Consider the following 70,185-nt stretch of genomic DNA (forward strand, 5'->3'; position numbering starts at 1 on the left):
CAGCACCCAGAAATGGAACATTCATCACCAGTACCCAGAAGCCTATTTTTGTTCCCTTTTGGTCGCTAGTTACTCTCTCCCCCAGCTCCATGGTAATTATTTCTGACTTGTAAAACTAATAGGCCTACTTCTGTAATTTATATAAATGAAATTTTGTATGGCTTTTTAAATTTCAGAATTAATTTAGGAATAAATATAATAGCGGTATCTTTCTCTAAAGGATGCTTGTAGCTTAGGAGACTTGCTTAACATTTTATTACCTAAATAAAAATGAGATGTAACAGTGAAGTAGGGTAAAGGAATGCTTAAGAGGAAAGGGGAAGAGAGAAACCAGAAGACAGCTGAAGTTTCAAACTCTTACTAGTCTTAAGCCATTATTTGAAATAGCAGCATTAAGTAGAGTTGGTGCCTTGTATTGGTTTAAGTGGACCATTAGTAATTTTTTTGAGTTTTGTTTTTTCCCCCAAAACATGTCAACATTAAGGGCACAGAAGTGAAATATGTAAGGTAATATCTATTGTTGTATAATCTTAAATATCATAAAAGGAGTTGCTGAGTAAAAAAGCATGTTTAATGGCAGTTAATTTGGTAAGGTAGTTAGGATTTTTCCAAAGTAAAGGGAGCTCATCTCTGTCACGTCTTTCTCTACCAAGAGTTAGAAAACAGATAAGGATTAGGCGTTCTAGAAAGGAATCAGTTATTAGCGTTCATTTTCTGAGCTCTATCAGAGGAAGAAAATATGAAGCTTTCTTAGCTGGTAAGGTGTGCCAAAGTCAACATATGGTAGCAGCATTGTTGTATCTCAGGCAATGTCGAGTCCATTAAAATGGATGGTGAAAATGGATGATTCTAAAGGACTAAGCAGATATCCTGTTTCTGATTTGTTTAACAAATCAGGAGGGGAGTGGAAGGATGTTGGGAGTTGGCAATAATATGCACACTGAATCGAGTATAGGCTTTAAAATATATATATATATATACGTATATAAGTATTTATTTTTTTCATGTGTGTGGAAACATTTGAGATTATATTGAAAATAGATAATGTTAAAGTATTACTGAATATTATCTAAGTTCTTGAGTAAGAGTAATGCTACTTTATATTTACTGCTTCAAAAGACTTTTCATGGATAGCATTGACATTGATTCTTATCTCTTCTGCTCTATACTTTGTTAGTATTTTCTCACTAAGATCTTACTTTACTTTTCCAAAACAAAAAATGAAAGCCATTGTGAGAGTTGACTAATAAGACTACCAGTAAACCAAAATTCTTATTTGAAAGCTAAAATTCTACTTAACACTTCCCAGTGTATTTTCATAATACAATAAAAAAGTTTATTTAGGATTTGGCTATAGAAATTTGCCTTTTGCTACCAAGTAAAAGGTATTTAGACATCTCTGAAGAAATTTGATTTTGTATAACAATATTTTTTTGGTCAATTTTGCAGTTCATTCTGAATCTAGACTTGCTCAACCTAATCAAGTTCCCGTACAACCAGAAGCTACACAGGTAAGAATGATATAAGTATTTTTGCAGGTTTGTTTTTAGTCAGTTCTTGGGTCATTTTCTCAGCTTATGAAAGTCAGGTATGTATTTGATCACTGCCCAAATCTGGCATGGGTAGCTTTATTTCCATATTTACATTTATTTATCTTGTGATGACTTAAATTTTTTTGTGTTAATTCTTGTGTTTTATAATGGTTTATTATAATGATAAAAGCTTTTTTATTTTGAATTGAGTAGAATTTGAGAAGAGATATTTTAGACATAATTCAAAAATTTAGTGTAGGTATTGCCATCTTAGAAGCATTTGTAGAACACGTCAAATAAACCCTGGACTAGGCTTTATTTAACTTTGAGCTTTAATAATGTATTTCTTGCAGTTAGGTTTTATAGTCTTTAACAGGTATATCTTAGCCCTTTATGTATTAGAGTTGCTTTATAACAGAAAGAAGCTTTCATTTCTTTACTTCTGTGTAGGTTCCTTTGGTTTCGTCCACAAGTGAGGGGTATACAGCATCTCAACCCTTGTACCAGCCTTCTCATGCCACGGAGCAACGACCACAAAAGGAACCAATTGACCAGATTCAGGCAAGTTCTGTTACCAGCTCATATAAACTTGATGAGGTACTTATTCATGAATTGGGCTGAGGTAAATTACTGTTGATAATAGTGACTCTTTTTGGACCTAATGCATACGCTACAGTATTTTTATGTCATGAAATAGTCGAGTTTGTTAATATACACACAGTAGCCTTGACTCAGTTTAGTTTATCACTAAAGCGCATCTACTCACTTTGTGTTTAGGCAACAATCTCTTTAAATACAGACCAGACTACAGCATCATCATCCCTTCCTGCTGCTTCTCAGCCCCAGGTGTTCCAGGCTGGGACAAGCAAACCTTTACATAGCAGTGGAATCAATGTAAATGCAGCTCCATTCCAATCCATGCAAACGGTAAGCAAATTAATTTAGCTAACGTTAAGTGCCTAGTGTGTACTATCATCATGCTAGAGTTTCAACAAAAAGCCTTCATTTAACTTTGTGCTTGAGTCTGCATCTACCCTAACTATAGGGTATATTTAATTGAATATAAACTCTGATTTTCCTGCTTCCAGAGGTAGTAGATTTGATTCTTAGGAGATGTGTATGTACTCACATCTTCTTGTTTTGTAGTTTCACCCTTTTGATTTGATTAACAAAATTTTAAACATGCAGAAAAATAGACTAATAACCACATATAAAAATCATCACTTAGGGGCCAGCCAAGTGGCTCAGTTGGTTAAGAGCTCGCTCAAGAGTTTGAGCTCTGAGCAACAGCGGTTTGATTCCCAGCCCGAGCTGAGCAGCCGCTGAGCTGCCAACAGGTGGCAGGATGGCTCAGCTTAAAAAAAAAAAAAATGATTACTTAGATTTAACAATTGTTTACATTTTGCTATATTTGCTTCATCTTTTATTTTACTGAAGTGTATCTCAAAGTAAATTTCAGACATGATATTTCACCCTGGTTCTTGAGTAAGCATCTCTAAATTGCAGAATTTCTAGAAAATAATGATTATGAAAATATTGTAATCAGTGGGATACAGCTAAATCAGTGCTCACAGGAAAATTCAGAATTAAATAATTAAAATACTAACTTTTGATTAAAATATCAAAAATGAAATAGTGAATTAAATATTCAACTCAAAGTTCACGTTCATAGAATTAATTTCTGTAAGTGATAGTGTATCAGAGATTTGCATCTTCTGTAAAGGTTTCTCATTTATAATAGCAATTCCAAGGCTGCTGACACGTCTTTTTTAAAGACTTTTAATACCCACTTATACTCTGCTTTAAGTGCTGTATGGTGTATGTGTGTTTTCCCACATTGAAATGCATTAATTGAGGGTGTGTGTGTGTGATGTTTGAGACTTCTGTAATGCTCTTTTTTACATTTGAGGCAAAACCAGCATTGAGATCTGCCATGTTAAAAGTAGAGAAATTATTAGCATAACAGGATGAACTAATCATTTATTTACTTACAGGTGTTCAATATGAATGCCCCAGTTCCTCCTGTTAATGAACCAGAAACTTTAAAACAGCAAAATCAGTACCAGGCCAGTTATAACCAGAGCTTTTCCAGTCAGCCTCACCAAGTAGAACAAACAGAGCTTCAGCAAGAACAGCTTCAAACAGGTAGGAAAACAAGTGTCACTTCCTTGGCTAATTGCTTTCCCATGCAGATATTGAAAGTGTTAACACAGTTTAGACTTTAGAATGGCTGTATCCAAGAGTTTTTGTTTCAGTAATAGACCTTACAAATTTTCCATTGCTGATCCTGAGTTAAATCGAGTCTGTATTTGCTTTATGTGAATTACATGCAATTTTTAGAGGCCTTATACCCATTTTCCTTTGATCAGTGTGAGCTTTTTCATTATAGTGGAATTCAACTTATTACTCAAATTACTCAACTTTGCTTTTAATTGCTAATTTATTGAAACATGTTGGCATGATACCTGGCACTCAGTTTTACAGAGTTAAGAAGCAGTAAGGAGTTGGTGTGGCAGCATTTGGTGGACTAGGTTGCAGCAAAGTCCTTGTTGGCAAACAAGATCATAATTTGGCCAGTTATACTTGTCACAATAATAAAGTCGATAGAGGTATTTTAGGTTTTTTAAATTTGTAAGACATAAAATATCTTTTTTAGGTCTTTGGATATTTAATTCCTGGGAATTTAATTGGAATCCCATAACACATTAGCAAACCCTGGTTCATACTTTAATTTTATCAGACTGATTTAAATAACTGACATTTTCTAGTTCTACAGTTTCTTGCTGGACCTAGATCAACATTGTAGGTTTTTAAGTACTAAATTCTTAAATAGCTCTGTATCTTTCAGCATTACTAAGCAGTAGGGAGATTGAATCAGTTATAATCCAATAGAAATTTGTCAGTTATGCTATGTATGCTCAGTTTCTGAATGTAACTGGGCTTCTTTTCTTGTTCTCAGGCTCCTTTAATTATTTCATTGCCATGTACTAATAAGTTGGTTGTGGAGCAGGTATATTTGGGGCCTTTAGACATTGTGCTGACACGCTTGCTATTTTGCGTTTTTTTTTTTTTTTCAGATGCTATGCTGAAATTAAAAGGAATGACTATATCATTTGGCTTGGTTAATTTTGCTCTTTGTGCCAGTTGATTTCAAACTGTCTTCCTCTTATATTCTATTTGACTTTACTAATTGACTATGAAGCACTTGAGCGAGATATAGATAACCTTTGGTAATCATTTCAAAATATACATTAAAGATTAACTTCATAACATTCACAGATATTTTCAATAAAAAAATAAAATCAGTGTCCACACTACCACTCTGATTAGGCAGCCATCATCTCTAGCCTGGACCATTGAAATTATCTTTCTTAACTCTTCTTTTAGCACAGTCTGTTCTCCATACAGTAGCCAGAACGATTATTTTAAAATATAAATCCCATGTCTCGCTCTTGTGCAAAACCTTCCAGTGACTCCATTTTATTTAGAAAAGAAATCCAAAGTTTTTATCTTGGTTACCAAGATCCTTTATGATCTGGCTCCTGCCTTGATCCTGTTGTATATGCTGTTCTCTTCCTTATGTCCCCATGCCAGTCACCAAGCATGTGCTCTCCTCTCAGGGTCTTTACACTTTCTTACCTTTTTGCGTGAAACTTTTCTACTGCTGATGTTTGCATGGCTTTGCTTCTTAACTTATTTTAGGTCTGTGCTCAAAGATCATCTCACAGAGGCCTCCCTTCTTCACCCTGTCTAAATATAGCACATTCACTTTAGTCACTCATTTATCCTACTATGGTTTATTTCTCATCACTAATCACCTTATACAATGTAAATGCTTCCACTCGTATATGTATTTTATTTGTTTTATCTCCCATTATTACAACGTCCATATGGGCAAGGATTATGTGTTGGTAACTGATACATCCTTTGTGTCTAGGATGTGCCTGGCATGTTGAGGGTACTCTGATATTGGTTGAACAAATCATTTCATAAGTTTTAATTTGAATTAAGTATCTAGTCAGGAACAACATGAAAAAAGGATCTGGCAAGGATCTTTGGCTGTTTTTTATGGACTAGAGTTTATGCTTTACAAACACTTAAATAGGAATTCTGGTATTTCTAAATAAAGATCCCACTTTAATTATTTTGCTTTGAGTTTCTTACAGTGAGATTTGACCAAGATTAATAAAATTCTTATGATAAAAAGTGAGTCGAAAATTCAGTTCTTTTGACTATTTTCTACATGCATACAAATGAATCTTTTTAGATAGAAAATGTTACTTGTATTTGTGATATTTGCTTGTAATTTAAAATTTTGGGACTGTAGTAAAAGGTAATCTGTGTAGAAAGATCATTGTGAAAAGTGTATTTGGTCTGTTACATACATGAAAAAGAAGTCATGACCCTGACCCCCTTCTCTTCCTAGGCATTCTGTGGCTTTTTCATTGCAAAACACCATTCTAAGAACTAATGAATGTATTTGGGGTTTCTTGAGGATATAAAATAGGTCAGGTAAAGATGTTCAAGAGTCACGCCACCTTCTCTTCCTGCCCAAGCATGGGAGATTTGGGCTGGCTAGAGGCTGCTATTTTTGTTCCTGGGGTGTGGCCCTTCCTTTGTTCTAGACTTTTCCTCACCTCCCAAAGGTACTGTGAGCACCCCATTTTTATCTCCTATGAATTATGAACGTCGGGGTAATACCAGATATGTACCTCAGTATTTAATTTTTGAAGGTTTTTAGATTCTAGACTTCTCCCCATTGTGGAAGAGAGGGGAAGTAGGGTGCAAGTTAGTGTGGGTCTTCTAGAACCTTCCATTCACTGCAGCAGGTTGCATGCCAGTGTGAGTACCATTTAATTGTTCTAAATTGGCTGTACTTAAAAATTAAAAGTACTTGAAATAGAATCAGGCATTAGGGGGGTATAAATTAAAGGCCTCTGCTGGTCTATCTTTGTAACTGGCCGAATAGTCTGCCATAGCTATTTTAACTATGAGAGAATATGCTTTTGTATGCTTTCACTAAGTATCAAGGGAGATTTAAAAGAATAAGAAAGCTTCAACTACTAAGAAGCTTTATAATGAAAAAAAATGGTACAAAATTACAATTGTACTCTTTCAGTACATAAGATCTTTTGAATTATTTTGGGTCTCGTGCAGATGCCTCTCAGAATATGTTTAATGTGGCCTTTCAAATCATTTGGAAGGATAGAATTGCGAGCTCTCACACAATTGTGTGCTTTGAAAGGTTTTAGAGAATTTTATTCTACTTAGCTTAACATATGGGTAGGAGAAAAGTAGGGACTTCATTAAAGTGTAGTTTTCCCTATTGTTAATATGAAAATTTATTTAAAGACAGAATTAAACTTTGAGGCGACTGTATAAGACACTTCTTAAACCAGAAAGCATGTGGGAGAACAGACAAATTGAAATGAACTGTGTGTATGTGGAACACACACATATATTTTTTTCTTTTTATTATAGTGGTTGGCACTTACCATGGTTCCCAGGACCAGCCCCATCAAGTGACTGGTAACCATCAGCAGCCTCCCCAGCAGAACACTGGATTTCCTCGTAGCAGTCAACCCTATTACAACAGTCGTGGTGTGTCTCGTGGAGGCTCCCGTGGTGCTAGAGGCTTGATGAATGGATATAGGGGCCCTGCCAATGGATTCAGAGGTAAAAACAAGCAAATAAAAATAGAAATTCATGTTCTTTTCTGATTTGTAAAATATATAGAAATATGTCATGGTTTTTGGAAAAGATGTGTACCTCTGCATTAGCCTCTTATGTACAATTTAAATATTTTTAGTATGTTTTGATACAGCCATTTAAATTGACAGTGAGTTTTTTTTGTATGTGTCAGATCCATGTCTACCACAGTCCTCCAAGGGGTAATTACTCTATACATTATCAGACCTTATGGGATTTTTTTGGTTGTTTGTCTTTTTGTGTGTGTATGTGCATGGATGAGTGAAAATTTCATTTTCTGAGGCAATTAATGCTTATAGAAATATATAAACGGATTGGATCAGGATAGGAAATTAGAAATTACATTGAATAACTAGCATGGCTTACAATTTTTCAGTTCTCCCCTTGGTTAATAGTAAGAAAGTAAAAATCCCTTGTGCGATAAGAATATTTTCTTGTCCTAAATTCTAGGAGGCTATGATGGTTACCGCCCTTCATTCTCTAACACTCCAAACAGTGGTTATACACAATCTCAGTTCAGTGCTCCCCGGGACTACTCTGGCTATCAGCGGGTAGGTAAATTTGTTTTAAAATATAAACCTGACCAAAATACACCAATGAAAGGGATTGATGTAGTTTCTTGATGTTGATGGACTTGAGTTACTAAGTAATTTGGGGCTAATTTTATACATTTGTACAAGATACTTCATTACAGAGAATGGTGACTTGCTTTTCTTAGCATTCAGTCTAGGTACTCATTTAATAGAGTCTTAAAAACAATGATTTTTAAGAGCAGATAAATATTTCATTGACCATTCTTGAGAATAATAGAAGTGAAACAATTACAGAATAACTTAGCTATTGAAATGTCTAAAAGAATAAGGAAGAATTAAATATTCTGCAAGCGTTAGACTGTAAGAACATAGAAGGGTAAGCATTAAAAAAATTACCTTTTCTTCAGTACTAACTAGCTTGTCTTTTAGGATGGATATCAGCAGAATTTCAAGCGAGGCTCTGGGCAGAGTGGACCACGGGGAGCCCCACGAGGTAATATTTTGTGGTGGTGATCCTAGCTCCTAAGTGGAGCTTCTGTTCTGGCCTTGGAAGAGCTGTTCATAATCTGCATGTAGGTTACATGTTAGGAATACATTCATCATTTCCAGACTTGTTGCTAGGGATTAAATGAAATGCTCTGTTTCTAAAATTTATCTTGAACCCAAATTTAATTTTTTGAATGACTTTCCCTGTTACTATATAACTGTCTTGAAAACTAGAACATTTCTCCTCAGAAAAAAATGTTTTTCCAACTGCAAATTATTTTTCAGGTCCTAAAACCTGCTAAATGTTTTTAGGAAGTACTTAACTGAAACATTTTTGTAAGACATTTTTGGAATGAGATTGAACATTTATATAAATTTATTATTCCTCTTTTATTTTTGAAACATGCATATTATATTTTAGGGCCAGAGACCCTTTAATGGCCAGATAAGCCATAGTTACATTTAGAGAGCCATTTAGAAATCATAGAATTAATTGAAATTTCAGTGCCTTTTGGACCACTATTATTTAAATATCAAATTATTTCTGACTTTTAAACAAAACCTCCAAATTCCTAATGAATTGAATTATTCTTAAAAATTACAGATTTTAAAGAGGTTTTTTTTTAAATCTTTATTACTGTAGGAAAACTACTTCCTATTTGGGCAAGAAATCAACCTATATAACAATTAGAGGTAGCATTTCATGTGATCTGAAGTTCTAAATGGTTCTCTGATTTGAGGGAAGTAAATCGAATAGGTTTCCTCTAGATATTGGCCATAACATGTATAAAATGTATATTAAGGAGGAATTACAAAGTACTTTGATTTCAATGCTAGTAGAAACTGGCCAGCAAAACGGTGCATTTAAAAAAAATTAATGAATACTGGGGAATTATTGACTTGAAGTATCAAAGGATATTTGCATGTAAATGTAGGTTATGTTCTTTTTCACCTTGTAGCATATTCTATGAAAGTTGAGTTGACTGGTAGTTAAAAATCTGTTTTAACAGCATGTAAAAAGTTATTTTATCTGTTACAAGTCATTATACAATTTCCAATGTTATGTAGTTTCTTTTTAACAGTTTAGGTAATAAGGTCTGTTTTTCATTCTGGTGCTTTTATTAATTTTGATAGTATGATGTTACTACTGAAATGTAAGCTAGAGTGTACACTAGAATGTAAGCTCCATGAGAGCAGGTACCTTGTCTGTCTTCACTGCTGTATCTATTTCCAACGCCTGATGACAGTGCCTGGCACATAGTAGGCACTCAATAAATACTTGTTGAATGAATGAATGAATGAGTACTGGTGGAATACTCCATTAGCTCTACTCTTCTTTGAGCTAAAGAACATGAGCAAATTTGCGCATGACAACTTCCAGGACAGGTGAAACTTGAACACTGAAGAATTGACCTCTTAAACCTAATAATGTGGTGACAGGCTGCCCACATGCTTCTTGACTTCAGATGAAAATCTGCTTGAAGGCAAAACAAATAGTATTTGAAAGAAAAACCAAATGCCATTTTTGTCTTCTAGGTCGTGGAGGGCCCCCAAGACCCAACAGAGGGATGCCGCAAATGAACACTCAGCAAGTGAATTAATGTGATTCACAGGATTATGTTTAATCGCCAAAAACACACTGGCCAGTGTACAATAATATGTTACCAGAAGAGTTATTATCTATTTGTTCTCCCTTTCAGGAAACTTATTGTAAAGGGACTGTTTTCATCCCATAAAGACAGGACTACAATTGTCAGCTTTATATTACCTGGATATGGAAGGAAACTATTTTTACTCTGCATGTTCTGTCCTAAGTGTCATCTTGAGCCTTGCACATGATACTCAGATTCCTCACCCTTGCTTAGGAGTAAAACAATATACTTTATGGGGTGATAATATCTCCATAGTTAATTGAAGTGGCTTGGAAAAAGCAAGATTGACTTTGACATTGGATAAAATCTACAAATCAGCCCTAGCATTATTATTCACTGGTCATTGACAAAAATATTTCCCTTGAAAGGAAGATGGAAGGAGGAGTGTGGTTTGGCAGAACTGCATTTCACAGCTTTTCCAGTTAAATTGGAGCACTGAATGTTTAGGTGCATACCAAATTATGCATGGGCCCTTATTCGCACATATAAGGCTGGCTACCAACTTTGACCCAGCACTGTTCATCCTCTGGCCAAATGACTGTGGTTAAAATCACATGTAAATTGCTTCTTAACAGCTGATACTGTATAAGACAAAGCCAAAATGCAGAATTAGGCTTTGATTGGCACTTTTTGAAAAACATACAACAAACATGGGATGTAATCCAGATGGCCGCTTCTGTACTTAATGTGAAGTATTTAGATACCTTTTGAACACGTAACAGTTTCTCTGACAATGACTTGTAAGGATTGGTACCATACATATATCATTCCTTATGATGTACATTGTCTGTCACTAATCCTTGGATCTTGCTGTATTGTCACCTAAATTGGTACAGGTACTGATGAAAATCTATATTGGATAATCATAACATTCTTGGTCACATGTTTTTCCTGCAGCCTGAAGGTTTTTAAAAGTCAAAGATATCAAATGCCTGCTGCTACCACCCTTTTAAATTGCTATCTTTTGAAAAGCACCAGTATGTGTTTTAGATTGATTTCCCTATTTTAGGGAAATGACAGTCAGTAGTTTCAGTTCTGATGGTATAAGGAAAACAAATAAAACATGTTTATAAAAGTTGTATCTTGAAACACTGGTGTTCAACAGCTAGCAGCTTATGTGGTTCACTCCATGTATTGTTAGTGTTACAAAATTTATGGTTATCTCCAGCAGCTATTTCTGTAGTACTTGCACTTATCTTTTGTCTAACCTTAATTGAATTATCCTTTCCTCATGGAGGTATTTATATTCAAAGTGGCAATTTCTTCCTTCCATGCATAGGGAGAGTCACAAATTTGATGGAGTTGGACAATTTAGTAATTTATATACTGTGTTGGAATATGTGCTAGCAGTTTGAGCACTAGTTCTGTGAGCCTATGAACTTAATGCTGCTTAATTCCACTTTGACTTTGTGGAGAACTAATCCCACCTGTTAAGCAAAGGCTACTAAGTTAATGGTATTTTCTGTGCAGAAATTGAATTGTGCTTTTGGCCTTTAGCTAAGGAATTTTTCCAGTTGGTGCTCATCTACTTTGAAAAAAAAAAAAGCTATTCTCAAACATTCATTATTAGACAACTGGAGCTTTTGCTGGTTTTGTAACCTACGAAAATGGATAGGCTGTTGAACATTCCACATTCAAAAGTTTTGTAGGGTGGTGGGGGAAGGGGGGTATCTTCAATGTTTATTTTAAAATAAAATCAGTTCTTGACTATTCTCATGTGTGGTTGTGGTACATCATATTGGAAGGGTTTTCTGTTTACTTTTGCAAATGAGTATTTCTTTTGCTAGCACCTCCCCTTGTGTGCTTTAAATGACATTTGCCTGAGATGTACCACAACCATATGTTAGCTGTATTTTAGAGGGATTAGATAAAACATTCGTGGTGTACTGGGTAATCCCTAGATGATGTATGCTTATAATCCTTCTACATATAAAACTAAATTTGCTATCTGTGTAGAAAATAATTTCATGACATTTACAATCAAAATTGAAGTAAATATTAGTTCCTTATACAGTGATCCCTGAATCAGGTAGAGATGGGATGGGGGAGAAATGCTTTCTAGATTTCAAACTTCTATGCATTAGTGCAGGTGTTGTGAATGTGTAAAGGTTTTAGTAGTTTATTTCTGTGTATGTTTTTAAAATAATTGTTTCTTTTTTAAATACTATATATTTTTTTTGGCATTCTACCATTGCAGTCTAAATGTAAAGCTTTTTTGCCTCAATTCAGACTATATTTTTTAAATGAGTGCCTCATTATGGGGCAGAGAACTTTTTAAAAAAATTCCCATTAAGACCTGAGTCTTGGTACTAAGTGTTTTGAATAATATGTGAATACTTGTCCTACCTGTAGAAGGCCTTTGGTTTGGTCAAATGCATATTTTAGCAGAGTTGCAAGGAAATGATTGTCATATGTGTCATTGTAGCTCATTGGTATAGCAAGACTCCACATATAAAGAACTTTTGTAAATGTACAATGTCAATCATCTCACATGGATAATGAGACTTCTATTTTAAAGCTTTAAGGTAGAATGTCATTAATTACCTTGGCTAGGGCAGTTTTATTTCCAGATCCTAATATCCCTGAAGAATATGGAAGAGTTTTTCTGGTCATTGTATCTTGATACTAAAATATCCTTTAAATATTTTTAATCACTTAGTTTCTACAGTTCTTTTGTCTCCTATATATGCAGCTCTGTTACATGGGAGACTTTTCCACTTATAGAAGTTGTGAGAATGTGTGTGTATTCTCAGAAGGCTCATTAACTTAGGTGCTCTGTTGACAACCAATTCATAAAATGTAGAAGGTAATGGAGTAGTCAGACTTCTAAGTGTCTTAGGAAATTTGTATTGTTCATTTTATTTTAAGTAATATATTTAATTAGGGGGCATGGGATACAGGTAAGCACTAAGTTCAAGCCCTTCATTTAATCATTTAAGCTCCTGAATCCCCAAATCACTTGAGTTCTTATTAATAAGCACTCTAACTTTTGACTAAGTTATATTTAAGAGTCGGTATTGTCCTTGAGCTTACATTTTCTAAAGATTTAATGGGGGAAGAAAAATCTTCAGGAAAATGAAAGTAAATTGTTCAGGCTCTTCTCTATATCTTTTCCAATTTTGAATTCTACAGAAATACTGGAAAAGACTAGTGAATGTTTTAAATTACATTAGATTAAATCATATTAAAACCTGATTCCTTATTGTCCTTGAGTGAAGTCTGCTTTAGTTACATATACCATTCAGTAAAGCTTTAAGTAAAGAAGATGTGCTACTTGTGAGAGAAGAGGAAAAAGCTTAAGGAAATGTCTTTGGTAGCCTTGTCTTCTAAGAAGGCTGGATTGCTACTTTCTCTCAATCAGGATTTTAATACCTTACTTAAACAGCTATTCTGTAGCCTAATCCAGTCCCATCCAGAAGATTGGCTCTTTTTTTAGGTAGCGAAAGATCACCTAACCTAGTAAAGCCAATTTTTAATGTTGTATTCCTATTTGTACTAGTTTTCTTTAAGCACTGTGTTTATATTAGGGAGCCACCGAACTAGTTCAAGCTTCATTCAGAACATTTGGGTATCCTTTGTGAGGCATCGTGCCAAGCACTGAGCATTCACTGGTGACACAATCACTGGTTCCTGCTTTCACTGAAGCCTAGTCAGCGATGCTGATGTCATGACACTAATAGTGTAGCGAACGCCATGATGGAGCAACATGGCTTATGGTAGATATTAAGGCCATCACTGATAGGACATGACCTAATCAAAATGATCAGGAAAGAAAGACTTCATTGGAAAGGGTAATTGAACTAAGACTTGAAGGATGAGTAATAAACCAGGCAAAGACGGAGAGAAGAGCATGTCCAAAGTCCAAACTCCAGTGACTGAGAAGACTGGCTCAAATGAAAAGTTCACATTTGGGAGAGTTAGAGGGGGGCTGAAGAAACAGGAGCTATTATGGACGACTTTATAGTTACATTCCATGTTTTGTCTTTGAAGAACAGTTGGAAACCAAGATTTTTAAGCTGTGTGGATAGGGGGTGGGGATAAGGGGAGAAAGGAGAACGGGCCATTTAATAAAATTGCCATTTAAAGAACACTTAGTGCAATGTTGAGAAATTGTATGGGACAAGAGGTGGCTATTGGAGTAGCCTACGTAAGAAATTATTACAGCATCAAGTGGAGGGTGGTGGTGAATGGATTCTACCTATTTCCTAACTTACTGGCCACTGCTCAGTATCCTTTGCTCCAGGCCTCAGTTATCAGACTCCATCCTTAGCTAATCATCTAATCCCATGATTTTGGCACCATTAGCATTTTACTTGTAAGTATTTCTAGGTCCCAAATTTCACTAAACAAATTCATACTCAATGTCTTGAATGTCATGAGTATTCCAAATTGACCTCTTGATTAGCCTACATTCATCCAGTTTCTTGGCAAATACCTTGGACGACATCATCTTTGATTTCCTTTCATACCCCATATCTAGTCCTTAAGCAAACCACATGGTTCTACCCTGAAAATACATCCTGAGTCACCCAGCACTTGTGACCACTGCACTACCAGCTTAGAACATGGACCTCCTGTAGCTTATAATGGTTCTCCCTGCAGTACTCTTGCTCTCCTGTAGTATAATTTTTGCACAGTGGCCAGAATGGATCATTTAAGAGAGCAGATCAGATTTTGTTACTCCTGTTTCCCAAACTGCAGTGGTTTCCCATCACACCAAGAATTCTAAATCTGTGGCCCATCTCCCCTTCATTACCTGGCCTAATTTACTACCATTTTTCTTATTGCTCACTTAACTCTGGCAACATTGGCTTCTTGGCCAAGATTTTTTCCATCTTTGAGTCACGTGTTAACATTTTCAGCATGGGAAGTCTTCACTCAAGGTTTACATGCTAAGTTCAGGTTTTTGCTCCAGTGTTACCACCACCTTAGAGGCCTTCAATGTCAGCCTCTAAGGCAGTACCCTCAGTCACTCTAACTCACTGGATAACTATATTACTTAAAACCTAGAATTATGTAAGCTTCACGAGGGACAGGAATGTTTTGGTCAATTTTTCCTTGTGTCTGGCATTGACATTTTGTTGAGTGAATTATAAAAGTTTGATGATGGATGTTGGACTAAATGGGTGGTGCTGATTACATAAGATTGGAGGTGCCTTGATTTGCGGAAGGAGTTTCAGGGAACAAGGTAAATAAGTTCAGCTTCAGACATTCTGTATTTGAGGTATCTGAAAAGAAATGTCAAGCAGTTGGATTTGTTTACTTAAGTTCAATGATCTGGCCCAAAGATAATGTAAAAGTATCGTGTCTATGGGTGGTCCTTGTAGTCATGTGCTTAGGCGAGTTCGCCTGGGACTTGGACAGGGCGAGTAACGAGCCGAGGTCGTTTTCAGAAGAGCGCCAGCATTTGACGGATAGTGGCCTAAAGGAGGTCTGCTAAGTACAGCGGCCTCAATGGGTAGAAAACCTACAGAATACCGGACTACAACGTCATTACTGCAGGTGTGGAGAAGCATGTGCGATGAATGAAACACATCTGCTAAATCGAGTGCCCTCATCTTGTCACAAAAATGGGAAGGTATTTAAGAGGTAAAATTACGCTCAGATCCCTGGAACCAGTCGTCTCATATCACCAGGTTAATGTTGAAAACTGTCACTGTGCTGCTCCGGACTTACCTGGGCACCCGAGCTATCTCCAGCACAGTGGCAGGGGATGGGGGTGCGGATATCTATGCTTACTTTGCCCTTAGTAGCCAGGATATCTTAATTTTGATACGAAGAGAGGCAAGTTACAGCCTGCACCACAGTCCCGAAGGCAAGAGGATAAGCTGCACAGCCGCGGTTGCGATCCAGGCAGCAACTCCGCCTCGCCGGCCTTTGACGTCATTACACAGCGACAGGGTTAAGGAAGGTCCCCCCTCGCTCGCAGTCGCTGCGCCGTTAGTGCGCTCGCGCACGCACCGCCTACACGAGCCAGATCTGACGCGTGCCGCGGAGCTGGGCAAACTTAAAGCGCGTCAGGCTTCCGCTAGGGGCATCACTCTGCGCCGTCCTCTCTTCTGGAGTAGTTTGGTGCGCACACGTGCTTTCGCATCGCTGCTGGCTGGAATTCTCCGGGCTCGGGGCGCAGGTACTTATCACGGGATGGCTGGGGATGGGTGCCGAGGTCGTTGTCAGTGTTCTTCGGCCCGGAGGAGACCCGTTAGAGGACGAAGACTCTATACATGCCGATGCCGGGCCCACGCCGACTGCCTCCTCCACCTCCGGCGCTCCTAGATGACAAGATCCTCTTCCTCATTTGGCAGCCTCTCCTGGGCGTGCTTCTCCGGCACTCTCGGGGGTTGTGTGGCTCGATTTCCACCCTCTAGGAACCTCTAGCTGGGGGGTCGGTGTGAGTGGGTGGACGACTACATTTGTTTTCCTTGGAACCTGGTTACAGCGCTGGGCATTGAACTGAGGCAATCCGATTCCAGATGCCCCCAGGTTCTTAGCTACTTCACTATGCTCATTCATTTATACTCTTTATTCAGCAGTCGCATTCAGGACTTTGTTTTGTTTGGCAGTGCATCCAGAATGGTGCCTGGCACATAGATGCTATGTATATTTGTTGGACGGATGGATGAATGAATGAAAAGTAATGATCTTTTTTCTCTTTCAAGGCCTTCCTCACCCAATAAGCCTACCATGGCAACTCCAAGCCACGGTAATCTCAGACTTTAATCAGACCCCTGGTTTAGCTATTATTTTTACATTTAATTTTATCTGTCTCTTTACACAGATTGCCCCTCATCTCTTTCTCTTAAATATTTTCTCCAAGGAGAATGAAAACTCCTTGAAATCAAGACTTTATCGGGTATTACTTCTGGGGCTCCCATAGTAAATAGAGCAAAAAGCAGTCCCAATAATTGTGGGGTATTTATGTGGCTAGCAACGCAGCCTACAAGCTGGGCAGGTTGGTGAACTGGAAGGCCTCAGGCTTTGGAGTCGGGCCGACGTGAGTCCTGTGTCTGTCCCTCTTCCTTGCGACACCTGAGGGTTTATGCTTGTTCCTTTCCTTATAAAGTACGAACCGCTGGTTGTGATGCAGTGTTGTATAGTAGGATGGAACTACGAAAACCCATATTTGGATTGGGAGATTAGAAGGACGGGTTTTTAAAAAATATTTTATTGGGGAGTTGGGAGAGGGGAACAGCGCTGGGGAATTGGGGGAAGAGGAATAGACAAGTTGTTGTCCTTTTTTTTTTTTCTTTAGTCTAGTTGTGGAGGATATTGCCTCACTGGCCCAAGTTGGCACCATCATTGCGCTCTTCCCAGGCGAGGCAGATCAGTCGCTGGCCAATTGGACAGCTGCTCACGGCAGCCCACAATCCCCTGCCGGCCAGCCCCACGGCAGCCTACGCCGTTGCCGGCAACTCACGGCAGCCCAGCTCCAGGTCAAGCTGTTGTTCACCATCTTAGCGATGGAGAGCACAGTGTCACTGGCCCTAATGTGGGATCGTACCAGGGGCCCTGCTGCTCTGAGCTGGCGTCCCAAGCCAACTCTTGACCAACGCGCCACTCGGCTGGCCCTAGAAGGACAGTTTTAAGGCACAGTTAAGGTTCAGTTAATGAACTTTATGTTTAGAATGCAGCAGGCACTGGAGTTTCCAAGTAACATGTCATTTTTAATTTTATGATGTAGTAATATCAATATATATGATATTTCTTTGGTGTATTTATTGTGGTAATGATGCAATATTTTATTGTATGTAATTACAATAACTTTTGAAATCTTCTACCAGGGTTCAGTATGGCTTTCCCTCCCTTTAAGGAAACAACTGGACACGTTCCATCATAGTAATCATTTATTTCTTTTCTCTGACTTTATTAGTAATGCATGTGAATTTTTTAAAAAGCAAAACTCCAAAAAAGAAAAGGACAAAATAAGAACCACCTGCAATCTCACCATCCAGAAATAACTACTTTACATTTTGGTGTTTTCTTCTAATCTTTTTCTGTATGTATTATGTATGTGCATAGAAAAAAGGTATCATGCTTTATCTTTTCATGTTATTTTCTCATAAGCATCTATATCCATACCTTTAGATAACTTTTTCTATATCCATACACTTAGATAACATTTAAAAATGATTTTGAAAAAGTTTTTTTGAAAATTGCCTTATTATCCCATAGATATACTATTATATATTTTAGTCATTTTATTTTTTTGAACATTGTTTCTGATTTTTAAAAAAGAGTTCTCAATAGAGGTGCGAATTACAGCCTCCTTGTTGATTTCCCATGTTGAGGGACCATTTTCTTCACTGTCCAAGCCTCAGTTTCCTCATTTTAAAAATGAGGGTGATGTCTTCCCTAGGGAGCTGTTTAAGGGTTAGATGATACTTGTAAATGTGTCTAGTACAGTCTGTGGCCTCACAGGAGATAGAGGCTAATGTTCCTCACCCAGAGTCTGGTGTTCAGGTCCAGTGTGTTTGCTTTCTTTCTGATCTAGTGATAATCTTTCATCATGCATCGGAAGAAAGTGGATAACCGAATCCGGATTCTCATTGAGAATGGGGTAGCTGAGCGGCAAAGGTCTCTCTTTGTTGTAGTTGGAGACCGTGGAAAAGATCAGGTAAGACCTGATACACGCTATCTGACTTACATTGTGTCTTGTCCCAAAGAGTCAGCATGTTTCAGGCCCTCTTGGGTTTCAGCACATAATGACATTAAGTTCCCTTGACTGGTTTTCTTTAAGTAAAATGTCTAGTGGGTACCTTTCCTTTCTTTTTTGTAAGTGATTCTATATTTTGAATTATTAGTAGACAAGTTAACAGCTTTTGATGCCTGGGGTGCTGGACTGAACACAAGGTTAAGTGTATGTGACCTGGCTTCTAGGCCCAACCTGAGCACTACTTACCTTATGACCTTGAGCACCTCCCTTTTCTGGCCCTCAGTTTAGTTTCCACATCTGTCAAATGAGGTCTTGGGCCTGGCAGTGTCAAAGGTCTTCTTTGGCCCTGAGGTTCTGTGACTTTTTTTTTGGCAGGTGGTCATACTCCATCACATGTTGTCCAAAGCAACCGTGAAGGCTCGGCCTTCAGTGCTGTGGTGTTATAAGAAAGAGCTGGGGTTTAGCAGGTAAGCTTGGCTCTCTGAGTGTGCTCTACTACTTACAATTCCTGCTTGTTAGTTAAATGCCAGGAATTGATTCCTTGACATACGAGGTCTGACAATTTAGTTTGTGAACTTGTTGCAACGATGTTGCTAACCTTTCTTGATATCAGAGGGGTTATTCATTATGAATTTGTACCAACTGGACAAGCAGTTAACCAAGTTTACTATTTGGAAGTGCAGAAAAGGCTGCGTGGAAAAGTTAGACGACCTTAACTTTTCACCATCAATTCAGGGCTCTTGCATCACAACAATGCACCGGTTTACACGGCACTGTTTGTGAGGGAGTTTTTAGCCAGAAAATAAATAACTGTATTGGAACACCCTCCCTACTCACCTGATCTGGCCCCCAATGACTTCTTTTTTTACCCAAAGATAAAGGAAATATTGAAAGGAAGACATTTTGATGACATTCAGGACATCAAGGGTAATACGATGACAGCTCTGATGGCTATTCCAGAAAAAGAATTCTCAAGTTGCTTTGAAGGGTGGGCTAGGCGCTGGCGTCGGTGTATAGCCTCCCAAGGGGAGTACTTTGAAGGTGACCATAGTTGTAAATAGACCAGTGTGCAAGGAACTAAACTCAGAGATAGGGAGGACATAGACACTTCGGCACAGAGGGAGTTTATTGAAGGATACAGGATAGCTCATTAACCCTAAGGGGATGAGACTTCAGCTCTGCTCAGGACGTGGAGCCACAGGACTGACTCTCCCAGTCCTTGCTCAGTCTTTCATCTCTGCATGTCTGCTCTGTTTTTTCTCCACTTCAGATCAGCTTTCTGTTTTCTGTGGTCCCCTTGAGTTTTACATGTTTCAGGCCCAACTACGTGGAAATCAGTCTCCCAGATTCTTGTGGAAAGAAGCCCACCCCTGGGCCAGGGGAGGTGGGATCGATCACCTAATAGAAACTTGGCAGTTCTACCTACAACTGTGTATGGAGAAGGTTGGGGGTGCGGAGTGCTGGTATGTGGCAGATAACCTGCTATGTGGTCACCTCAGAAATATTCTCCTTTCTTGGCCTCCAGGCCACTTAGGCCACTTTCTCTTTCCCTTGACCTTAATATCTCCTATGCTAAGCCCGGCTAGTACATGTGATTCTGTCCTTGGGCCTCTTCTCCCTCCTATATTCCCAAATGTGTTCATCTGATACTGACTCTGAAATCATACCTCCAGCCCTGCTGCTCTCCACCATGGTGAAACTCCCTGCCCTTTGCCCCTGCTGCCTCCTCTGCTCTGGATGCCGCTCCCGCCTCTGGTCCCCTGTGAATGCGCCTCACCTCTCACGGCCTGCCTTCTTCCTGAAGCTTGGCCTCCATCCCTCAGTCACACCTCATGACCCCGCCATCTCTTCAGCAGTAGTCTCCTTACAGTGCCTGTCACCATCTGTTCTCCCTCTCTTGATACAGTACCGTGCACACTGGTCTTTTTCTACGTCCAGGTGGTAAGTTCATTTAGTTAGGAGGCCTCTCCTGCATATCTTTATATTTGCAAATAATCTGGCATTTGTAGTAGGTGCTCAGTTAGTATTTGTTGAATGTATTGTTAACAGACTCTGAAGTTATTTTAATCTTACATAGTCCAAAGGCTGAATTTGACTAGTGTGTATCCTTTGGCCTTAAAGAGACTTGATCGTGCCTAAAGGAAACTAGATTTGGGGTAAATAGTTTTGCTTTTTACACTTTATTGCCTTTTAAACCATATTCACAAAGGTGAAAATAAAAAACCACCTATAATCTCAACACCTAGGCATTGTTAGCATCTAGCTATATATATTATTGGCATGTAGTTTTAAACCATAATTGGTATTTTGTTGTATGTATTCTCATAATTGGGCAGGTAAGCTTTTTTTTTTTAAATTGGGGAATTGGGGGGATGGGAACAGTGCTGGGGAATTGGGGGAAAGGGAACAGACAAGTTGCTGTCGTTTTGTTCTTCAGTCTAGTTGTAGAGGACATTGCTTCTCTGGCCCAAGTTGGCACCATCATTGCGCTCTTCCCAGGCGAGGCAGATCAGTTGCCGGCTTCTGGACGGCCGCTCACTGCGGCTGCTGGCGGCTCACGCTGGCTGCTGGCTACACATGGTAGCCCATGGCAACACACTGCCACAGGGGCTGCAGCCTATGCCGTCGCCAGCGACCCACAGCAGCCCAGCTCCAGGTTGAGCTGTTGTTCAGCATCTTAGCTGTGGAGGGCAGTGTCACTGGCCCTCCTATGTGGGATCCGAACCGGGGCCCTCTGGCGTCCCAAGCCAGCTCTTAACCATCGCACCACTTGGCCGGCCCAAGCATTTTTAATACAGATTAAGAATCAGGCCTGTTGCCTGTCAGCAGACTTGTAAGTTTCTGGGGCTTCTTACTCTCACTGCTGTTCAGTTGGTAAATGTCAGATGGGTGTGGAATTAGGCAGTTCACAGTGTTCTGGGAAGATTCGCCTTTTGAACTTAACCCATCTGACCTCACTTTTAAAAATCTCTCTGTGCCGGGCCGGCCGAGTGGCACGATGGTTAAGAACTGGCTTGGGACACCAGAGGGCCCTGGTTCGGATCCCACATATGAGGGCCAGTGACACTGCCCTCCACAGCTAAGATGCTGAACAACAGCTCAACCTGGAGCTGGGCTGCTGTGGGTCGCTGGCGACGGCATAGGCTGCAGCCCCTGTGGCAGTGTGTTGCCATGGGCTACCATGTGTAGCCAGCAGCCAGCGTGAGCCGCCAGCAGCCGCAGTGAGCGGCCGTCCAGAAGCCGGCAACTGATCTGCCTCGCCTGGGAAGAGCGCAATGATGGTGCCAACTTGGGCCAGTGAAGCAACGTCCTCCACAACTAGACTGAAGAACAAAATGACACCAACTTGTCTGTTCCCCTTCCCCCAATTCCCCAGCACTGTTCCCATCCCCCAATTCCCCAATAAAAATCTTAAAAAAAAAAAAAAAAAACTCTCTGTGCCTCTTCAGCTCTCTCACCCCTTCTTGATGTTGTAGGGCATCAGGTTAAAGCTGATGCGTTCTTCTAAGTCATAGGCTAAGGCACGAGTCAGGGACAGTGCAAATTAACTTCCAACTACCTCGTTTCACACATGAGGAAGTAGAGGCCCAGGGGCAAGGCTTTGGCTCTAGCTCTTCAGTTAGAGAACTATGGTCAAATTTTGGTCAGCTGTAATCCTCAATTCTGGAGCTTTCTTGTTCTCTTTTTTTCTGTAAAAGGCAGTTGGATATTCAGCTGTCTTTGTAAAACAAAAGAAAAGCTCAGCGATTTCTGAGACAGGCCCAGATTCCATTCCAACCCTTAATCCTCTGTCAGTATTATCTTAGATTGGAGCTGCCCTTGAGGACTTGATCCTACAGTCTGGGAAAGAAGTGGATGGATTCATTTAGGAAATGAATAAAGTAACCCACCATCCCCATGCCTTTCCCAGGTCCTCTGGGGAGCAGCACTGTATAGTGGAAGCAGTGGCTTGAGCCTGAGGAAATGAGGCCACTGTGGTTGGTTTCAGGCTCCAGCTTTGGTCTGATAGGGTTTAGGCACTTTCATTACCATTCTTTTAAAGTGAAGTATCCGCTGCAGGTGACAGAGCAAAATAGCTGAGTACACACCCAGGCTTATTACTGTTTCCCTCTGAAGCCCATTTTCTTAATCACACTGCTGCAGTGCTGCTAAAGTTTTCTTCACCTTAAGGGGAGGGGATTAGCCCTACAATTTCCAAGTTCCCTTCTAGCCTGGAAGGTCTAAGTGGGTGATTATTGCCCTTATCCCTGCTTCTAACTCCTCAGTCCCTCTGCTTTTAACTGGCTGTCATGGGATGTGGGGGGTGATTGCAGTCATCGGAAGAAAAGAATGCGACAGCTGCAGAAAAAAATAAAGAATGGAACACTGAACTTAAAACAAGATGACCCCTTTGAACTCTTTGTCGCGGCCACAAACATTCGCTACTGCTACTACAACGAGACTCACAAGATCCTGGGCAACACCTTTGGCATGTGCGTTCTCCAGGTGGGTGACGTCCTCCGGCCTGGGACTGCAGACAGGTCGTTGAGGGGGTGCTTGGGCAGCCGGCTCCCCCTGAGAACAGGCACACAGTAAGGAGAGAAGATTCACACTGACCGCTTTCCCCTAAGCATTTTCAGTGGAAGACCTGGCCACTTCCCAAAGGAAACTTGGTAGCTCACCCCATATTAAAAGAAAATTTCCTACTGAAAGCGGCACTTGTCTAGAGATACTGAAACTGGCAGTGATGTGCCATCAGAAGGGGTTCTAACCAGTTGAAGCTGATACAGAAAGCGCTGTAAACTTCAAGTGACCCTACTCACCCAAATTCTTATTGTAACTAATGAAGACTTTGGTGACCGTTGAGAAGTGACACTTGTTTTAACCAATTAGGAACACACCTGTGTACTCATGTCCTGTCCAGAGTGCTTGACTAGCAGAACCATCCCCAACACCCTCCCCACTCCCCCCCATCTCACCCTTTTCTAGTCCTTAAAATCCTCTTACTTCCCCCCCTTCAGAGAACTACCTGGGGAATTTCTCTCACTGATACATATTCTCTTGCCTGGCAAGTTAATAGACATGAGTTTTACATTTTTCTTTGTTTTGAATGTTGGTGGTCTTTGTTTTATTCTTTGATTCTTTGACACCTCTTCTCTCCCCATAAAAAAGAAGACATTTAAGCACAAATTCCCACATTTTGGTGTGTAATTTATTATGTACATGTAGTAGTATGATTGCATACATTATAAAACATCCCTTAAAAAATAGAATTAAGAAATTAGGAAAAATCATGACTAGAAGATCTAATTTTTTCTTTCTGCTTTCCAATGGGTTGTCCCATCCCCTGCTGGCTTGCATCTTACCTTGGAAGCCAGAAAAAAGAGCATTTCGCCTCATTCTCACCTTATAATTGATTCATAGGAGTGTGAAGCTCACCACCGTTAGCTGTTGCAGTGATGGTGGCTCCTTTAAGCAGTGGCTCCCCCATGTGGTGCACTTGAGTTTTGTCAGTTTCGATCTATAAACATTAGAAATTTAAGGTGAGGTGTTTCTGAAATTCAAGTGTGAATCAGTGAAGATTGGAGCACTTCTTTCCAAATAGGATTTTATCCAAGATTATTAGGAACACTTTTGACGTGTAAAACCAAGTATACCTGTTTTCCAGAGCTGGGCTTTCTCCTGTGGTGCCCCTAAGTAAGGGGCTGTGCGTGTGCGCGTCCTGGCGAGTCGAGTCGGGTGAGGGGAAGGTCTTGGGTGTGTGCTCTGAAGCCTGCCTTTTACTTTCTCAGCTGGCCCCTGGTTAAGCTTCCCTGTGGGTGCTCTTTGCATAACCAGCCCTTATTAAGCTATCCTCCTTCCAGGATTTTGAAGCTTTAACTCCAAACTTGTTGGCCAGGACTGTAGAAACAGTCGAAGGTGGCGGGCTGGTGGTTATCCTCCTGCGGACCATGAATTCACTCAAGCAGCTGTACACAATGACTATGGTAAGTGTCTGTTTTTTTCACTAAATTGTGGAGCGTTCAAATCAATCTGTGTTTTGTACTGTAGGCCACTTTCTTTTAAGAATTCCTATTGAGCACCTCCACTGAGCGGTCAGCACAGTTTCTGGGCTGGGAGCTCTTTGACTGCAGGAATGAGAAAGTCACTGCAGAGAAATCTCAGTGGCCCTGCGTGTGCCTCTGAATCTCTGAATTTCGCATTTGCTGTCAGGTATTTGCAAATTCTACACCAATGAGAGTCAGCTGTTATGTCGTTAAATTTCTGCAACAGTATTCTGCAGTCATGCCGATGCCTAAATTTGTGTGTTGCAAAAAAGGGGCTGTGCACACAGTTCTTCACTGCCTTCATCTTAATGGATAAGACGGAACATTTGCCAATTCCACTCCTACGTTGGCAAGAACTTCAACTCTGGGAGGCGTAGTTTTCTTCCAAAGCTGAGGACGTGGTTAGGAGTGGGGGTGTGTCTCACCGGGTGCTACATAGGTGTTCTCAGTGGCAGGTTTTGAGTCCTGTTCACGGCCCGGCTGCTTGGAATGGTGTTAGGATTGGCCTCAGAGTTTTGTGAGCTGCATTCTCCTGGTGAAATAGGCTTTCCTCAAAGCTTAGTATTTGCTTCCTATCACCACAACTTCTCCCTCCCTTCTCACTACAGCCCCTCTGGCCTCCTTGAAGGCCCTCAGACATGCCCAGCACACTCCCACCTCGGGGCCTTTGCACTTGCTCTTCCCATGGGAATACCTGCATGGCTGACTTCCTTACTCCATTCAAGACCCTGCTCCAATATCACCTCCTCAGTGTGGTCTTTTCTCGCACCCTGTTGAGAACAGGTGGTTCCATCATTCACTCCTTTAATCTGCTTTATTTTTCTTCAAATCATTTTACAGCTACCTAAAATTATATATTTGTTTATTGTCTGTCTTCCGGTGCTAGTCTCTAAACTTCATGAGAGCAGGGACTTAATTTTCCCCACTGGTATATTCCCAGATCCTGGAAGAGTGCCTTGTCTTCAGTAAGCACTCATTAAATATTTGTGAATGAACAAATAAATGACTTTGTGCCCATGGCAGTTGGCTTGTTCTTTCTTCCTCTTTTACTTTGCTGCCTGCTTATCACCTCAGAGGGCCTTCCCACATTACCCTGTGTAAGTAGTTCCATCCCCACCCCCCATATTTGCTATCACTGCACCCTGCTTTTAATTTGTAGCATTTACCAAAATTTGCATCTATTTACTCATTTGTCTCTCTCCAACCACGAGACTGTAAGCTCCATGAGAACAAAGGTCATGCTTTATTAAACACTAGTGTGTACCCAGCATGTCTGGTGTTGGCATGTACATATTATTGAATGGATGGACACATCTCATGTTGCTGAATAAAATGTGGAAAAAGTCAAAGATGAGGTGAGGGGAAGTTTGTTGTAATAAGAAGCATTGCATTTAGAATCTGATCCCAGTTACAGATACAGCATCTGGCCGGTGGAGCACAGCAGGTTATGGAGATGTGGATTTTAGCAGCATTGCTGGCATCGCCTTTATCCCAGGGTTGCTTGGTAGAACTTCACATGTGAACCCTGAGCCTCAGCATTATATGGATGCCTTATTTGTCAATGATGTTGTCTCTTTTAGGATGTGCATTCCAGATACAGGACTGAGGCTCATCAGGATGTGGTGGGAAGATTTAATGAGAGGTAGGTCTGGAGCATGTGTCTCAGTCCCTTGCTTGTGGGGAGCCACAGTGGGGGGACCCACCTGAAAGCTGTGCTTCCGTCTGAGGGAAGGTAGTATAGGAGTCAAATGGTGAGATTCCTGACAGCAGCAGTAGTTACAAAGCTAACTGGAGGCAGTAAAAGGGAGTGGAAAGCTGGGGCCAGGAAACCTGGATTCCATCTTGCTTCTGGCCCTAACCAAGTCAGTCTCCCTCTGTGGCTCTTAGCTTACTCATCTGTCAAAGCGGCAATTTGTCTGGATCACAATTTCCCAAAATGTGTTTTGCAGGACACTAGTGTTTGAAGAGGGCCCTTATGACAAAAGGGTTTTCTGGCTCAGTAAATCTGGGAAGTGTTGATAACTGTTTTTCCTTCATGAGGATTCACATTAGCCTGTTGGAGCCTCTGAGAAGTCTTGCAGCAGCAGGGACCTGTTTAACTGATTGTTTCCCAAATTTATTTGGCCACAGGGCCCTTTTTTAGGGAACACCAGTTAGCATCCTGTGAAATACCTTAAGAATAAACTGTGGCCTGGATCAGTGGTTCTCAACTGGAGCACTTTTGCCCCAGGGGACATTTGGCAATGTCTGGAGACATTTTAATTGTCATGACTTGGGGGAAAGGAGTGTTGGTAGAGGATGCTCCTGGCAACTAGTGGGTAGAAGCCAGGGATGCTGTTAAATAGCTTAAAGGGCACAGAAGAGCCCTTCCAACAAGGAAATTATCTGGCCCCAAATGTCAGTATTGAGGTTTAGAAATCCTGGCTTTGATGAACCCTGGTTCTTTTGAAGTTCAGCCATCTCTAAGGCCTTAATCCAGGAGAAGGAGTAGGCCAGGAGGTGCTGCCAGGTAGAACTGAAGCCTGTGAAAGGAGCGTGTGAGGCCCTTTTTTTGCAGTGGTGGGGGAAGTTTGAGTTTTATAGCCAAGCACATGTGTATCTACACACAGGAATGTTCGTATTACATTTCTTAAGGGAGCTTACCTCTCCTCCCTTTTATTTGTTCTTCCTTGTGACAGAAGGTAAACCCATTTGTATATGTATGTGTTTCCCTGTGTGACTGGTGAGCATATGTGGGGTGGCTTTGGAGGTCCCCATTTAAGGGTGGCCTGAGACACCTTAGTGCTGAAGGGTGAGCCTAGGAGGATGTGGGAAGGGCCACATGGCTCCGGGAGCAGTGGAGGTTGTAACCAGTCTCTTAAGAGAGTTCTTGGTTTTTGCTGCATAAAGCATGTTCAGGTGTCTTGGAGACGAGGCTCGGAATCCCCTCACATTGTTCTCCAAATGGGTTTTGGCTTTCTTAGAGACGTAGAGCCAATGATTTTCCTGAAGAAAAGCCACCCCTTTGTTGTGTAGGCACTGGCCCTCTCTGCCACAACACCTCATTGTGGTGGTCTTGTCCCTCAGATTTATCCTTTCCCTGGCCTCCTGTAAGAAGTGTCTTGTCATCGATGACCAGCTCAACATCCTGCCGATCTCCTCCCACGCTGCCAGCATCGAGGCCCTACCCCCTCAGACTCCGGTGAGCCAGCCAGGGGTCCGAGCATCTGGGGGAGGCCGCATTTTCTGTGTTGACCCTCCTGAGGCAGTGGCAGACCTTCTCTTCTCTCTGGTAGGATGAGAGCCTTGGTCCTTCTGACCTGGAGCTGAAGGAGCTGAAGGAGAGCTTGCAGGACACCCAGCCGGTGGGTGTGTTGGTAGACTGCTGCAAGACCCTTGACCAGGTAAGTGTGTATTCAGAACTTCCGATCCCAGGACAGATAGCGCAGGTAAAATACAGCCTGCAGAAAGCAACCGAAGCCAAGTTAGGACAAGTCAGGACTTGGACCTGCCTGGGGAGAGGCCTTTTCTCTTGCTTAGACTCATGCAGCAACAGCAGGCTGTTCTGTGCTGCCTGGGTTCACAGCAGAAGTCCAGGGATTACTTCCCCTCCCCAACCCCCGTGCACCCCCACCCTCCACCCCCAGTTACGGTTCAGGGAGCTGGGGGTCAGAGGGAGATGGATTAAATTTAAAGAGGAACCCCCTCAGCACTTCCCAAGAAAGGGTGATATGCCTGTGTTCTTTCATTTTAATGAAGTTTTGATGACATAAATGTTTGTGCTGTTCCTTGTGTAGAAGTGAGAAGAGAGCCGGAGGACCTTTGTCCTTCCCCCGGTTCCAGTGTGAGGCCTGATAGGGGCCCTCTGGAGTGGTGTGTACCTGTCTTTAGGTAGAGACAGCAGGCTGGGCGGGGGCTACCAGAATGCATTTCTGTGCTCATTGGGGTGGCCAGGGCTGGGAGACTTGGCTTCTCTGGTGGTTCCTGGGCTGTGCTGGAAGCTGACTAGGCATGGCCCAGAGCCTTCAAGCTGCCAGGTGTGTTCAGGGTTCAGATCTGGCCTGAGCCAGAAGAGCAGCATAGGCTCCTTGGCTCTGCGCTCTGTTGTCATGACAGGAAAACAGCGGTAGTGACACCTCCCACTCAGAGCTGAGTCCCAACAGGTGGGTGTTTCTTTTCATTCTGTAAATAGAATCACCGACTACATAGCTCCATATACAGCCCTGACTGCAATCTCTAGGCTGCTTTGAACTGCTTCCTGGAATCCTCTGTCACCAGGGAGAGGGAGTGAGAGAGGATGGAGGAAAGGGCAAAAGAGGGAGAAACCGCAATGTCAGTAGTAGTGTTATAGCACTATTAACTTATGGCAAACCAGCAAAAATATTAGTACAAAAGAGTGTGCATTAAAAACATAAAATGGGAGGCCAGCCGAGTGGCTCAGTTGGTTAAGAGCTCGCTCAAGCATGCGAGCTATGAGCAGCAGGGTCGCCGATTCGATTCCCAGCCTGAGCTGAGCTGCCAACAGGTGACAGAATGGCTCAGCTAAAAAAAAAAAAAAAAGGTGGTATACTAACAGTGAAATTCCTGAAAAAGAAATAAATTAAAAACAAATACTTAGCAATAAATTTAAGGAGGTGAAAGATTGCTATGCTAGAAACTATAAGACATTGATGAAAGAAAGAAGACAAATAAATGAAAAGGTATCCCGTGTTCATGGATTGGCTGAATTAATATTGTTAAAATGTCATTACTACCGAAAGCCACCTATAGATTTAGTGCAACCCATATCAAGATTCCAATGTCATTTTTTTACAAAAGTAGAAAAAAACACTCCTAAAATTTATGTGGAACCACAAAAGACTGAACAGCCAAAGCAATCCTGAGAAAGAACAAAGCAAGAGGTATCACACTTCATGATTTCAAGCTACCGTATTTCCCAATGTATAAGATGCTTCCATGTATAAGATGCACCTTAATTTTGGGGTCCGAAATTTGAAAAAAATGTATTACATAAAGTTATTGAACTCAAGCTTTATTCATCATAAAATTCATACAACTACTCACTGTCAAAACTCCCAACCATTAGCTTGTCCTCATCTGTGTCTGATGATGAATCACTGTCTTCATTATATTGCCTCATCTTCAGTTCCATCTATGGCATTTGAAATGCCACACTTCTTAAATGACTTGACAACGATCTCGATATTATCCCAGGATCTCTTCACCCAGGTACAAACTTCTCTTATAGTTGGTTTCTTCACTCTTCCTGCTGGTGTCAAATTGTTCCCAGAAGACTTCATCCATTGGTTCCATTCTTCTCTCATGGCAGCTTTGAAGGGTTTGTTAATGCTGACATCAAGTGGTTGGAGCTGGGATGTCAAGCCTCCAGGTATGACAGCAAGTTTTGTTTTTTTGCTCTGCAGCCATCTTCTTTGTGTTTTTTGTTACGTGTGCCCTGAACTGATCAAGCACCAATAGGGCAGGATTGCATAAGAGCCCACCTGGTCTGCTGCTCCAAACTTTCTCAAACCAGATCTTCATCCCATCCTGATCCATCCAACGCGGACAATCAGTCCTTGAGGAATGTCTTCTTTTGGCATTGTTTGGCGTTTGAAAATCAGCATAGGAGGCAGCTTGGTTCCTTCGGCACAACAACCTAGAACAACCATATAATGGCTCTTTTCATGTCCACTTGTCTTCACAGTTATAGTTTTCACCCCCTTCTTATCAACAGTTCTGTTACTTGGGACATCAAATTGAAGGGGGACTTCTTCCATATTTGCAACATGTGTCCCAACTCAAACTGATGTGTCTTCCAACACTGAATGACAAAACGATGAAATTCAAGGACCTTCTGCTTATAGTTTTCAGGCATCTTTTGGGCAAGTCTGGTGTGTGTACGCATGCTTAGTCCATTCCGTTTCATGAACCTGAAGCACCAATTGTGTCCTCCTTTGAAATCCCAGTAACTTATTTTTCATCAGCAATTCTTCTTGTCTCATGCTGAACCATCTTTGTGGACACAGGAATTCCAATTGCCCTTTGCTCTTCAATCCATATCTTCAATTCCCTCTCTAAATCTGGCCATTTTGCTGACTTGCCTCTCATGGCCTTCTGCCGTGGCATTTTCAGTAGGGTTTCTTCTTCCCATATCCAGTCTCGGATTGTTTTCTCAGTTGGAGGAGGACCAAACTTACGTTCAGCAGCACAATTTCCATTCATTTTTGCAAACTGGATTGCTTTTAACTTGAATTCAGCACTTTACAAAAATCTTTTCTGAGCCATTTCTGGGTAGAACGTGGCAAAATGTAACCTACCGTAATATACCAGTAACAAGAGCGAAACAGTGAACGCAAAGACAACAAGCATGAAAAAGCGGGAAATGCAAATAAAAAAATCTACAACCACTGTAAGACTAACCCAGTTTTTAGACCCCAAATTTTTCGAAAAAGGGTTCGTCTTATACCTAGGGAAATACGGTATACCGGAATGCCGTAGTCATCAAAACATTATGATACTGGCATAATAACAGATACACACGGACCAGTGGAACAGAATCAAGAGTGCAGAAATAAACCCAGGCATATACAGTCAGCTAATATTTGAAAAGGTAGCCAAGAATACTCAATGGAGAAAAGACAGTCTCTTCAATAAATGGTGCTGGAACAATTGGATATTCACATGTAAAAGAATGAAACTTGGCTCGTGTTTTACAGCACTCACAAAAATTAAAATGGATTAAAGACTTAAATATGAGACCTGAAACCATGAAATCCTAGAATAAAATATGGAGGAAAGCTCCTTGACATGGGTCTTGATGATAATTTTTTGGAATGACACTTAAAGCCCAAGCCACAAAATCAAAAATAAACAAGTGGTGTGGCGGCCGGTTAACTCAGGTGGTTAGAGTGCAGGCTTATAACACCAAGGTTGCTCGTTCAATCCCCGCATGGGCCACGGAGCTGCGCCCTCCACAACTAGATTGAAAGACAACGGCTTGACTTGGAGCTGAGCTACCGGTGGGTGGCAGGTTGGCTCAGTTGGTTAGAGCGCAGTGCTTGTAACACCACCAAGGTGTTGCCCATTTGATTCCCACATGGGCCATGGAGCTGCGCCCTCCATAACTATATTGAAGACAACGACTTGACTTGGAACTAATGAGTCCTGGAAAAAACACACTGTTGCCCAATAAAGTTTAAAAAATAAATAAACAAGTGGGTACATCAAACTAAAAAGCTTCACAGCAAAAGAATCAACAAAGTGAGAAAGACAACCTTCGGAATGAGAGAAAATATTTGCAAACAGTATATCTGATAAGGGGTTAATATCCAAAATATTCAAAGAACTCATACAACTCAATAGCAAAAAAACAACCCAATTAAAAAATGGGCAAAGGTCCTAAATAGACATTTCTTCAAAGAACACATACGGAAGGCCAACAATATGAAAATACGCTCAGCATCACTAGTTATTAGGGAAATGCAAATTAAAACCCTAATGAGATATCACCTCATGCCTGTTAGAATGGCCATCATCAAAAAGACAAGAGATAACAAATGACGGCATGGATGTGGAGAAAAGGCAACCTCTGAGCACTGTGGGTGGGTTTGTAAATTGAACTCGTACAGTGATGTAAATTCTCAATGTAACTGGAAAAAAAATAGTGGAGTTTCTACTTGGCAGTCCCACTCTATAAAGACAACTGCTATTAATTGTTATATATCCTTCTGGATCTTTTTTATGCACATAAGTGGATATTTTAAAAACATGATAAGAGGTCACACTGTACAGAGTGTAAGCGGTCCCCTGTTAGACATTTGGGTTGATTCCCACTTTTTTGCTATTACAAACAATGCTGTTAGGACATTCTTATAGATCAGGGTTGGCAAACTTTTGAAACAGAACAGCCGCCAGGGGTCGCAAACTGCAGCTGACGAGCCACATGTGGCTCTTTGGGTATGTACATGTGGCTCTGGAGTAAAATTGAAAATGAAAATAAAACTATTGTAGTTTCATTTATAATATTACTTTAAATTTTCCTTATTTGTAAAAATATATTTATGGCTCTCGAATAATTTTTAAATTGTGAAGGACAGGATTGGCTTTTCCAGGGGTCGGCAAATTTTTGAGACGGAATGTACCCAAAGAGCCGCATGTGGCTCGCGAGCCGCAGTTTGCCGACCCCTGTTATAGATACATCTGTGGGCACTATCTCTAAGATAAGTTTTCAGGAGAAGAATTGCTGGATCAGAGTATGTGTGCATTAAAATGGGTATTGCACCAATATATGGAACCACCAACAGTATTTGAAAATGCCTTTTTCCCTGCAGCCTTGCCAACACTGGGTACTATTAAACTATTATATGTCTTTACCAATCTGATATGAGGACATAGGATCATTGTTTTAATTTGTGTTACGTAAATTATGAGAGAAGCAGTCACCTTTTTCATGTAATTACTGGTCACTTATTTTTGTTTTGTAAACCAAATTGCTTTTCTGTATTGGTTTTTCATTTTAGAAAGTTATTTTAGAATGCATTTTTGGTCCAGATTTTGTACACTTCCATTGTGTTAGTGAGGAGGTGACCAAGGGAGTGCAAGTCCAAGTGCTCAGAGCCTTGCTTTCTGGACTCTAAGAACTGCTTCCCTGTTATTTGGCCTTGGCATTAGCCTGACTTCTCCACAGTGAAGAAGCGGCTTTTCTCAGAGTTTACCTAGTATGTGTCTCTTTTTACAGGCCAAAGCTGTCTTGAAATTCATTGAGGGGATCTCTGAAAAGACCCTGAGGAGCACTGTTGCACTCACAGCTGCCCGGGGAAGGGGAAAGTCTGCAGCCCTGGGATTGGCTATTGCTGGAGCAGTGGCTTTTGGGTAAGGGGGCCTGATGCCCCATCCTCAGGCACTCTGGGCTCCGAGGGAGCAGGGGTGCCAAGACTAGGGTTCAGGGCACTGGGAGCCTGTTCTGGGTCTGAGTGGGCTCCTGTGTGACTTTTCTAGGTCTTGGGTTCCTGTCTAGAAACAGCAACATTTCCCCCCAGCTCCTCAGAGGTGCAAATATACATGTGCATGCACACACACAAACACAACACACACACACACACCACCACCACCACCACAAACACAAACACATACACACCACACCACACTACACACACCACACCACACACACTCACACTGCACCACACACACACCACAAACACACACCACACACCACACACGCACACACACTCATACACACACCACACCCTCACACCACACCACACCACACCCACTCACATTGCACCACACACCACAAACACACACACACCACAAACACACACACACACACACACACACACACACCCTACGCCCCACACACCCACCCACCCATCCCAAGGCCTTTATGACTGCTATTTAAAGTTAAACACACAAAAACGAAGAATTGGGGCTCAGAAACTTAAAATCTCTCAGGAGATAAGAAATGTGTATGATCAGCTTTGCTGCCTGTGAAAAGTTCAAGTTTGACGTTTTAATGACTTTGATCAATAGAAGATCTTATTTGCTTCTGAGGAGCTTCCTTGAGTGATGTTACTTTCTGTTCTTTTGCCCTGGGCAGAAGATTTATGCAAATTCCAGCAGAGTGTATGCTTCCAACCTCACAGACATAAACAGTGGGCTGAAAACGGACCTGGGAGACCATGTTCTCCTATACGCTGCATCTTCCTTGGTGTTCCTAACTGCTCTGTGAGCATTTTATAGATGGAATAACCCAGGAGTTTTGGTGACTGGGCCAATATCCCCCAGCAAGTCAATGGCAGGAGCGTTGGGGCTGAGCCCCCCAGCTCCCAACTCCTAGTCCCTTGTTCCTTTTGCTGCTCCAGTGGTACCACATGGCCTCTTAGCTGTTAGCATCCTTTACATCTGTCTATGAGAACCCCTCAGAAGTTTGCTGTGGCCGTGGCCTGAGCACCAGTGGAGCTTTCTGGCTCCCCAGTTTGAAACCCTCTCAGTACAGCTAGTGATAAATGTGAAGGGCACAGGATTGGGGAGCAGCACGCTGGTTCTACACGTTGAGGGAGCTGTCCCCATAGCGCCTGTCATACATGTGCGGTGCGCTTTCACACATGTTGGTAGCTAATTGCCAGGACATACTGTTTTCATGTTTTTAATGTGTTTTCATTAGTTTGGGAGGAAAAATATCCTTAGGTCTGGAGTTGCTTTACACTCCTCCCCAAAAAGGGCCCTGACTTTTTTCCCTGCCATTGTCTCTGGTTATCTTCTGTGTGACAGGAGCAGACAAAAATGTTTTCTTTTTTCTTAAGTTCCCTAAACATTTCTTGGATTTCCTAATTACTTAAAAAACAATTTCTTCTTTTGTTCAATAGGTACTCCAATATCTTTGTTACCTCCCCAAGCCCTGATAACCTCCACACTCTGTTTGAATTTGTGTTTAAAGGATTTGATGCTCTGCAGTATCAGGTAGGAAATTAGGATAAGAATTTATTTTGATTCATTGATGGGTTTAAATCCAGGTGAAGTCTTTAGGATGCATGCTTACTTTCTTAATATTTAGTTTCTAAAGCTTGTTTCTAAAGTTTGTCATTGGTTTGACTTTTCCCCCATCAGGAGCATCTGGATTATGAGATTATTCAGTCTCTAAATCCTGAATTTAACAAAGCAGTGATCAGAGTGAATGTATTCCGGGAACACAGGCAGACCATTCAGGTGAGGCTCATTTTAAAACCCTGCTGTGTGGGGCCGTCATCCTGTTGTATTTAAATGGCCCTAAGATGTTTTCTTTGGTAGTCATTTTACATCCTGTGTAATTGGATGTCTTTTACAGTTGTTGTTTTATCATAAACCTGTTCCAGATTTTCAACCTCTTCTAAAGGAAAACATTCAAGTCAACTAACAAGTGTGTGTAGCCAGATTGGAAAGTTGTAGTTTTGTTCTGTGAAAATTGAGTGAGTGGGGTTGAGTATGCTAATCTGCTAAAAGAAATATTATCATTGTTCTGACATCAGTTTTAATCTTGCTTAGTTACAGCAGGTTTTGAAACGGTGCATCTGCAACTGGAACAATAACCCTCACCGTTTAAAAGACAAAAAGAAGCTTGCAAAAATATACTCTGAATCTTTGTGGTTTAGTGAGTGGCCTATTTTCTTTTTTAGACAGTGTTTCCCCGAAAGCTCTATAAATCTCCAGTGCCCTGTAAGCCGGAATGGACTGTACTTGTCCAGAGGCTGCAATTGTGTTAAATCGTAGAGAAGCGTTGGTGTGACAGGCTAGCAGAAGGGATGGACACCCATGGGCTCTTTGAGGAGGAGGTTCACTGGTTATTTTTGGAGTTGGGTAGAGATGGGAAGTGGGCCAGGTAAACTTTGCAGTTTATGCCCTTGACCTTTATGCCTGTCATGGAGGTATACCGGGAGTGCCAAAACAATGTATACTAGTGGACACTGGTCAGCGTTGCTCAAGCATTAGTTCACCGTAATCAGAAGTGTCTGGACGCTGCTGGTAACCACTCTGAACACTTCTTGTAATTGCAGAAGTCAAACGTGACTTGTATTCACCTTTTGTTATCAGTATATATTGAGTATTGTAATTTTAATACAGTTGTCCTTTCTTAAAATATGTGTGCATTTTTTTTGGCATCCTATGTATATGCCTGTGAAAGAGGTATATCTTTTATCAGAGTCGAGATGATAAATGATGTTAAGTGTTTATGCCCTTTACCTAAAGATCTTAAATTTTTTTCTCATTAGGTTTCTTTCTAGAATCTCTCATTCTGTACATTTCTCCCATTTTGCCTGATTTCCCTCAGCTGAGAGGAGGAAAGACTGATGTTGGGTTGGGTTGGGGATGGGGACAGGCCACGGGGTATGAGAATACCGAAACCTATTAAAACTCAAGAAAAATACACACACCAAAGAAGGAAACCTTGCCCTGAAATGCCCTTACTCAGCCCTTGCTGCTCCTTAGATTTTTAATCAGAGACCTTCTTGCATTACCTGAGTTAAACACAGAAGGGGTGACCTGACGTCATGAGGCTCCAATTATGTCCCTTGGTGGTCTCCTCCTCGCTGGAAATTGAAAAAGAAGAATATTAGATTAAAGTCTGTTATGCCTCCTCTAGGGGACTGCTTTCTGCTGCTTTTATGAAGCACTTGTTTAGTTTTTCCATAAGAATCCAAAACATGGGGCCCTATTGATGTGTATCCTGCTGTTAGAAATGAGTGGGGTCTCTGCCTCCTGACCCATGAACTTCTAGCAAAGCAGTTACAAAATCTTACTTGTAACAGAATAGAAACACTTCAAACATACAGAAAAATGCAGAGACCGATATAACACTCAGATGCTTGGCACCCAGGCTTAAGAAATATTGACGTCTTGCTGTTTGCTGAGTTTGTTTCATATTTTAAAAGCCATTTATATTTTTGTTTTAAAGATCTAAAACACCACAGACACAGTTGAAGTCTCTCTTGTGCCCCTCGGCAACTTTATTCTGAGATTGGTGTGTTTTCCTTTAATTCATGTGTTTATATTTTACTACATAATTATGTGTCCATAAATGGTAACGTACTATATTTGTCCTTTTTCAGCTTGCATTTTTTTACTCAATGTTTCTTTTTAAGATTTGTCCAGATTGAAGCTTGTAGATCTGGTTGATTTTAAGTACTATATGTATATACTATAGTTTATTTATGTTTCTAGAAATGGAATTGTTGGGTTTTAGGGGATATGTAGCATTCCAGCTTTCTTGGATTTTGCCAAATTTTCCTTTAAATTTACCTTCACACCAGATTTTTTTTTTTTTTTTTTTAGTTTTTGTTTCCACTGGTCCTCACCAACATTGGTTGTTTGACAAATATTTAAGGTTTACCTGTCTGCTTGTGAAATGGGGCCTTCTTACTGTCCTAAGCACTGCACTAGTGAGGTTGAGTGCCTTTATGTTAATTGGCTATTCAGGTTTCCTCTCCTGAAAATACCTCTTCATTGCAAACTCAAAAAACAGCAGGTAGCCTTGAAGAAACGGAAGGGGCTGTTTGTATACATGAAGATGTCAAGCTTATGCTAAGTTTATGGCATTAGGTGGCCAAGCTAATAGTATAAACAAACATATGTGTATGTGTGTGTTAAGAAGGGAATAAGTCTTAGAAGTATCCTGCCAGTGCAGGGAGACGTGGCCTTTATAATGATGCTGTCAAAGCAGGGTGCACAGTTCCTAGCGCATAGTAGGTGTTGGAGAAACCTGACATCCTCCCATTAGCCACCGCTAAGGCCAAGCTGTGCCTCTGGCTCACTGGCCAGAGCGAGGCTCAGGTGAAGCAGAAGACAGAGAAGAGAGAAAGGAAAGGGAGGCACCACCTGCGAACAGTAGACCAGGTACGGGGCATGGCATTTTTATAGACATACCTGATTTTTCTCTCAGGCAGACACCAGATAGGTATTTCATTCATTTTATGAGAGAGGAAAATGAGACCCTGGGAGATGAAGTGACCTGTCCAGGGTCACACAATTGGTGGTTGAACTCTTTGAATCTAGGTGTCTGACTCTAAGCCCATTTTTGCCCTGCCAAGGAAAAGTAGAAAGGAGGAATGAGAGGAAGAAGAAATGGGGAGAGCGGCAGAGAGGAACGTGAGCGGCCTTCATGATGCCTCACCAGAGATCATAGCTGTGACATGAGGTGGCCAAGCTAATAATATTTATTAAACATTTTCTTTCCCACAGTATATACATCCTGCAGATGCTGTGAAACTGGGCCAGGCTGAGCTTGTTGTGATTGATGAAGCCGCTGCCATCCCCCTCCCCCTGGTGAAAAGCCTCCTGGGCCCCTACCTTGTTTTCATGGCATCCACCATCAATGGGTAAGACACCTTGGGGAGTAGCCATTGCCCCCATAGTAGGTTCTTGCAGATTAGGAGGCATGTAATGACCGTGGCCTGGACTTAGATAGGTAGGTCTGACTCCCCAAGTCTGAGCTATTAGGGCTGCTTCAATCTGTTCTGGGGCTTCTGCAAATAGGAGCTGGCCTCTTAGTAATCAGCTGTAGCTCACCTCTGGTCTGACGTGAAATGGGTACCACAAGACTGAAGAATTACATAACCCAAGTGACGAGCGTCTCCTGTCTGTAGGCCTGATCAAGTTTTAAAAGTACATGGATGGTAATCCCAGTGTATTACATCTTAGAATTATGTGAAAATACAGTATTAAAGTAACTGTATAATTAGCATAAGGAGGCAGGCTTACAGTGGCTCAAGAGCTTCTTTAAAATTTTGAAATATTTAGTTCATGTTCACTATAGAAAAATTAGGAAAAACAGGTAAGCAAAAAGAAAAATCACTGGTGATCCAACCACCTAGAGATAGCTTCTGTTAGAATTTTGGTGTACATTTTCTGTGCAATTTTTTACTTTTCATTTTCAACAAGAACATAAACATAGTTGACGTATTTTTAATTTGTTTTTTTACATAACAATATACTGTGAAATGGTTCCAGGTCAATAAATACATATCTTTAAGATTGGAAAGATTTTTATGTGGAAGTCGTATCTTGAAAAGATAATTCTATATTATAGATTTATTATTGTGACTGCTTAACACTGAAACTATTTAAATAAAGTGGTTTTACTTTTTTTCATAATAGCTTTATTGAAATATAATTCATGTATCATGCAATTTACTGATTTAAAGTGTATAATTCAGTGGTTTTAGTACATTTACAGAGTTGTACAGTCATCACCACAATCAATATTAGAACATTTTCATTAGCCCAAATAGAAACCCCCGACCCTGTAGCCATCATCCTCCAGTTCCTCCCTGCCCCCAGCCCTAGGGAACCATGAATCTGCTTTCTGTCTCTATAGTAATTTGCCTATTCTGGACGTTACATATAAGCGGGATTGTATAAGATGTGGTCTTTTGTGACTGGCTTCTTTCACTTAGCATCATGTTTTTAAGGTGCATCCATGTAGCTTGTATCAGTGCTTCACTCCTTTTTCTGGCCAAGTAATATTCCGTTGTGTGTTTATACACATTTTGTTTTTCCATTCATCTGTTGATGGACATTTGGGTTATTTCTGTCTTTGGCTATTAGGAATAATGCTGCTGTGAACATTCGTGCACAGGTTTTTGTGTGGACATGTTTTCAGTTCTCCTGGGTACATATTATACCTAGGAGTGGAATCACTGGATAAAATGGTAACTCTGATTAACCATTTGAGGAACTGCCAGACTATTGTCCAAAGCAGCTGCACCATTTTTCATTCTCCCCACTGTGTACGAGGGTTCCAGTTTTTCCATACCCTTGCCAGCACTTGTCATCTGTCTTTTTGATTACAGCCGTCCTAGTGAGTGTGAAGTGGCGTCTCATATGGTCTTCATTTGCATCCCCCTGATGACTGGTGATGTGGGGCATCTTATGTGCTTATTAGCCATTTGTGTGTCTTCTTTGGAGAAGTAGCTATTCAGATCCTCTGCTTGTTTTTCTGATTGGATTATTTGTCTTTTTATTATTTAGTTGTGAGGGCTCCTTATATATCCTAGATACAAGTCCTTTATCAGATACATGATATACAAAATTTTCACGTATTTTTTTTTCCCACTTTCTTGATCATGTCCTTTGAAGCACAAAAGTTTTGAGTTTAGCTTGTGCTTTTGATTTTATTTTTTTCATAAGTAAATGGAGTTCCTTTAAGAAAGCTTTGTTATGTGGGACAGAGTGGGGAATAAAATACTTCAAAATTCCAATTTTTGGATCATTCTTTAAAGGTAGTATTTGAGTAAGATGTCTGTAAATACAGTCTGTAAATATTATAATAATACTACAAAATGATGTAATAATAATAATAATAATTAAAAAAAGAAGGCCCACTGAGCAGTCTGCACCCTGTGGCCACATATGATTGTGACAAAAGACAAGGAGGAAATACAGTTGAAAAGTGCTGGTTCAGTTAGATTATAGATGTTTTTTTTCCCTAGATTTTTTGTGAGTTGTTTTATGTCACCTTTTAAGTGAAAGTAGTAATGAAAAGAATTACTTGGGTGGTAGATTTGTTTAATCTTGGTTTTACAAACTGGGAAGTGCTCTCTGTTCATTTCTTCAAGCATGCTTCTTCTAACAGCGGCTCTCATAATTGACCATTATGCTGTGTTCACTTCCATCATGCTTGTAAAGACTTCACTCCCATCATCTTCTCAGTCCTTATTTTTTTAGTCTGTAGCACAGTCCTGGGAGGTGTGTAGAATAATCCCTTTTGAAGGTGAGGCTAAAAGAGGTTGAGTTCCTTGCCCAGAGGTGCCAGGAGTTGCGCCCAGGATGGCTCCCCATTGCGCCTCTTCTGGGCGTGCACATGCTGTGTTGGAAATGCAGAGGTGAGCGGGGCTGTCCCCGGGGAGCAGGGGCCTGGTGTTTCGGTAGATGAGGAAAGTCGTTCTCTGCTCCCTCCTAGAGAGTGGATTTGAGACCTTGTGCGTGATTGCCTTTGCTTTTCTCCTAGCTATGAGGGCACTGGCCGGTCACTGTCCCTCAAGCTCATTCAGCAGCTGCGTCAACAGAGTGCCCAGAGCCAGGTCAGCACCACCGCTGAGAACAAGACCACAACGACAGCCAGACTGGCCTCAGGTACCCCGGAGCTCCGAGTGAGCCCTGCAGGACACAGCAAGACTCCTCAGACTCTCTGGGTGGGCCCTTCCTCTCATGACATCATGAGTGGAACCAAACCTTCCTATGATTAGGCAGAAAGGTTCAGTCCCCAAGAGGAAAAGTTGCTTTTCTCTAAGTATCAGCAAGCCAGCGACCAGATGGGAGCCTGACTGGGCCTTCTGGTGGCTGGGCCCTTTTTGTCCCCATCTCAGGGCAGGGTTGCATTGACTTAGTGAGATCCCTTTGGGATTGGTGTCATGCCAAGTTGAACATCCTCCAGAACAGTTTAAGACCCCTCAGTTTAAATTCCTGAGCCATATTTACGTGGGCACCCTATGACAAAGGTAAAGCAGAACATTTGTCTTGCTCTTTTAGATAAAACGTATTTATCACTGTTTCTCATTGTGTGTGTTCTTTGTGGGGAACAGCGCGAACACTGCATGAGGTTTCCCTGCAGGAGTCAATCCGATACGCCCCTGGGGACGCGGTGGAGAAGTGGCTAAACGACTTGCTGTGCCTGGACTGCCTCAACATTACCCGGATCGTGTCAGGCTGCCCCTTGCCTGAAGCCTGTGAACTGTATCCTCCTGGGTTTCATTTGCCCTGGGAAAGGGAGAGGGAGCAATGAAAGAATTACACAAAAGGCTCGGCTCTTAGTTTCATAGGCTGCTGCTCTGGGGAGAGGAGAAAGCTAACAGGGGAAAGCTGAGCATTCTCGACTTTCCCTCTTTTTCTTCCCTAAAGTGTTTCTGCTCAGACACGGGGCTCCTTTTCCAAGATGAGGGAAACCCACATATCCAGGTGACCTTTGGAAGTAGTATATCCTGTTTTGGGCTCTTTGATTTGTTTTGGTTGCTTAACTCCAGACCCAGCTACTATGTCAACAGAGATACCCTCTTCTGCTACCACAAGGCCTCCGAAGTTTTCCTCCAACGGCTTATGGCCCTCTACGTGGCTTCTCACTACAAGGTAAGTGCAGCTAGCCCTCGGGTGAACTTTAGCCCCGACAGTCCCCTTCTACTTGTGTTTTCACATCTTCTGTTACCCAGTGGCTCAAGTGACCATTCCACTGGGAGACTTAAATGTCCTGACATTGACAAGGGCCAGTGATCTTGCTGGAGGGATTGCATTTCCCATTCTTGTTGAGATTGTCCTGGGCTTCTAGCTTTGTATACGGAGTGTGGAATTCCTGCATGTAGCTCCATACGCGGTAGCTGGAGAGGTGGGAAGCACTGCCCGTTTTAAAAGGGATACTTCTTGCCTGTCTGCTAAACGGATAGGCTGAGATGACATAGCATTTATTACCTGCTGGTGCTGTTTGACCTGAGGCCAGCTTTGTACCTCTGGGCTATTTTTAAGGAGCAGTGAATGAAATTTTAGAATATTTGCAAGTCTGAGAAATTAAAGGGCATGTTAGAAAGGATACTTTGTGAGTGTGTAGGTAGCATTTTTATGAACACTCTTTAAAGGAAGGCTGTAGAGTTGGTGTTGGGAGTGGTGACGGGTTTCCTTGTCATAGCAGCCTCATCAGGACAGAGCTCACTTCCCAGGCTGTGAGACAGGCAGTGCTGACCAGCAGTTCTCTGTCCCCACTCTGGGGCCTCAGCACGCGTGAGATGGCCGCAAACATTTGAGGCTAAGTCCCACTTAAGCCATTTCGGAGTCTCAGGCGGGCTTCCCAAGATACTAGACAGGTGCTTTGCAGGGTGTTGGCTCATCACTTGGCTTTGGGGAAGGCAGCAGTCTAGCCATCTGATGATTCCGAGTAGCCTCGTGAGTGTGAAGGACAAGAGGAGCAGCTCTCACTGCCCCGCATTTGTGCCCACAGAACTCTCCCAACGATCTCCAGATGCTCTCTGATGCGCCTGCTCACCACCTCTTCTGCCTCCTGCCTCCCGTGCCCCCCACCCAGAATGCCCTTCCCGAAGTGCTTGCTGTCATCCAGGTACAGAGGCAGAGGTGTCCTTGTGGCATTTGTTTTGGGAACCACCTAGGTGTCAGGTTAATGGCTTAGTAACCACAGCATGGGAGTGGAAGCTGGGTGTATCAAGGCAGGCGATGAGAGTGCATCAAAGAAAGCACCACCCCCAGAAACCAAGGCCTCACTGTTCATGGACGGATAAAATGCAGAACTGGCCACTCATATTTTGACTTACAGCTCCTCCTAAAACAGAACTTGTCTGTGTGTTTGTTTTCCTCCTTTATTACAAAAGCAATAACACAGATGGGAAAAAATAATGTTTTTAAATGCCTGGCATATATTTATGCACTTTTGTGTCATGATTCCTTTTCATAAACATAGAACCATAGTGCTTGGTAATCTGCCTTTTTTTTGCAGTGTGTTGAATATTTATAATCTGCATAATTTTAAAAGGCTGCATTGTAGAGTAATACCTTGGTTTGCGAGCATAATTGGTTCCAGAAACAAAATACACGTACTCGTATTGCAAGACATTGCTTGTTTACCAAGTTAAAATGTATTAGAAATGTTTTCTCGTCTTGCGGAACACTCGCAAACCAAGTTACTCGCAAACTAAGGTTTTACTGTATTTCATTATATGCATTTACCATACTGTGGTTAACCATTCTCCTATCGGACACTTGAGTCATTGTGAATTTGCACTACTCTGTTTGAGGGTCCTGTGTCTTAACTGACGTGTGCACACACGCACACCCTCCTCTAGTGTGGTTTTGGCTCTTTGGGTCAGGAAGATGTTGGTACTCTGCCTTCTTAGTGCCAGTGTCAGGATGCCCATGGGGCACAGTAATAAAACTTCCACTGGAAATGGATGGGTCAGTTACAGGCTTAAGCCAGACCCGGAGTGGAAACAGCCGTCCTGCTTAGAACCAGCAGGACGCTGATGATGCTGTGAGTGGGCTCCACCTGGGGCTGGCCTGCTGGTTTGCACTGTCCTGCTTCCTCCATAGGTGTGCCTTGAGGGGGAGATCTCTCGCCAGTCCATCTTGAACAGCCTGTCTCGAGGCAAGAAGGCTTCAGGGGACCTGATTCCGTGGACAGTGTCAGAACAGGTGATGCGCTTTCCCAGGCATGTTGGAGTAAGTGCAGCTGGCAGTGTCGGAGGGTGGGTTGTGTTGCTAAGTTACTGGCTTGTGTCTCCCACACAGTTCCAAGATCCAGACTTCGGCGGTCTTTCAGGTGGAAGGGTCGTTCGCATTGCTGTTCACCCGGATTATCAAGGGGTAACGTGTCCTTGTGCCTGTCAGATCTCGTGTGCTGTAACTAGCTGCAGCTGTGGTGCTGGCAGCTTGTTAGGGCAGGTGTACTGGGTTGTTTGACTAGGAAGCTGATCAAGGAGAGCACAGGGGCTTGTGAACAAGATCTACTTTTTGTAATTATCTCCTGTATCTTAGAAATCTCCATTGAGCAGCAGCTGTAGAGATGTCAGTTTGGGGCTTGCTGATCTGTGGACCAGAAAGCACAGCCAGCCGTCCCCACACTCAGGTGGCAGATGGGCTGTACTTGATGGGCAGACAGTGTGAAAGCGAGGGTCACACTGCTGAATCCTTAGGGTCTCTGCTTTGGCCTCACTGAGGGATTTCATTGGTTCTCTTTGTCAAGTGCAGTTTGACCCAGAGCAGAGGCTTTCTAGGAGCAGTACAGGGGCACAGAAGCGGTTTAGACAGAATAGAACATCTTTCTTCCTTGACCTGTTTCCCTCCGTGTTTGCTCCTAGATGGGCTACGGCAGCCGAGCTCTGCAGCTGCTGCAGATGTACTACGAAGGCAGATTCCCGTGTCTTGAGGAAAAGGTTGTTGAGACGTCACAAGAAATCCACACCGTCAGCAGCGAGGTGAGCATCTTTTGGCTGAATGCCTGGTCTCTGGGAGGATCCTTCCCTGGGTCTTCAGGAGCATCGTGGAGAACTGTTTAGCAGGCTGGGCTCTCTGAGTAGTAGCTGATTCCGTCTTCCATTCTCTCTTTGGAGAAGCTGCTGCTTCTCCAGCCTGACAGTTAATGTCCTCAGATCAGCATCATTAGCCTTGCTTGGAAACTTGTTAAAAATGCAAATTCTTGAGCCCTCCCCAGATCTGAATCAGAAGGTCTGGGGTGAGGCCAGTAACGTGTGTCTTAACAAGCTCCCACGTGATGCTGAGTCATGTTGCAGCTGAAAACCACCACTCGAGGATCCGCTCCTCTTAGCATTAAGCCCAGACTCAGAGAAGCTCTGTGTTTATTGGTAAGCGTGATTCATGCTAGGAACTGTGACGGCTTTTTACACACGTTCATTGGGATTTCACAGTGCGCCTGTTAGGGAGGTGGGGAAGGGGCGGGCTTATATTTAAGGTCAGGCTCAGATGTTTGTTACTTTCCACGTCACAGACTTGGATCTTCGGCCCCCATCTTCAGAACCTTACCTCACTCTCTGTAAATCTGTTAGGCATTTCTAAACGTGTGGCTCTGCTCCTGCTTTTGGGATTCCGAGCAGTGTGAGTTCGTGCTTGTCTAGGGGTTTGGTGTACTTAAGGAGCACTGGACTTACTGGTGTTCCTATATTTTAAAAGCCATGGGGACAAACAAGGAAACCTGTCCTGGAGTTTGTTATGTTCATTCTAGAGCCTGGTGTGGCAGGGGTGCTTGGGAATGTCACTAACCTTTCCCTCTGCTGGGTGGACTGTGTTCTCCCGCTGTTATACTCCAGGCTGTCAGCTTGTTGGAAGAGGTTGTCACTCCCCGGAAGGACCTGCCTCCTTTGCTCCTGAAGTTGAACGAGAGGCCTGCGGAGCGCCTGGATTACCTGGGTGTATCCTATGGCTTGACTCCCAGGCTCCTCAAGTAAGGGTTTGCTCTGTCCTTCTCCTGCACCCCTTCCTTGGCCTCAGGGTCCTGACCATGACGGTTCTGTGGTTCAGGGGTCTGTCACACATTCATTGTCCCCCTGCTCTTTCTGGCCCTTCCCAGCGTTACCTGTCAGCCACTCCCAGGATGCACACGGCGACCATCTCTCTTTGTATTTTTACAGATTCTGGAAACGAGCTGGGTTTGTTCCTGTTTATCTGAGACAGACCCCGGTGAGTGAGGCGTCTGGCAGACGAGGGGTGCGGGTTTGCAGTTAAGCTTGGTGACAGGTCTGTCCTTGCACAGAGTCCTGGTGCCCCCTGCTGTGCTCTGAGCAGGTGTGCCTGTGCCTCCAGGAGGTTTAGATGGACACCAAAACAGCCACCCCCACCGACAGTCCATGCGGCCACACAGTCATTCTCCCCTCCCGGTGCGTTCTGCACTTTGTGCTTGATTATAAAAAGTGGCAGAGGTGCACATGGACTTGCTCATCAAATTCTGGAATCGTGTAACCTGGGAGCCTCCTAGAATTTAAAAAAAGAAAGAAAAGTGGTTTTAGGAGAGTGCATGACAGAGCTATAGAGGATGATTATGGAAAGGGAGAGAGTTCGTGACTGTCAGTTCATTAAAAAAATACTTCTTTAGCAACCTGCAGTGAATCAGGCAGTGAGCAAGCTAAAGCCATGAAGCTTTTTTTTTCAGTGGGCAGAAATAGGCAACAAAAAAGAGAACAAATTTTCAGGTAGTGATATGTGCTGTGAAGAAAACCAAATACTGAAATTATAGTCTAATGAGCAGTCAGGCTTCTGAGGGGCGACTTTTCAAACTGAAACCTGAATAATCAGAACGGAGCAGCCATGGGACTGTCCTGGAGACAGAGCGTTTGCAAGCGGAGGGCACAACAAGTGTAGGGACCTGAGGTGGACATGAACTTGGTGACGTGAAGGAAACAAAAGAAGGCAAGCGTGGCAGGAGAGCCCTTAAAGGAACAGGGTGGTGGTTCATGGTGGGGCAGTTAGCTTATGTAGGGACTTTGCGTTCCCTTCCTGTTCAGTTGGAGAAAGGGATTAGAGGAAAGGTCCTGTGGCTGCAGTGTAGACCGTGGATGGCAGTGGCCCAAAGGGAGAGGCAGGAAGAGGAGTGGGTGAGAGATGGGGGGGTTTGGGGTGAGCTAGAAGTAGTGAAGATGGAGAGAAGAGGCCAGATGCAAGGTCTGTTTGGGAGCTCGAACTGACTAGAATTGTTGAAGGATTCGATGTGGAAGATGAGTGAACTGGAGATCTAGGATAATCCCTAGGTTTTTGGCTTGAGAGACTGGGTGTTTGAGAAACTGGGTGTTGGAGGTGCTGTTACTGAGATAAGACCCACTGGGGGGAGAACAGGTTTGGAGGGAAAAGTGGGAATTTTTTTTTTTATTTCGGCATAGTAAGTGAGAGATGCCTATTAGACATCCAAGTGGAAATAATAAAATAGGCAGTTGACTGTAGGAGTCTGGAGTTCAAGGGGAAAGTTGGGGCTGGAGGTAGTTTTGGGAGTCATCAGCATATTCTTAATCAGATATACTCCCTGACAGGAGGATTTTCTTGGTCTGTTTTTTTCACTGCTGTAACCCCAGCACTTAATAGCATGTACTATGTATAGTATGTGTTCAGTAAATACTTTTGTTTGATGAATGAATATTTAAAGCTCTTGACAGTAGGGACATAAAGTAGATAGAGAAAAAGAGGGTGGGTCTTTGGACTTTCCAACATTTAGAGGAATGAGGAAGAAGACACAGCAGCAGAGCTAGAAGGTGTGGCCTTGATCCCTAGGAGAGAGTCAGGAGGTTGGGTCACAAGTCAAGATTAAGGAGTGTTTCAAAAAGTGGAATCAATTGCTATTCATAGAACAAGATGAGGAAAAACAATTGGCCATTGGCCTTCTCAGCATAGGTGATCTGAATGAAAGTGGCTTCAGTGGAATAGAGGGATCAATATGATTGGAGAGAGTGAGACGTGAGGAAATAGACCATGAGTAGATGAGTCACACACGAAGCAAAAGGAAGCAGAGAAACAAGGTAGCTGGAGGGAGATTGGAATGAAGGCAAGTTTATCAGATGGGAGATTCTAGAACATGTTTGTTTGCTGCAGGGTCTGATCCTGCAGAGATTTTGCAAATAATAGTACAGGTGAGGGGGGCTGATTGCAGGAATGCAGGCCTTGAGGAGAGGGGTTAGGACCCGGAGTGCCGGAGGAGAGGCGGCCACCACATCCTTCACAAGAGGGCAGGCAGAGTGGGGGTGTGGAAGGTGCTGGAGGATGCATAAGTTCTCTTCTGATTTGCTTCCATTTTCTGTGAGGGGAGGTCATCAGCAAGGAGGAAGGACTGTGGAGTCTTGACTTTGGGGCACGCAAAGCCAGTATCCAGGGTAGTTCCCATTTGAGAGGTCGAGGCTAGGATATAAATTTGGCAGTTGGCTGCAAGGAGAATGCAGATCAGTGTGTTCATCGTAACCTTAGTATGTCCTAATGGCCTTGTGTTGCTCATTTGTGACTTGGTGCTGGCATTTTGCTACTTGAGTGCTCTTTTGTTGAAATCCATTAGCTATTTTTATGGTATGGGACTTTGTTGTTATGTAGTAAAAATTTAAAAACCTGTGGTCACTATTTTAGCAACTAAAGAAGCCTGTGCTTGCAAACTGGTTGCCAGCATGGGAACTCTGGGTGTTGGACATGAAGTTTTTGCTGTGAGGCACCAAACACACGATTGATTAGATTGTGTGGAGTTTAAGCTGTTAATAACTCAGAGTTCAGAGTCTACTTGATGCAAGTGGCTCATTTCCGTGGGTCCAGAGCAGTTGTGCTCTGAAGATCTGAGCATCTCGACTCCATGCCATGCTACCTGCTAGGACGACATGGTTTTTGAAAGCCCTGGTGTAGGAAATGAAGCCATGTGAGAATGTGAGGGCGAGGGCGCCTCTCCCGCTGGGGGAGGAGGAAGGGCCTTTCATTGTGCCGTCTTGCCCTTCAGCAATGACAGATTGTTGACAAAAGGGTTTCTTGGTGCCAGTTAGGAATTTGTGTTTCCCAGAATGACCTGACGGGAGAACACTCGTGCGTCATGCTGAAGACGCTGTCAGAGGAGAACGAAGCTGACCAGGGAGCCTGGCTTGCAGCCTTTTGGAAAGGTGAATCTGAGCGGAAGAGGGACGGCGAGGTGACGGGTGGGAAGCCTCCAGGCCTCTGACAGTTGTACCCCACAGATTTCCGAAGGCGGTTCCTGGCGCTGTTGTCCTACCAGTTCAGCACCTTCTCTCCTCCCCTGGCTCTGAATATCATTCAGAACAGGAACATCGGGAAGCCAGCACAGCCAGGTGAGTTGGGCAGGATGGCATGGAGGCTGGTAGCGGCTTGTTTGTGTGGGAGTAGGAGGCAAGATGTGGTGGTCCAGGAAAAGGGATGGACTAGGAATTGGGGGACTGGGTTTAGACTGCCTCCCACTCAGCAGGCTCTGCTCTGCCTTGGACGTGCTGTCACACACAGTACCTTTCATCTTCATAACAAGACTTTGGGGATGTGATTTGACTTCTGAGATGTCAGATAAGGTCGTACAGCTAGTAAATTATGGAACCCGATTTAAATCCTGTGAACTAGGGTAACTAGCTCAATTCTGTGGCTCAGTTTCCTCATTTGTGAAATTGTAATAAGAACGTGCCCCCAGCCTTCTCTGGCCAACACATGGAAGTGCTTTGGGCACATAAATTCTATTTGAATACTTAAAATACAAAAAAATGTGTAAGGGATCATTTGTATCAACCAACAGCTGCGGGCATTTTTTTTTTTCTGTTGCTAAATATGTGTGTGTGTACTTTTTTTTTTTTGCCAATTATGTTTGATGGAAAAATCTATGTTCCTTGAGCTAGGCAGAGCATGTGCACTTTCTGTGAAGCTGGGGAAAAAGTGTTGTGTCCTTCTAACCCTGGAGACGGGAGCCTTTTCTTGGTCTGATGTGTTGGCATGGAACTCTCAGCAAGGGTCACATGCCAGTTGTCACCGTCCCTGCACGGCCCAGAGCTGCGTCCCCTTTGCAGAAGGGTCAGGGCTGCCTGGGGTGGTTTGTTACATTGCGGGGCAGGCACTTTCAGATGGCCCCTCTCCTGCTCTGCTCTGGCTGAAGGTCCTGTGGCAGAGCGGCTGTTAGGGTGCCACTGGGGACTGGGTGTGTGCCATCTGGGACTCTTGTCAGACCCTGGGAGGGCATCGGGCTGCCCTGACCTGTCCGGGTCTGTCCCATTACAGCCCTACACCGGGAGGAGCTGGAAGCACTCTTTCTCCCCTATGACCTGAAGAGGCTAGAAATGTATTCACGGAACATGGTTGATTATCACCTGATCATGGACATGATCCCAGCCATCTCCCGGATGTTCTTCCTGAACCAACTGGGGGACCTGGCCCTGTCCGCGGCCCAGTCGGTAGGTTACCTGCTGCTCGTGAACTGGAAGAGAAGCTGGGTTTGTGGAGTGATGTATGTGCTGGTTGTTGGGTTGGATGCGTTGATGTCATTTTGTTCTGAGGGTGGGTAGTGGTCTCCCTGTTTTACAGGTGGGGACACTTGGGCTCTGCAGTCTGGTCGCGTGCCCAGCCACACAGTTAGCAAGTGCAAGAGCTGCAGTTTGAACCCACATTCTTCCCACCCTGCACATTGCCTTGATTCTTATTCTACCTTAGTAGCGGTCCAGGAGCACCCTGAAATTTTTTTTTTTTTTTTTTTTAGAAGCTGAGCCATCCTGCCACCTGTTGGCAGCTCAGCAGCAGCTCAGCTCAGGCTGGGAATTGAACCGGCGACCCTGTTGCTCAGAGCTCTCACTCCGAATTTTTTTAATGTAGCTGTGAAGCAGCTATTTGTCAGGATAAGTTAGGTGGGGGATTTCAGGAAGAGGGAGCGTTTCTTAGTAGTTTTCAGGAAGAGGATGAAAGAGAAGACTCCAAAATGCACAGTGCCAGTCGATACTTTATACCAGATAGCTTTGGTCAAAGAGTAACTGTGGTTCTCAGTGCCATTTTAATGGGCCAAGGCCGGTGCCAGCAGCCACTCCAGCAGACCTTCCATCCTCCAGGCTCTTCTCTTGGGGATTGGCCTGCAGCATAAGTCTGTGGACCAGCTGGAAAAGGAGATTGAGCTGCCCTCGGGCCAGTTGATGGGACTTTTCAACCGCATCATCCGTAAAGTTGTGAAGGTAACCTCAGCTGAGGGCTGGGTTTGGGTCTGCTTTGAATAATGTTAATCCACTCCCTGCCTCAGGATGAACAGGTTTTAGCATTTGGCCATATTTGCTGTAGATGTACATACTCACGTGCGCTCGCGTGCACAGACACACACACACACACACACACACACACACACACACACACACACACACCCCCCTCACCCCGAAGAGATGGGGGGCTTTAGCTGTAGCTAATGTTCCCTGTTCTCCCCCAGAGGCACCGCTGCTGAAATCTGTGCCATCTGTGTTTCCCTGCTCTTACTATGAATGCATGTTCCCCTAAACTCTGTAGCGTTTGCACTGACGGACTTGGTAGTGAGGAACTGGGGCCCTGCCCTGCTTCATCGTCTACTTCTTGGCCATTGTCTTTTGCAGCTGTTTAGTGAAGTGCAGGAAAAGGCCATTGAGGAGCAGATGGTGGCAATGAAGGACGTGGTCATGGAGCCCACGCTGAAGACCCTGAGCGAGGACCTGGTACGCTCCCGCTAAAGGCCTGTGCATGATGAATGTATTGCGTGTCTGCCGCATCCCCCTAGGACGAGTCCTCTGCACTCCCTGAGCTTGTGATGTCATGTTCTGTAGGTGTGAGCGGACGTCGCTCCCCTCGTGTCCTTGTCCTGGGTGTGCCCGATACACACTGTCCTAGACTTCTGCCGCCCACTGAGCGTGCGTGCGTGTGCGTGTGTGCGCGTGTGTGTGCTCGCGCGCGTGTGTGCGCGCGCGCAAGCAGCCCAGCAGCTGCTGTTGGAAACTGCGTTTGTCTGTGTAGACTTTTCAAAGTGCACGTTTTATATTCATGTACACTTGAGTAAGAGCTGCCCCTAGTGGGGTAGGTGGTAAACCGAGGAGTAGATGTCTGCTTATCGTGGGGATATTCTGCCCCCTCACCTTTTTCTGTGACCTGTCCCCTCTTGACCCTGACCTACTCTGTCTATGGGGTCTTGACCGCAGGATGAAGCAGCAAAGGAATTCCAGGAGAAACACGAGAAAGAAGTGGGGAAGCTGAAGAACATGGACCTCTCTCAGTAAGGAGCCCTCTGGTCTTGGGGGACGCAAAGGGAAGGCTCTGGGCCCCGACTCTGTCCGCAGGTCTCTTCTATTCCATTCCTGGGTCCCAAGGGCCCTGGAAGCTGTGTTTCATGGGATCACTTTTAGAAGCACTAACAGCTAAAAACCTCCTAATTCAGTATTTGCATAATTTTGGAGGACTTGTTTTCCCCAGAGCAGCTCTACCGTGTTGACTTTCAAATCGTGTTCCTGAGATCCCTAGGGTTCTATGTCGTGCCTCAGGTCCCTCAGGAAAAGGGGTGTTGGTCGATGAACATCCACTTTTAATGGCCACTTTTCTATATTTGGCTTTTGTATGTGAATCTGTTTGAAGAAAGGATTCTACTGCCAACAAATAATCCAACAAAGCTCCTTGCTCTATGTACACAAAGAATGCTCTGTGTACTAGGAGCCCTAGTCCCCTTTGACCTTAATCTAGAATGGTGTTGCCTGCTCTGCGGACTGATGTAAATCACAACTCCAGAATCTGGCCTTTGCGCCTCTCTGACCTGTGGTCCCTATAGTTGCCGGATCATTACTGATGGTTGCTGGACACGGGAGATGGAGGTAGCCAGGAGGTCCCTGGGTGGGGTTTTGAGCTCTGCCCTCAGCTTTACAGTATCAAAACCTTGACTGGCCAGGATTGCTAGATCCCGAGAGGTAGGGCAAGGTGGAACAGGCAGAGGCACAATTCCAGGAATTGTGGCACATGTTTGGAGGGAGCAGGGAGCAGGAAGATGGTGGGGTGAATGGAGGCTATTTGGTGGGCAGTTAATGAGAGTCAGGTGGGAGAGGCTGGGAAGCTGCCTGCTGTGCCGGACTGTCCTGTCACTGACCCCTGATGGCAGGCCTGGTGACCGTCCTTGCCCCAGCGAAGGTCCTATCCTGTGGAGCTGGCTCCACATCTCTTGACCCTACTGCACATCTGTTCTCCTTTCTGCTGCTCAAACGCTGACACAGCTCTGCCTGGCTTTCACGGCAGGACATGTCTGATGAGAATCTTATCACTGTCCCCTTTTCCTTCAAGCAGGCTCTGATATTTCCCTTCTGATTTTTAGGTATGTAATCCGTGGGGATGATGAAGAGTGGAACGAAGCTTTAAACAAAGCTGGGCAGAACGCTTCGGTCGTCAGCCTGAAAAGGTGAGGGTCCAATATCTGACAGGAGAGGCGTTTTCGCCTCTGTGCTTCTCTGGTAACTCTCATTAGGAGACAGGAGCTTCCAACAAAAGCTTTGAGAGGAAAATCATAGTTCTTTCCTTTGAGGCCACTGCTTGTGTAGCATATCCTACAGATGAGGCAGGGCCTCGCCTTAGGTCTGGATCTCAGCATTCCTTGTATTTCTGACCTGCAGAGGTGGGCTTGAGGGAACAGTCCCAGGACTGCCAGTGACGGAGCACCTCCTGTGGGCTGCAGTGTGGTGTCCCATTCACCCTGTGGTGGCTGATGGCTGTTTTATTACTATCACTGCTTTAAAGATGAAGTAACCAAGGCTCGAGGTGTTAAGTAACTTCCCGAGAAGCATACAGCTAGTAAGAGGCAGAGGCAGGACCAGGTTTGTCCACTGCAATGCCCATAGTTACACCTGGTGCGCTTTCCTTCCCTTAAGCCAGCGGTTCTCAAAGTTTGGGGTCTTAGCCTTCTTTTATATCATAAAAATTATTGAGGGACCGCAAAGGGCTTTCATTTATGTGGATTATATTTTGTCATATTTCCCATATTAGAAGTTAAATACTGAGAAATTTTAAGAAATTTGTTCATTCAGAATTAATGGTCCAATAAATGGACTCATCGATTTTTGTTTTAAAAATATCATTTTTTCCCCCATAAAAACGTTAGTAAGAAAAGTGGCATTGTTTTACATTTATGTAAAATTCTTTAATATCTGCCTTAATGGAAAGCAGCTGAATTCTGCATTCAATTTTTTGTGCTATCACAGGTCTTACAGCCTCTAGAAAACTGAACAATTATAAGAGCATGGAAGTGGAAAAGGCAAATAATATATTAGTAGTATTATGAAAATACAGAGTGTGCCAAAAAAAGGTATACACATTTTAAGAAAGGGAAAAACTGTATTAAATTTACATTAATGGTAACCACTTTGAGCACCTCTTGTAATTGCAGAAGTCAAACGTGACTTGTATTCATCTTTGGTTATTGGTATATACTGAATATTACGATTTTAATACAGTTTTTTTCTTTCTTAAAATGTGTATACATTTTTTGGTGCCCTCTGCAGTTTGACCTTGGGGACCGGCCACCTTGTTGAAGGGTCTTGGGCCATCCAGCAGTCTCTGGACCACTCCTTGGAAACTTTGCTCCAAGCAGCTTCTCTGCAGAACGCTGCCTTTGTAGATAACCATGGTTCCTGGGCTGGACCCGTCATTGGAGTTTCTCTTGGGGAGAGATTGAGGCCTCCCTGCCCTGGGCCTCTGGAGATGAGGCTCCCATAGCTGGTTTGGAGGCTGGTGGGGAGCGTGAGTTCTTGGTATTACCACAGTTACTGACAGAGTCCTCTGGAGATTTTAGTTTAGAAACATTTGGAAAGAGGAAATCTTGTGATTCTAGGAACTATAGATCCCAGAAATCAGATATTCTCTTCTGCAGTCTCCATACATCAGCATGGCATCTTGAAGGTCCCAGCGTCAGTGTCATCCTCTGATGTGGCACCAAAGCCCATGGTCATTGTGTCCTAATTTCTGGTTTGGACAGTATGGTGGATGCAGTACGGGGCCCACGATGGCTGTGGCCTTGAGTGCGGTGGCTGTGACTGGCACAAAAGGCCAGAGAGAAGCTTGGTGTGGAGAAGGTCTGGTTCCACACTTAATAGAGATTGGCCTCTCTTGTGGTTCATTTGGCTGTGACTGGGGGTGAGGAGCCTCCTGAATGAATTAACCAGCTAGCCACATGGTAGGTAGCTTACGTGCTTGAGGGCTCTGAGCAGGTGTGAAGTTTATACTTCTGGAGGTAAAAATACTGATTTCATTATATATACTTTGAGGCCTTTTCTTTCTTTTTTTCTTCCTTTTTTTTTTTTTTTCTTTCTGAACAGTCACTTTATTCAGGTGATGTTAATGGCCACTGGATGGAACTGTTTATTCCTTATAGGGAGGTATTTGTTTCCAGGGCAAAATGTCACTGGAGAGAATCTTTAATCTGTGATGGGGGAGGAAAGTGGCCATAAACTGAGTGATTCGCGTGCTGATCTATAATATAAATGAGGAAACCACCGGACAGCTGAAATGTGTAAACTAAGTCCCTGTTTCTTCGGGCTTTCTTCCTTTTAGAAAAAAATAAAATAACAGGACATCAGAAAGTATAGTTGGGTTTGCCTGGGAGCCTCATGCTTTGTATTAGGGACTGTCCTTGGAGTCACTGGGATAATATGTCTGGTTTCCAGGGTAATCCTGAATGGTGAATGGTAGGAGGGAGTCTTCCTTGTGATGCCTTAGATTTTTCTTGAGGTCTTAGGAGAGGGGAACATACAGGACTCTGAAAAGAACTCAGACTATGGGTGTTAAAATGTGGGTTTGTTCCTCCACAGACTTTTTTTTTAAGGTTTTATTGGGGAATTGGAGAAGGGGAACAGACAAATTGCTGTCCCCTTGTTCCTCAGTCCAGCTGTGGAGGACATTGCTTCACTGGCCCATGTTGGTATTATGATCATTGCAGTCTTCCCGGCCAAGGCAGACTGGTCACCAGCCAATGGACGGCTGCCCACGGCAGCTCATGGCAGCCCATGCCGGCTGCTGGCCCCTCACGCTGGCTGCCTGCCACTCACGGTAGCTCATGGCAGCCCACTGCAGCCTATGCCGTTGCCATCGCCCCACGACAGCCCAGCTCCAGATCGAGCTGCTGTTCACCATCTCGGCCTGCAGAGGGCGCAGCATCATTGGCCCATGTGGGATCTGAACTGGCGGCCCTGCTGCTCAGAGGTTGTGCCCCCAAGCCAACTCCCAACCAACGCGCCACTTGTCCGGCTTCTCCACAGACTTTTAGAAGCTCAGTCAGGGCAGGAACTGGGTTACTGTGGTGTCTTCACGGACCCCAGCACAATGCGTGGCATGGTAATAGGCTTGCAGAGAACATTTGTGTCTGACTGGGTGTTCTTACATCATTTCAGATGGTGGAAACCCCTTTTCAGATTTGACTACTTTGGCAGAGCAGTCTAAAAGATGTTAGATCTGTGCATATTTCATTCATTCTCTTTCTGCTGCTGTTGTTTTCCTCCAGTGACAAGAAAAGGACATTGGAAGGCAAACAAGAACACAAACAGAACAAAAAGTTGAAGAAAAACAGAGATATGAAGAACAAAAAAGATATGAAACTGAAGCGGAAGAAATAGTGGAGAGAGACTTGGGCATCAGTAGCTGACTCGTAAGGAGATACTCTGACTTTCTGAACTCCTCTGGCTGGACTGGGCAGCGGCCTGGTATCGTTAAAAATGCAACAAAAGCCCCATCCAACCTGGAAGCTGCCAGAAATTCAGTCTGTGGACCGAGGTTGGCTTAAAGCAGTCACTTCTGAATGAGTCTGCTTGGAACTCGATCGTTGGGCAAAGCCCTGGCACTACCACGGGTCTCTCTCCTCCCCTTGGTCTTGGCCTTCCTTTCCCATAAGCTCATATTGTTTTGGGCTCAGCTTTTTTGGTTCCTTCCCACCTGTGTAGAAGCCACATTGACTCTTGTCCCTTCTCACGTGTTAAGTGCACAGCTTTCTGGTGATGCTCAGGAGGCCGCTGCTGGATCACTGAGGGGACCTCTCATCCAAACTGCCTGAGGCCTGGAGCAGCAGGAGCACTGGTCCCATCAGGTGACCATGGCAGGCCACTGTTAGGAGCACTGGGATTTGCACTGCTGTGTACCCTTCCACTGTTGGCTCCAGCAGGCCTGCTGCCCCAAGGTGCCAGGAATACCCGAGCTCTTAAGTTAGGAAGGATATGACATTTGAGTCCCCAAAGCTTATTTCATGCCTTTGGGGAAAAGTGTTGGGCAAGACCCTCTTGCTTGCAGAGGGGAGGTAGGGGCAGAGGATCTATTTTTAATAAACAGCATCCTGGAAAGACCAGCTGCCGGTGTGTGCTCACTGACGCCACGTAGGTGGGAGCTGCATCTTGTGCTGTTTCTTCTGGTGGATCTTGGCTGCCAGGTGGGCTTTGGAGGCTGTTGGAATCGAGACTGAGGTTGGGCTGTGAGGCCAGGGCTTAAGCCACCCAGGTCGTGTGGGAGAAGTGGCCGGCACTGGTCGGCGCTCACTGTGCTCGTTCTGAGGGACGTGGACGCCAGCTAGCTGTGCCTCTTCCTCCATTGCTCCTGTCAGGTGGTTTGTTCCCGTCCGTCTGTGGGAGAAAGAAAGTATGTGGTGGCTTCACACCTACCTTGGTATGTTTGTTTGATGGTATCTACTTTCCAGACCCAAATCTGATGCCGTGTTATTGAAACCTTGACCCTGAAGGTCCTCTCTGGTTTCTGGAGGGCTGTTCCTTATGTGTCACCAAGAGCAAGAAAACCTTGAGGTAGACGTCAGCTCGGTTGTGTTTCTGTTCCAACCTGCCTTTCTCCCTGCCACGGCGCGCCTGTCCTCGGTGGTGTCCTTCGCGGCTCCCTGGCTGTGTCAGTCTTCAGCTTCCACCCTGTTTCTTTTTATCTGAAAAACTCACGTGGTGGCCCTGGTTACTGATCTGCTTTGGTTTTTCACAGATTTTAGAAGGTCTGGTCTGTAAGTCCAAATAGATCCTTTCCTCAGCCCCGATGTGTAACCGGATTCCTAGAAGCCTAACATGGACAGGAAAAGAAAGGAGCGCTTCGGACCAAGAAGGATTAAACACACACTCCCTGGGACTCATGCCCACAGGGAGAAGAGCAGACTTTCCCCTGCGCCTGCGCCCACAGGCGAAGGGGCCTTTTGTCTCCTGGCTCTGCCACTTCGGAAGACCCCTGTGAAGTCTGCAGGAAAGTTGGCTGAGAGGGGAGATGAAAATTTTTGATCCATTTTTCTCAGGTGAGTTCCTGAGCCTGCCTTTCTAAGATCTTAGGAGAGTGGCCAAAAGCAAAGCCGGACTCTCAGAAGGGCAGAGCTGGATGGTATCCTAAGACACTCAAGCCACATTGTCCTGCAGGTGTGGGGGCCCCGCTGTCCGAGCCCTTGCTCGGAGTCTCTAGCCCCCAGGCTGCCCTCTGCAGGGAGAGGCGCTCTGAAGCCAGACTGCCTGGCTTTGACGCTGGCTCTGCCCTGACTCTCACTGTGACCTTGGGCACACCACTTACCTCTCCCTAACATCCAGGTCCGGATCTCTAAAATGTGAGTGGTAACGACAGCACCTACCTCGGCCGTGGTGAGGGGTGAGTGGAGTAGAATGGGAATTGCCGAGAGAACAGTGCCTGGCAGACACAACGTGCTCACAGTCCCTCTGAGTTCTGTGGTGCGTCAGCTTGACTGGGGGACCTGCAGTTACCCACCAGTGTAATAAGGACCAGCTCTGTTGTAAAAGCACAACCTGAGCTGGAGGAGTCCCACCCAGGCAGCAAAGGGCATGAATTTTGCAGCCAGACCTGTCCAGCTCTACATCCTCCTACAAGGGTCTTCCTTTCACTGAGACCGCCTTCCCTTCTGCACACAAAAAGGAAGCAAACATTTCGCCTACTGTGCACAGTCCTGGCCCTTTCATTTGCAAAGTGTGTGTCCCTAAACAGGTCTCTGTACTCCATGGTTATGATCTTGGGTTCTCCAAACCTGAGAAAGCACGCTTCCCCCAGACCTCACCATCTGGTCCCCAGTCACAGTGACATCTGTAAAGCTTGGCTGTCTCAGGAAATCTCACTTGTGAAATGAATTCAGCTAGGCTGGCTATGAATGCTGTCACCAGGACGGAAAAGGGGCTGAAGGAGCTTGAACAAAGAAGATTCCTAAATGGTCTCCATCCCCCGAGCCGGAGGCGGCTAAGGCTGGCCTGCCTGAGTGCTTCCCCGCTCATCTGGCCCCGCAGTCCCGGAGGACTCCCGAGTGACCAGGAGACGACACAAAGGGGGCTGCTGAGGCTGGGGGAGGGGAGAAAATAAGTGACCGTCACCTTGGAAAAATGTAGACTCATTATCTGAGGCCATTACACCAGCCGCCAGCTCGCAGGCCTGGAGGAGGGGGTGGGGCTGGCATCCCCTGGGCCTAAACAGGCGGTTCAGTCTTCAGACTGGGGAGAACGGGGGTGCCCTCAATTTTGTAGACAATTGGTTCAGGTTGAAATGTTTGGCTCCTGTAAATGGGTACAGGTAGCAGGAAAGAAAAAGGCTTGAGACTTTCTCTTGGTGTTTTCAGTGGTTCTGTTGAGAAAGCTGTGATGACCCTGGCATCAGCTGGTGTCAGGTAACCTCAGAGAGCAGAAAGGAAAAGGGGAGTGTCAGGAGAAGGAAAGCAGGGGGCCAGGCCCCATAGAGGAAGGCAGTCTCAGCCTCAAGGGCCCAGATCGGAAGGGGCACCCTCACACCTGGAGGGGTTTTCCTTTGGCGAGAAGGCCCTGGCTCCAGCAGCATACGCTCCAGCTTTTTATTGTCTGCGGAACAACTGCAGTAGAATGAAATCCCTCCAGTAGAGAAGTGACGCTTTCAGCCCCTTGTTTCCCAGGGACTCCTGCTAAGGAGAAGTTCACTTTCTATCCCCCGCCCCCAGCCTGCATTGGGCTACCAGTAGCCCGAAGCAGGCAGTGGGAGAAGAGCTGGCCCCCCGTGCTCTGGAGCCGTGACCCCCAGGAGGAGGCCCGGCCACCAAGGTAAGGTAAGGTGACCACCCGCATTTCCTTGATAGTTCTAGCCCCTTGGAAGAATGCCTGATTTCTTTTCTAATTATTACTGAAGTGCTCACTTAAGAGTGTGTTTCTGCTACACGCACGCTCAAAGGGGTCCCATCCCCCCTTATGTTGCCTTTAACTTTCTGCCCTCTTCCCCGCTCAAAAAAAAAAAAATGGCTGAGCCCTATCTGGAGCCAGCTTGCAACTAGATCATGTCCTTCAGGGCGGGTAAAATTCACTGAGGCACGTCCTGTATGGGTGGGGGACGTGTGGGGAGGGTGAACACATCCCTGAAGGGCATCCCCTGCAGATGGCAAGGGCTGGGGACAGACAATCCCTTCAACCTCCTTCACAGCCGCTGCCAGGAGGGTGGTGCTGTGGGGCGCACCTTCTCCCTGTGGCCCCCAGAGGGCGCCGTGGGTCCATCAGGGCCCTCTCCCCAACTTGGCCAGGGCTCCAGGCTGGGCCTCAAGCTGCCCGACCTGGGCCCCACCTGGCAAAGCTGGGCAACGGGCCTTTCCCTGTACGGAAGCCATGAGATCTGCGTGTTGTCTCCCAACTCCTGAGTCCTGGCCTCTCAGTCACTGAGCTACAGCTGCTCCGGTCAGTATTCCCAGTGACCTTAGCAATTCCTCTTCCTGCCACAGGCAGGAACCCCTGGACTTTGCACCTAAAACAAACTATAAAGGTCCGGAAAACCTCTGGGCCTGAGTGAGCTCACTGTCCTCCCTCCATTGCCAGGTGGCACAGCCAACTCGGGCTCAGCAGGTCCTGGAGGCAGCAGCCACCAAGGGACAGATGCTTGTCATCAGGCCAGACCTGGATGGAGAAAGCCCTGCCCCCACCTCACTGGCCCACACAGGTTTGGACTACGCAAAGGTTAGCAGACAACTATTAAGATGACTCCAACAACAGCTCCCACATCAGGGCTTTGGGGGAAGGTGTGTCCTGGGTTCAGGGAAGATCCGAAAAGCTGCTGACAGCTGTCATTCCTGTCATCACGCTTTGGTCCCTCCACGCAAACACCTTTTCTGTCCAGTTCAATGGTACATGCGTGCTTAACCAATGGGAACTATTTTAGATTATCAGCGACCTCATTTAACTGAAGAGGAGAAGGACTCCCCTTGAAGTACTTGCTCCCTGCCACAGAGTTGGCGGGGCTCAAATCCAGGCTCAGGTCCTAGGCGGAGCGAGTGGGGTATGGCCACAGCACAGCTTTTGAGGGGGTCCTTCCTCTCTGAGACAGGAGCCCCAGGTAACCAGGGAATCAGCTCTGGGTTCTCTTCCTGGTCCTAAACGGGCTTCTCCCACCTCTGAACTCTGAGCAACCCTCTACCAGGAGTGATGAGTCCAAGCTCATTGTTAACGAGTGTTTATTGTTATTAAAACCATAGTACATTTACAATAAGTGACAACATTAATGTATAGTTACAGTATCATACAATATTACAGCAATAAAATAACACCTATTTCTTTGTACATCCAGCTCAAGCAGCCAGTCGAAAATATTTTCCAGGATTGCAAGTCCCCGGGGCCCTTTCAAGGTGACTGAAATGACACCTCCTGAAATGCCCAGGGCTTTGGGTGAATAAATAGTTTCTAAGGTGCGGCCAGACAGCTGAAGAAGGCTACACCCAGAGCAAGCTGTCTAAAATGCTCCCCCAGTGTCTGGTCCATAAATACAACAAATGTCCAGGCCTGACGCTGCGTCGCCACCGCAGGAGAGCCTCCAGGTGTCAGGGCAGGTAGGAGAGGAGGCAGCGGCAGGCCCCTTTCTCCCTGCCCTTCCCTGCCACGAAGACCCTTAGTTCCCAGTGAGAAGTGTGTACCCCGCTCCCCAGTCCAAACCAAAGGACTCTCCCACTTGAGAGATTTGACCAGAGGGAACATTTAGGGCTCTGCTTCCTGACCCTACAGAGGCAGGTTAAATCCAGACCTGGGTTTCAGACTCAACCCTTTTACACTGGCCCCTAAAACCAGCAGCAACAACCAAAGCTGAGGTTACCAGGCTCCTCCATGTACCCCATGTATCTCCTGCCACCTGTGGCTCAGACTGAAAGCTCTGAAGGCATCAGCTGGGGAACTGCCTTCTACCACTAACGGAGCAGGTTAGTGGTCCCCAAAGGATGCCCTCTGTAAGGTCCAGACACCAAAGAAAATGGGACTCAAAGTGATCCTCTGTGCAGGGATCCCCAGGCCCCCTAAAGGCCCACATCAAGCCTTTCAAAGGCACAGCCTTGAGGAATAAGTTTAGGGATTTGGGCGGCCTTCCCAACATGACATCGAGGAAAAATACCAGCTTTTGAATGAAATGGCCATGTGCCCAGACTATACATTCATAAGGCTGTCCCCGCGCCCCAGCTGGGACAGTCTGAGCTTACTGAGGCCGGGGAAGTGGGGTGGTTGGAGCTTGGAGGGCACCGTCAGAAGCTGTTTAGAGCAGAGTTCCGACCTCCGGGAGAGGAGAAGGGGCGAACAGAGGCGAGCACACAGTAGTCCTCAAGGTGTGAGTGGTACCGAGGGAGGGAAGGGCCACCTTTTGGCCACAGCTGCCCTTTGCCCATTGCTGGTTGAGCAGACAGCCCTGGGGCAAAGGGGTGGAGGGGGGCGGGCTGCCCAGTGACGGGCGGTTCGGGTGTGTGTGGTTAGGACACATCTGCCTGCCCAAGGACAGAGCGGCACCAGAGATGTCGGGGAAACTAAGCCCAGCTCCAAAACGGCCTACAACCAGCCCCCGCCCAGCGGAGCCCTGGTGACGCGGCTGGTCCACATGACCCCAGGAACCCTTGCTCCCAGCCTTCCCCACCCCCAGGGCGCCCCACCTGCCTCACACCCGGGAGGTGATGTAGACAGAGTGCACGCGCTCGGCCAGGGTGCTCTGCAGGTCCTGCAGCGGGTCCAGGCCCTGCACCTTGCTGCTGCGGCCATAGATGAGCTGCCGGAAGGAGTCTTGCTCGAGGAGCGCCTTCATGTGCTTAAGGAAGAAGCCCTCGCAGAACAGGGCCAGTTCTGGTGCGTTGTGGATCTGTGGGGGCAGGGAGAAGGGGTGAGACCTGCAGCCTAGCACAGCCCCACCCACCCTCACCCTGGATAGTACCCATGGGACAGGGCCCAGCTTATGCCCCGTCTGCAGCTTGAGGTGACCTACCCCTTATCTGAATCCCTTCCCTAAGCACCTCCTTCAGGTTGGACTGATCTGGGTTCAAATCCCAGCTGTGCCACCAGGAACATCACTGAAGTCTTAATCTCGGCCCCATCGTTTTCTTTGCCTGTGACCCATGGGGATGGCGTGCTGAATGGCAGTTATCCCCACTGGATTAGAAGCTCCCTCAGGCAGGGACAGGGCTGCCACCGCCGGTGTCCAGCGTACAGCGTGGGAGCGTCCACGTGGTAGATGCTCAGTAACTATTTTAACTCAATAGATAAAGAGTGCCCGCACTGGGCCAGGCACCGGGCGCCAGGTTCCAAGGTCAAGGTCTCTGCAGAGCTCTCTTAGAACTAATGCTCCAGTTCAGGGGAGACGGAGAAGCAAGGAAGAAGCCAGGTGACCACACGGTGGGCAGACAGAGACAGGCTGCGTGGCTGGGTGACGAGCGGGGGCATTGGAAGGGGCGGTGTGGGCAGCACCCTAGGGCCTCGTAAAGCACGATAAGCAGCTGGATTTCATTCAGTCTGCGAGCAGTGGAAAACCTTTGGAGGGTGTAAGGAGAGGAGTGACACGGTTTTAACACTTTTCAAAGAGGCTTGCGGACTGTAGGGTGAAAGCCAGGAAGGGGACCCAGGGAGGGAAGGCCAACTCAATAGTCTCACGATGTGACGGTGGCGTGGAACAGTGGAGAGACTGCTGATGTGTTTCGGAGGTACATGGCCTAGATGTGGGAGATTTTTTGTAAAACTCAAGTAGAACTAAGTTTTGAGTCTGAGCAGCTGAGCAGGTGACTGTGCCCTTTACTGAGATGGGGAAGATTAAAGAAGACAGGTTAAGGAGAAAATCAGGAACCTGTGGAGTGGATTTGACTCAGAGGCTCAGCCATTTGCCCGGGTCCCACAGCCTGGTGGCACAGCCGGAATGTGAACTGGGGTCTACCTGGCTGCAAAACTCACCTCCCAAGCTGTGTGCTGCCCTACTGGGCAGCAATGAGCCCAGGCCACAGCAGGAGTAACTAACCTTCCCTCAGCTCCCTACGTTCCCCTTCAAACTGCCCAGCCGTCTCCTGGCCTGGGTGCGGCAGAGTACGTGTTGGGGTGGCTGGCGGGCACCTGGGGTCCTCACCTTGGCATACTTGTAGGTGTTCACGGCACTCTCCACGCTGAGGGTCTGGGAGCACAGGATCTCGCAGTGTCTCTGCAGGGCGTCCAGCTGGAACAGGCTGGCAGCCGACAGCAGCTGTGGGGAGGCAAAGGCGGCCTTGGGTACACAGGGCCAGGCCCGCGGCCCAGGCATCACAGAACAGAAAGCTGCCCCGTGCTGTGTGCCCGGCTTCCTCCCAACCCTCAGGGCCCTGCCCACATCAGCAGGTCGAGTCTGATGGCCTTGATTGATTTCTGCTCTAGGTCAGCTAGGTATTTGCTGGGACATCCAGGAGGCACAGGATGGGTGACAGATGCTAGCTGGGATTTCTGACCTCAGGAGGTCTTCAACTATTGGGTTGTCGGAAAAGTCATGACGTATTTTTTGGTTTTTTTTTTTTTTTTAAAAAGATTGTTTTATTGGGGAATTGGGGGATGGGAACAGCGCTGGGGAATTGGGGGAAGGGGAACAGACAAGTTGCTGTCATTTTGTTCTTCAGTCTAGTTGTGGAGGACGTTGCTTCACTGGCCCAAGTTGGCACCATCATTGCTCTCTTCCCAGGTGAGGCAGATCAGTCGCCGGCTTCTGGACAACCGCTCACGCTGGCTGCTGGCCGCTCACGCTGGCTGCTGGCTACACACGGTAGCCCATGGCAATCCACTGCCACAGGGACTGCAGCCCACGCCGTCGCCAGCGACTCAGGGCAGCCCAGCTCCAGGTTGAGCCGTTGTTCAGCATCTTAGCTGTAGAGGGCAGTGTCACTGGCCCTCATATGTGGGATCCGAACCGGGGCCCTCTGGCGTCCCAAGCCAGTTCTTAACCATCGTGCCACTCGGCCGGCCCTATTTTTTCTGTTTTTTGTTGCAAAAATGTGTGATGACTTTTCCGACAACCCAGTAGAAGCTACAGGCTTCGTCTACACGACCCAGCAAGCGGTTCCGTTTTCTAAGCTGTGAGGAAGTGAGTGGGAGGCCTAGCTGCCTTGATGCTCCTTTACTTACTCTCCCCACTGGGAAGTCCCTTTGTAACCCTTGGGTGTGGCCCAGGTCAGGCTGGGGGGGGGGGCATCCAATTGCTCCGTCTCTCAGAACTGCCCTTCCTGACACACACAAAGGACCAGCAGGGAACCAGGAGGTCCTCGCGGTCCAAATGCTGAGAGGGGGGTTGAGACCTGGCAGATGTCTCAGGCATGGAGTGAATGGGGAGGCGGGACAGGTGGGCACCAGGCCCCCCGAGGCCGAGCAAACCAGCCAGATCCTCACCTCCAGGATGTCGGCGGTAGGGATGTCCATGGATTCCGTCCCTCCGTGGTACAGATACTGCATCATCATCTGCAGTGGGAAGAGGACCCGTGTGATCGCCAAGTGGACCCGCAGTGCCCAAGTCCTCAGCGGCCCCCCGCGTGCCACTCCAGCCGCTCCCCCTAGGGACCCCAGCCACGCCCTCCATCCCTCTGCATGTTGATGTCTGCAGATCCTCCAACTCTCACTCAAGCTGAGACTCAAATGTTTGTGTTTTTCCTGGAATGCAACCTCTAGAAGTCAGCTCCAAGACCTCTCCTGACTTCCTGTGTGTATGACCAGCTTCCGTCCACGGGATGGTTTCTCTTCAGCCCTCATGACGCTGTGAGTCCAGGAGGGCAGAGTCTGTTCACAGCGAGGGAAGCCGAGGCCCACAGGGGCAAGCTGCCGTGGCTCAGGTTTCCTGACTCCCACACCAGAGCCCGTCCGCGCACCAGCACCACACTGCTCACTCCTCCTTTAGGGCGGGAGGTGGGGTTCTGAGGGGATGACAGTCTACCTGGCTCCCCTCACAAGCCAGCCTCAGCTGTCTCCTCCATGCTAGGACTCCACGTGTAGGTGAGAGCCACATCCTGACTCCCTCCTGCATTGTTCCCGTGGAAGGAAAGCACAGAGCTGCCAAGGTCAGGGCCAGAGGTCACGTGGCTGCCTGGCCCAGCCCCACCTGGGGCTGTCAGGATCGGGGGTCCTGGGATACCAAAGGAGGCGGCCCAGGGTTGGGGGTGGGGTGAGGGGAATACATTCAATTCTGCTGAGGTCTAAGTTACAAACTCTGCCATCACATTGTGGAGCCTGGGGAAGTTCCCAGTTGGAAGAAGAAAAATGTCTCTCCCTGGTTGGCTGGAGAAACAGCCCCAGCAAGGAACTGGCAAAGTGTGTAAGTAAACACGGCTCCGGCCGGCACAGTCCGGCTCTGTTAGGATGGGGTCCCCAGGCTGGAGGAGGCACCAGAGAGTCCAGGGGAAGGAGTCCAACCTCTGTGGAGAGGAGCAGGGAGGTGGCCTGGCCAGCCTCACCTCGGCCCCAGGCCAGTTCCGGGAGACATCAGGCCCTCCACACAGAGGAGTAGGCTCCCCTCGGCTTTCTGCAGCCCCTGCGGGAGCGCCTATGGCGATCTTATTATACATGTGTCCCAGGTGGTGGGCCCACGCGTGGGTGCCTCCTGCATCCCCCGCCATGCTGGGCACTGAGTTGGTGCTCAGCATAGCACCAACTGGACAGCCGTGGACTACGAGGGCAAAAGCCCCTGGCCCAGGGTTGGGAATGGAGCAGGTGGGATCTCCCAGGATTCTTTGCTAAGGGATGGCCTCAGGGCAGCCCCTCGGCAAGACTGGAGGCCCTGGGGCGTGGGCTGGGAGACAGGCAGTAGCAGCCTGCAGCTCCCCTTCCTGGTCTGGAAAGCAGCCTCCTGCTGCATTTGGAGAGCTGGTTTTGGCAAGGCCCAGCCATCTGTGGTGCCCTGAGGTCACTTGAATGCATATGAGTTGCTCCCTGGGAGCCTTGCTGAGGGAGCTGGGTGGCTGGCAGGCAGAGGTAGATTAATTTTTCTCCGCCTGGCACTCCCCAGGGAGGACATGGGTTGTCTGCCTCGTGGGGCTGGTGGGGCTGAAAGGCCCCAGGCAGGATCAGCTGCTGCCGCACCACACCTATCACACTATTTCACAACCCTGCTCCTGAAGGGCAGGGTCCCTGTCCTGTTTACCGCTGTCTCCACAGCACCCATAAATGACTAAATGCTAAATAAATGACTAAAGGGAACATGAGACAGGGATTTAGCCATTTTAAGATGGTGTCTTCTTGGGCTTCTGGGAGACTGAAGTCTCTCCCATTAGGTCACAAGCCTGTCCTGTGCAGGGCCAGATCCTGGGCCCACACAACAGTTGCTTCTTGAGCTCAGTCTCACCCCCTAAGGATCATCCCTGCATCCCAGAGCTCCCCACACAGCCTAGAGACCTGTAGTTGCCACTTTCCAGAAAGGAGCTCTCAGCTGGGGCTCGGCTGAGATCCCAGCCTGTCTGCTCCTCCAGACCTCGCCTGCCATGACTGGCCGCCTGTGGTTTCCATTATGCAACCTCTGATGTTCTCCAAAGCTGAGAGATCAAAAGACCTGACCTTGATCTTCCACGGCCAGGATGGGATCATCATGGCTTTTCTGCTTGGCCAGCATGGCTGGGGCCTGATACTTGGGAGGAGCGACGCAGCCAACACCAGTGCTTCTCAGGCCGTGTGTGCACGCCACCCTCCCGGGGTCTTGTTAGAATGTGGGAGGTCTGGGGTAGGGCCTGTGGGGCCTGAGGGTCTGCATGGCCAGCAGGTGCTCAGGCAGTGACTGCTGCTGAGGGTCCTCTGAGGAACGAGAACTCACGCGTATGTGGCGTGTTCCTGTCTAGATCCTTTCACTTTGTCTAGATCCCTCGTCTAGTGGTTAAAGCTCCACACCTGTGAGACAGGCTCTGCAGCTACAACCCCACAACGGAGTGGCTGCTTTTGCCTGGGAAAAACCTGGACGCTCCCACCTGACCACTGATTCAGCAGAACACAGAAGGCATTGTGGATGGAGTGGAAGATAATAACCAACTCACAACTGACGGACAAAGCCAGGGCGGGGCTACTGGGGAAGGAGGCATCCCCCCAAAAGTGAGACCCACACACCTGGAAAATGTGGTACTTCATATCGCTGATCTCAATGGTTTTGCTGTTATCTCCATCTTGTTCTGATTTATTGGTCATCAGCGTCTTGAACCTGGAGCGAGGAGGTGACACAAGGCAGGTCTTATTCCATTGCTGTGTGGCGATGGCACCATCCTTCACTTGACCAGTCACCCGGAGATGGGGCATTTAAAAAATTACTGCCACGCTCCCAAAATAATTCTCAGTGGGTGACATTTTACGTCAACCTTAGGTTGACAGCTGGGCCAGGCCCCGTTCTGTCCCCGCTGCCACCCCCATATGAATGACCATGACACCTGTAGCCAGAAAACTGACTCTTCGTTTCAGAGTATTTATATTTTCTAATAAAGGCAATAACTTGACCAGAAAGAATATAACCTCAGTGCTCTCTTGGAGAACTCTGGGTCCCCTCCCTACTGTCACTGCCTCATGCCCCGTGGTGGGGGAGGTGCGCTCTCTCGCTATGTGATGCACCTCGCGTGGCAGAGGGGGCAGGTGCAGCCCCAGCCCAAGGCTTCTCCAGTGCATCTATCACCTCACATCTGAAAAGAAGCTGCACCTGCCCCCTTTGTTATCCAAGGCTGCCTACCTGTTAGAAGCTGTCACCAGCAGGACTTTATGTGCATAAAACAGCTTTCCTTCCACGAGAAAGGTCACATCCGACATCTCCTTGTTGTTCAGAAAGTGAGGATCTGTGCCAAAAGGGAAGAGAGAAAAGGGACATGATGGAGGAGCTCACCTCGGGGGGAGTGGGGGTGGGGCACAAGGGTGAAGAAGAGAAACAGGCCAGGGCCTTGGCACCTGGAAATGGGAAAGGAGGAAAAGATGAGAGGGAAAAGGGGGAAGAAAGCACGGAGGGAGATCTGGAAAGTCGTGTGGCTGGGAGGGCCACAGGCCTTCACCTAGTCTGGCCGGCAGGGTCTTCCGAATCTCTGGGATGCTGGGGATGGGGCTGCTGCCATAGCAGTGTGTGAAGATGGCAGCCAGCTGCTGGATGACAGAGTCGTTCTGTGGGGGGAGAGGCAGAGAGAGGGCCTGTTATTATAGCTCGCCCGCCCGCTGTGGCCGTCTGTTTACAGCTGAAGATACGTCAGGCTGATTTCAAAAGTCCAGGCCAGGATTCAAGCAGCCGCTGCCTTTTGTTTCTCCTGGCTCTGGCTCAGCGAGAGATGCCTGTTCCCTCATCACTGACTCCCTAAATTGCCTATTGGCCAGGCTCCAGCCCTGACGAATCCACGGCCTCTGCCCTCTGCCGCCAGGCCGTGCACGTCCGGGTGTGGGGTGCACTGAGTGTCCCCCCCCCGTGTGTGGGGGGTGCCTGTGCATCCGTGTGTGTGGTGTTCCCATGTCTGTCTGCCTGTGTGTCAGTCTTCGTCTGTCCTGTGATCTGGGTCAGGGCTCTGGGACACGGGTTCTGGAGCTTGGGGTGGGGACCTGCCTGGAGTCACTCACCTTGCTGGTCTTGAGGATGTCGAACATGAGCTGTAAGCCCTCGGTCACCAGCTCCTCGTTGTACTCCTCTTCCTTGATGGAGCCGAAATCCCGCAGGAGGCTCTGCACCACCGAGTACCGTGACTGGGAGAAGGAGGTCCTCAGGGACTCGATCCAGACGTGCAGCTTCCAGGGGACGCCTGGACCATGCAGGGGACGGGTCAGCAGTCATTCCCCTCGGCAGGGCGCACCCCACACAGACCCCCGAGCCCACCGTATGGCAGACATCCTGGCGGCAGGCTCTCGGGATGGGCCTGACGTCTGCAGAGCACCCCCGCTCTACCCCACACCCGGTTCCCGCACGCTGAACACCCTCGCAGGATAACCACGGAAGGAAAGCGTTCATTTTCCCTGACAGGCCTCCCTGAGG

General features: G+C 45.6%; 3 protein-coding genes across 7 annotated transcripts in view; 2 read left to right on the forward strand and 1 right to left on the reverse strand.

Annotated features, from left to right (window-relative positions):
* CAPRIN1 (cell cycle associated protein 1) overlaps positions 1-12,566 on the forward strand; it is a 36,809-nt gene extending 24,243 nt beyond the window's left edge. Inside the window, exons 11-18 of one of the 2 annotated variants that reach the window (XM_019639498.1) lie at positions 1,450-1,511; positions 1,983-2,093; positions 2,310-2,459; positions 3,527-3,677; positions 7,014-7,208; positions 7,692-7,792; positions 8,204-8,267; positions 9,797-12,566. In XM_019639498.1, coding sequence (XP_019495043.1) covers positions 1,450-1,511; positions 1,983-2,093; positions 2,310-2,459; positions 3,527-3,677; positions 7,014-7,208; positions 7,692-7,792; positions 8,204-8,267; positions 9,797-9,861 — 899 coding nt within the window. In that variant the 3' untranslated portion in view covers positions 9,862-12,566. The remainder of the gene's footprint in view (positions 1-1,449; positions 1,512-1,982; positions 2,094-2,309; positions 2,460-3,526; positions 3,678-7,013; positions 7,209-7,691; positions 7,793-8,203; positions 8,268-9,796) is intronic. The other variant, XM_019639500.1, reaches the window with a different exon arrangement.
* A 3,399-nt stretch (positions 12,567-15,965) lies between these two features.
* Positions 15,966-57,344, forward strand: NAT10 (N-acetyltransferase 10). Of its 4 annotated transcripts, XM_019639496.1 has the most exons (30): positions 16,138-16,395; positions 16,572-16,615; positions 18,404-18,526; positions 18,941-19,032; positions 22,879-23,050; positions 24,409-24,531; positions 26,172-26,233; positions 27,658-27,772; positions 27,867-27,974; positions 33,308-33,441; positions 34,935-35,028; positions 35,176-35,274; positions 38,281-38,417; positions 41,048-41,172; positions 41,622-41,772; positions 42,066-42,162; positions 43,022-43,138; positions 44,122-44,223; positions 44,320-44,394; positions 44,889-45,005; positions 45,855-45,988; positions 46,176-46,224; positions 49,061-49,157; positions 49,233-49,343; positions 50,269-50,441; positions 51,087-51,206; positions 51,612-51,710; positions 52,188-52,261; positions 53,342-53,425; positions 56,516-56,627. In XM_019639496.1, exons 3-30 carry the CDS (start codon positions 18,419-18,421, stop codon positions 56,625-56,627), a joined length of 3,081 nt encoding a protein of 1,026 aa, XP_019495041.1. In that variant the 5' UTR covers positions 16,138-16,395; positions 16,572-16,615; positions 18,404-18,418. The 4 variants fall into 4 exon arrangements, with proteins under 4 accessions (XP_019495040.1, XP_019495041.1, XP_019495039.1 ...); XM_019639495.1 differs by lacking the exons at positions 16,138-16,395; positions 16,572-16,615 and adding an exon at positions 15,966-16,042 and having other exon boundaries at positions 56,516-57,344; XM_019639494.1 differs by lacking the exon at positions 16,572-16,615.
* Positions 57,345-62,770: 5,426 nt separating this feature from the next.
* The window catches only part of ABTB2 (ankyrin repeat and BTB domain containing 2), a 193,106-nt gene continuing 185,691 nt past the window's right edge, over positions 62,771-70,185 (reverse strand). The window contains exons 11-17 of the mRNA XM_019639570.1: positions 69,777-69,955; positions 69,227-69,332; positions 68,914-69,016; positions 68,307-68,397; positions 65,616-65,684; positions 64,336-64,449; positions 62,771-63,087 (exon numbers count right to left, since the gene is read on the reverse strand). Coding sequence (XP_019495115.1) covers positions 62,890-63,087; positions 64,336-64,449; positions 65,616-65,684; positions 68,307-68,397; positions 68,914-69,016; positions 69,227-69,332; positions 69,777-69,955 — 860 coding nt within the window. The 3' untranslated portion in view covers positions 62,771-62,889. The remainder of the gene's footprint in view (positions 63,088-64,335; positions 64,450-65,615; positions 65,685-68,306; positions 68,398-68,913; positions 69,017-69,226; positions 69,333-69,776; positions 69,956-70,185) is intronic.

The sequence above is a fragment of the Hipposideros armiger genome, unplaced genomic scaffold (assembly GCF_001890085.2).
Source record: "Hipposideros armiger isolate ML-2016 unplaced genomic scaffold, ASM189008v1 scaffold_44, whole genome shotgun sequence".
NCBI lineage: Eukaryota > Metazoa > Chordata > Mammalia > Chiroptera > Hipposideridae > Hipposideros > Hipposideros armiger.

What these genes read in the sequence shown, in the direction of transcription:
- NAT10 (XM_019639495.1), top strand. Translation starts at nt 18,419, where the DNA reads ATGCATCGGAAGAAAGTGGATAACCGAATCCGGATTCTCATTGAGAAT. An exon ending in AGCTGTACACAATGACTATG is followed by an intron (nt 24,532 to 26,171) that starts GTAAGTGTCTGT and finishes TGTCTCTTTTAG; the next exon opens with GATGTGCATTCCAGATACAG. An exon ending in CGGGAAGCCAGCACAGCCAG is followed by an intron (nt 49,344 to 50,268) that starts GTGAGTTGGGCA and finishes GTCCCATTACAG; the next exon opens with CCCTACACCGGGAGGAGCTG.